This window comes from Phalangium opilio, unplaced genomic scaffold, assembly GCF_054372755.1.
Source record: "Phalangium opilio isolate 3A_F unplaced genomic scaffold, DU_Popi_V2 ptg000060l_1, whole genome shotgun sequence".
NCBI classification, from domain to species: Eukaryota; Metazoa; Arthropoda; class Arachnida; order Opiliones; family Phalangiidae; genus Phalangium; species Phalangium opilio.
In genome coordinates, this window is record NW_028324177.1 from 1,607,965 (window position 1) to 1,676,663 (window position 68,699).

At 37.9% G+C, this 68,699-nt stretch overlaps 2 protein-coding genes and 36 non-coding genes across 38 annotated transcripts in view; 34 read left to right on the forward strand and 4 right to left on the reverse strand.

Annotated features, from left to right (window-relative positions):
• Positions 1-19,434: 19,434 nt before the first annotated feature.
• Positions 19,435-19,507, forward strand: TRNAV-CAC (transfer RNA valine (anticodon CAC)). The gene has a single exon. It is a non-coding gene; the product is annotated as a tRNA-Val (tRNA).
• Positions 19,508-19,923: 416 nt separating this feature from the next.
• Positions 19,924-19,996, forward strand: TRNAV-CAC (transfer RNA valine (anticodon CAC)). The gene has a single exon. It is a non-coding gene; the product is annotated as a tRNA-Val (tRNA).
• A 416-nt stretch (positions 19,997-20,412) lies between these two features.
• On the forward strand, positions 20,413-20,485 carry TRNAV-AAC (transfer RNA valine (anticodon AAC)). Its single transcript has one exon. It is a non-coding gene; the product is annotated as a tRNA-Val (tRNA).
• Positions 20,486-20,569: 84 nt separating this feature from the next.
• On the forward strand, positions 20,570-20,642 carry TRNAV-AAC (transfer RNA valine (anticodon AAC)). The gene has a single exon. It is a non-coding gene; the product is annotated as a tRNA-Val (tRNA).
• A 241-nt stretch (positions 20,643-20,883) lies between these two features.
• TRNAV-CAC (transfer RNA valine (anticodon CAC)) lies at positions 20,884-20,956 on the forward strand. The gene has a single exon. It is a non-coding gene; the product is annotated as a tRNA-Val (tRNA).
• Positions 20,957-21,352: 396 nt separating this feature from the next.
• TRNAV-AAC (transfer RNA valine (anticodon AAC)) lies at positions 21,353-21,425 on the forward strand. Its single transcript has one exon. It is a non-coding gene; the product is annotated as a tRNA-Val (tRNA).
• An 870-nt stretch (positions 21,426-22,295) lies between these two features.
• Positions 22,296-22,368, forward strand: TRNAV-CAC (transfer RNA valine (anticodon CAC)). The gene has a single exon. It is a non-coding gene; the product is annotated as a tRNA-Val (tRNA).
• A 708-nt stretch (positions 22,369-23,076) lies between these two features.
• Positions 23,077-23,149, forward strand: TRNAV-CAC (transfer RNA valine (anticodon CAC)). Its single transcript has one exon. It is a non-coding gene; the product is annotated as a tRNA-Val (tRNA).
• Positions 23,150-23,544: 395 nt separating this feature from the next.
• On the forward strand, positions 23,545-23,617 carry TRNAV-AAC (transfer RNA valine (anticodon AAC)). The gene has a single exon. It is a non-coding gene; the product is annotated as a tRNA-Val (tRNA).
• A 240-nt stretch (positions 23,618-23,857) lies between these two features.
• On the forward strand, positions 23,858-23,930 carry TRNAV-CAC (transfer RNA valine (anticodon CAC)). Its single transcript has one exon. It is a non-coding gene; the product is annotated as a tRNA-Val (tRNA).
• Positions 23,931-24,170: 240 nt separating this feature from the next.
• Positions 24,171-24,243, forward strand: TRNAV-AAC (transfer RNA valine (anticodon AAC)). The gene has a single exon. It is a non-coding gene; the product is annotated as a tRNA-Val (tRNA).
• Positions 24,244-24,482: 239 nt separating this feature from the next.
• Positions 24,483-24,555, forward strand: TRNAV-CAC (transfer RNA valine (anticodon CAC)). Its single transcript has one exon. It is a non-coding gene; the product is annotated as a tRNA-Val (tRNA).
• A 240-nt stretch (positions 24,556-24,795) lies between these two features.
• Positions 24,796-24,868, forward strand: TRNAV-CAC (transfer RNA valine (anticodon CAC)). The gene has a single exon. It is a non-coding gene; the product is annotated as a tRNA-Val (tRNA).
• A 221-nt stretch (positions 24,869-25,089) lies between these two features.
• TRNAV-CAC (transfer RNA valine (anticodon CAC)) lies at positions 25,090-25,162 on the forward strand. Its single transcript has one exon. It is a non-coding gene; the product is annotated as a tRNA-Val (tRNA).
• A 552-nt stretch (positions 25,163-25,714) lies between these two features.
• On the forward strand, positions 25,715-25,787 carry TRNAV-CAC (transfer RNA valine (anticodon CAC)). Its single transcript has one exon. It is a non-coding gene; the product is annotated as a tRNA-Val (tRNA).
• Positions 25,788-25,871: 84 nt separating this feature from the next.
• TRNAV-CAC (transfer RNA valine (anticodon CAC)) lies at positions 25,872-25,944 on the forward strand. Its single transcript has one exon. It is a non-coding gene; the product is annotated as a tRNA-Val (tRNA).
• A 240-nt stretch (positions 25,945-26,184) lies between these two features.
• TRNAV-CAC (transfer RNA valine (anticodon CAC)) lies at positions 26,185-26,257 on the forward strand. Its single transcript has one exon. It is a non-coding gene; the product is annotated as a tRNA-Val (tRNA).
• A 221-nt stretch (positions 26,258-26,478) lies between these two features.
• Positions 26,479-26,551, forward strand: TRNAV-CAC (transfer RNA valine (anticodon CAC)). Its single transcript has one exon. It is a non-coding gene; the product is annotated as a tRNA-Val (tRNA).
• A 552-nt stretch (positions 26,552-27,103) lies between these two features.
• TRNAV-CAC (transfer RNA valine (anticodon CAC)) lies at positions 27,104-27,176 on the forward strand. The gene has a single exon. It is a non-coding gene; the product is annotated as a tRNA-Val (tRNA).
• An 84-nt stretch (positions 27,177-27,260) lies between these two features.
• Positions 27,261-27,333, forward strand: TRNAV-CAC (transfer RNA valine (anticodon CAC)). The gene has a single exon. It is a non-coding gene; the product is annotated as a tRNA-Val (tRNA).
• Positions 27,334-27,729: 396 nt separating this feature from the next.
• Positions 27,730-27,802, forward strand: TRNAV-CAC (transfer RNA valine (anticodon CAC)). Its single transcript has one exon. It is a non-coding gene; the product is annotated as a tRNA-Val (tRNA).
• Positions 27,803-27,886: 84 nt separating this feature from the next.
• On the forward strand, positions 27,887-27,959 carry TRNAV-CAC (transfer RNA valine (anticodon CAC)). Its single transcript has one exon. It is a non-coding gene; the product is annotated as a tRNA-Val (tRNA).
• An 84-nt stretch (positions 27,960-28,043) lies between these two features.
• Positions 28,044-28,116, forward strand: TRNAV-CAC (transfer RNA valine (anticodon CAC)). Its single transcript has one exon. It is a non-coding gene; the product is annotated as a tRNA-Val (tRNA).
• Positions 28,117-28,356: 240 nt separating this feature from the next.
• On the forward strand, positions 28,357-28,429 carry TRNAV-CAC (transfer RNA valine (anticodon CAC)). The gene has a single exon. It is a non-coding gene; the product is annotated as a tRNA-Val (tRNA).
• Positions 28,430-28,650: 221 nt separating this feature from the next.
• TRNAV-CAC (transfer RNA valine (anticodon CAC)) lies at positions 28,651-28,723 on the forward strand. The gene has a single exon. It is a non-coding gene; the product is annotated as a tRNA-Val (tRNA).
• A 240-nt stretch (positions 28,724-28,963) lies between these two features.
• On the forward strand, positions 28,964-29,036 carry TRNAV-CAC (transfer RNA valine (anticodon CAC)). Its single transcript has one exon. It is a non-coding gene; the product is annotated as a tRNA-Val (tRNA).
• An 84-nt stretch (positions 29,037-29,120) lies between these two features.
• TRNAV-CAC (transfer RNA valine (anticodon CAC)) lies at positions 29,121-29,193 on the forward strand. Its single transcript has one exon. It is a non-coding gene; the product is annotated as a tRNA-Val (tRNA).
• A 396-nt stretch (positions 29,194-29,589) lies between these two features.
• Positions 29,590-29,662, forward strand: TRNAV-CAC (transfer RNA valine (anticodon CAC)). Its single transcript has one exon. It is a non-coding gene; the product is annotated as a tRNA-Val (tRNA).
• An 84-nt stretch (positions 29,663-29,746) lies between these two features.
• TRNAV-CAC (transfer RNA valine (anticodon CAC)) lies at positions 29,747-29,819 on the forward strand. Its single transcript has one exon. It is a non-coding gene; the product is annotated as a tRNA-Val (tRNA).
• Positions 29,820-30,215: 396 nt separating this feature from the next.
• Positions 30,216-30,288, forward strand: TRNAV-CAC (transfer RNA valine (anticodon CAC)). The gene has a single exon. It is a non-coding gene; the product is annotated as a tRNA-Val (tRNA).
• Positions 30,289-30,372: 84 nt separating this feature from the next.
• TRNAV-CAC (transfer RNA valine (anticodon CAC)) lies at positions 30,373-30,445 on the forward strand. The gene has a single exon. It is a non-coding gene; the product is annotated as a tRNA-Val (tRNA).
• An 84-nt stretch (positions 30,446-30,529) lies between these two features.
• TRNAV-CAC (transfer RNA valine (anticodon CAC)) lies at positions 30,530-30,602 on the forward strand. Its single transcript has one exon. It is a non-coding gene; the product is annotated as a tRNA-Val (tRNA).
• An 84-nt stretch (positions 30,603-30,686) lies between these two features.
• TRNAV-CAC (transfer RNA valine (anticodon CAC)) lies at positions 30,687-30,759 on the forward strand. The gene has a single exon. It is a non-coding gene; the product is annotated as a tRNA-Val (tRNA).
• Positions 30,760-31,477: 718 nt separating this feature from the next.
• TRNAR-ACG (transfer RNA arginine (anticodon ACG)) lies at positions 31,478-31,550 on the reverse strand. Its single transcript has one exon. It is a non-coding gene; the product is annotated as a tRNA-Arg (tRNA).
• Positions 31,551-31,641: 91 nt separating this feature from the next.
• TRNAR-GCG (transfer RNA arginine (anticodon GCG)) lies at positions 31,642-31,714 on the reverse strand. The gene has a single exon. It is a non-coding gene; the product is annotated as a tRNA-Arg (tRNA).
• An 86-nt stretch (positions 31,715-31,800) lies between these two features.
• TRNAR-UCG (transfer RNA arginine (anticodon UCG)) lies at positions 31,801-31,877 on the reverse strand. The gene has a single exon. It is a non-coding gene; the product is annotated as a tRNA-Arg (tRNA).
• A 788-nt stretch (positions 31,878-32,665) lies between these two features.
• On the reverse strand, positions 32,666-33,529 carry LOC149666194 (uncharacterized). The gene is made up of 3 exons (XM_089841706.1): positions 33,344-33,529; positions 33,122-33,281; positions 32,666-33,051 (listed from the first exon to the last, which is right to left on the reverse strand). The coding sequence occupies exons 1-3, from the start codon at positions 33,500-33,502 to the stop codon at positions 32,957-32,959; spliced, it is 414 nt and encodes a 137-aa protein (XP_089697832.1). The 5' UTR covers positions 33,503-33,529; the 3' UTR covers positions 32,666-32,956.
• A 34,379-nt stretch (positions 33,530-67,908) lies between these two features.
• The window catches only part of LOC149666195 (uncharacterized), a 2,015-nt gene continuing 1,224 nt past the window's right edge, over positions 67,909-68,699 (forward strand). The window contains exon 1 of the mRNA XM_089841577.1: positions 67,909-68,699. This exon is cut by the window's right edge and continues 213 nt beyond it. Coding sequence (XP_089697703.1) covers positions 67,974-68,699 — 726 coding nt within the window. The 5' untranslated portion in view covers positions 67,909-67,973.

Below are 68,699 nucleotides of genomic sequence, written 5' to 3' on the forward strand. Positions count from 1 at the left end.
AAGTAGCACAGATGATACCGTTAAATGGCACATTTGCACAAACTTGGTCAAAATTGCACAGATATTATGATTTGTCATATTTGAACACTATCGGCCAATTGTGTACGTATCATAATGTCTGCCAAGTTTGCACGTTTCCGATCAAAGTAGCACAGATGATACCGTTAAATGCCACATTTGCACATACTTGTTCAAAATTGCACAGATATTATGATTGGTCATATTTGAACACTATCGGCCAATTGTGTACGTATCATAATGTCTGCCAAGTTTGCACGTTTCCGATCAAAGTAGCACAGATGATACCGTTAAATGCCACATTTGCACATACTTGGTCAAAATTGCACAGATATTATTATTGGTCATATTTGAACACTATCGGCCAATTGTGTACGTATCATAATGTCTGCCAAGTTTGCACGTTTCCGATCAAAGTAGCACAGATTATACCGTTGAATGCCACATTTGCACATACTTGTTCAAAATTGCACAGATATTATGATTGGTCATATTTGAACACTATCGGCTAATTGTGTACGTATCATAATGTCTGCCAAGTTTGCACGTTTCCGATCAAAGTAGCACAGATTTTACCGTTAAATGCCACATTTGCACATACTTGGTCAAAACGGCACAGTTTATACTACTTGCCATATTTACACACTCAAGGCCAATTCTGTTCTTATCACAAAACAAGCCAACCCTGCACTTTATATCCCAAAGTTGCTCTGATCACGAATCATATACCAATTTTGAACATATTTGGCATATTTGCACACTTAAGACCAAATCTTTAGGTTCGCAAAGTCTGCACGTTTTTGAACAAAGTGGCACAGCTAATGTAATTACATTCCGAATTTGGACACACCTGACCAATGAGGGACAGATTATACAACTCGCTAATTCCCCAGAAATTCAAATTCATAGATAAAATAAGGATTAATAGATATTTTTTAACGTGCTTGACGTAAAAACCCAACACCTAAATTTTGAAAGCTTAGTTAACTTCTAATTGTTTCTTGTTATGCAGGTTTAAAGCCATTTTACATTTAAAACGTTATTGCGTAACTTAAGATCAAAAGTTCAACCTAAGAGAATGAAACTATTGTTATATTTGTTTTTGAATTATGAGCAGATAGAGAGAAAACATATTCTCTTAGCGGCACTCGATCGCGAAACATGAACGTCAAACTTTCACGCCGAAAAGTATAAATTTCTGATTGATCCTGAGGTGTACTGGTGTAGCTATAATATATATTTCTATATTATGTAATTTTCCAAGGAATATTATAGAAACATCTTTGAAAATTGTAAGGCAATTTTGTCCTCGTTTCTTTGGCTCACTCGGAAGAGTCGGAACCATTTCCCTGATTGTTAATGGAAAACCATTTACAATCAGGAAAATTGGATTTGGATTAGAGTCTCAGAAAAAAAATGAAATACATTCGTTAAAAGCATTTAAATTTCATCTAAAGAGTTGATATATTTTTTTACTCTAACAACATGACAAAAACGTGAAAACAGCTTTGACCTCCACTCTTCAATAATTGATGCTAGGAGGATATAGGGGTGAAGGAGTCTTCGACTGCCCGTTTTCCCATTGAAACGCGCTTACAGATTATCGTCCGTTCTGGGAGATTCTTAGCCGCGCACCTTGTTCCGCGCTCATCGTCATCGGGCGTCGTTTGTTTTAATTTTTGTTAAAGGCGCTGCATTTTTTTTTTTTTTTTTTTTTTTTTTTTATTGGTTTCAATGTAAATTGGGTCCCAGAAGGGTCCGCGACAAGGATGCGATTAGTCAGGTTTCAGTATCTGACTAATCAGGGAAGGAAATGAGGTTTACTTGGGAGGTGACGGAAGGGGTGTGGGGGTCAAGTCACCTCCGGCGGACACGGGGCAGTCGGCACCTATAGGGGAGGATCGCCGACATGTGTCGTATTCCCTCAAACTTTGCCGCCCAGTAGCTTGGCTTACAGGAGTGCGCCACACTCCCGGCAGCGCTGCATTTTTTAGTGCTTTAACGGAACATTTATCATTATTTTATTTTTTATTAATACTAAATTATGGTTCTTAGATAAAACTGAAGTAAAGGTAACGGTTTTTTTTTACTCTTTGCCAACACCAAAAACTCTACTAGATAAGCGTTTAAGGTGGATTAAAGCCTGTGGGAGGGTCGAATTAACGCCCGATAAAATTAAAAAATATCTCTACATGTGCAGTGAACACGTAATATAGGCGGCGTTGCCTCAAAGGCCTAAGCTAGCATGAAAAACCCGCTATTTTTTGAATTGGATTTGCGTGGTCACGTGATGCGCGTAACCAATGTAACTGGGTGCGCCTGCACGAATCTCCCATCGGAGAGGCCGAAACCTGAGCTCTACGAACGGGCAGTCGAAGACTCCTTCACACCTATATCCTCCTAGCTTCAACATCCGACCTGATCTTATTGGGTATAACTTAGGAAAGGGCACAAGAGTGTGTATGTCGCGACCCTAACAGTTGTCAAACCCTATTTACCATCGAAATAGTCTATAAGGTGGTTGAGCAAATTCCAGGAAATTCGGGTGGGAGGTTAAATAAATAGTCAAACTATTTTAAAAATAACCTGGACCGAAGAAAACGGGTGTGACACGTGACCGCTTCTTTAGGCCCCCAACGGCAAGATAGCATCTCCCCGCGGGTCCTGCCCTGGCAGAGTCATAGTATGAATAAATTCTTTCGCGTTATACGAATGCCATTACAAAGAGAGTCCTCCAAAACGGAGCCTCCGGGATATCTAGGCCCATGCATGTCGATTTTTACGTGGGGAAATATCCAGTTTCATAGAAGAAATATTTTTACCCTTTGTGTGTACGAGGTGGCAGTGGTGGGAATTTGGCGATTTCTTCCCTATACCAACCTTCCCCTTCTTTGACGCAGAGCGCGATTCCGGCAAATCCCGTTTCACCTTCTCAGAAGCTTTTTGAAAAATTCTCTCCTCTCCCTTCCCCGTCCAAGAGTAGGGGTGTTGGAGAGAAGAAATTGGTGAGTAACTCAGAAAGGCTGAAGGTCTAGGGTTCGAAGTGGTATTCCTCCTTCTCAACTCTCGGTTTCCCCCTTAGAAGAAAATGTTTCCTTCTTTGTAAAAGAAGGCGCTTGCCTCGGAAGGAAAGTTTACCTTCTTTAGAAGGAAACCTAATATGGTTGGACGAAAGATTCCTAGAGAGGGGACAGCGCCTTCTTTTTCGAGAAGATCTCCTTTCGGAACCCAATCTTCCTTCTTTTGAAGGGAAGGCCAATGTTAAAGAAGGTAGAGGAAAGAAGAATATTTGCGAATTCACATTTTAGATATAAAAGATTTATTATCTCAGAAAATTAATTGAACTACAGTAAAAATTAAAAATATATAAATATATTACATTTATAAACAATATTTAATTACACATTTCACTTTAAAAAATTTGTTTCGTCGGCTGCACGATGGTGGCACTGGTAAGGCGACCATGAGATATAGGTTAGAGTCATTCAATCATAGAAATATTTAAGTGTAAATGCTCTTATAGAGCTGTGGTACTACGAAATGTCTCTTGACGTCACACCCTCATATCTCTTACCTCGGTTTGTAAAAAATAATATTTTCCCTCGGAAGGGGGATATCAATAAAGTAAGGGATAGAGGATTATGACCATGGATAAAGAACGCGCGTGAGGAAATTGTTTTCACTCTACAGAATTGGCAAATCCCTATCTCGGACGACAGCTTATTCTGAATATACTCTGTTACAACATCGATTGTCAGCACGTTCAAAGCCAGATCTTTATGTAACGTAGGTTTGTACGTGCTGTCAAGACACCAAAAATTCAGGATCTTCAGGATTTAAAATATCCGCGAGTTTTTTAGTTCGAGTGCACGGACCTCTATGCCTAATTTTCAAATACTTATGAAATTACTTACAGCCTATTACACGTATTTGAAACTAGAGGTCGGTGCACTTGAGCTAAAAAACGCGCGGGTATTTTAAATCCTGAAGTTTTTGATCTCTTGACAGCACGCACAAAGCTAAATTGCATAAAGAAATAGCTTTGCGCGTGCTGGCAACCGATGTTGTAACAGAGTATATTCAGAATAAGCTGTCGTCCGTAATAGGGAGTTGCCTATCCTGTAGAGTGAAAACAATTTCCTCACGCGCATTCTTTATCCATGGTTATGACGTTGTCATATATGGGAAAGAAACCACTCTATTGGATGTCGTCAGCTCAGGCCACAGCCGCCACACAATTTAGATTCTAGAATCTAGACTACCAATATTGACGTCAAGTCCCCGTAACTAAGCCAATCCCCTCTCGGTACCATTGATTCATTACTACCATAAGTTTATAAAAGCGCTTTCATAAGTATGACAATTCCTATCTTTAATTGATTTGCTTCTGCTTAAACTAAAATTACCTCAACTCGTAAGTCGTAACTGCCACCAAATAAAAATAAGGAACTCGGTACTTCTACTTTCTTATATACTTATTACTAGCCTTTATAACTACTACTAGTAATTCTATTAAAAAATTTCTTTCTTGTCATGTTTAATGTTTTCATAATAACAAAGGAGGTCGTAAAAAAATAGACACATCGTAAGCAATAAAAAAAATTTCAAAAATTAAAAATTATTATTTGTTCCATCTGTAGTATGGCGATATGTTTAACAAATTTCCCTACTCTGATATTTTCCTGATTTTCCACACTGCCGTTTATAGAGTAGTGTCAGTATGGAAACGTCATAGCTCAGTGTAATCCCCCTACTGGACGTGTACAGTATCCCCTCTTACAAGAGAGCGCCTAGTGGGAGAGATACACCGTCTACACCCCTTTTCTAACGGTACTGGTCTATTGCTTAACTGAGGCGTCCTGGAGAATGAGATTGTGTAAAGTCCTTACCTCTCCGAGTTTCACATTGACGCGTATTGATAATAATAGAGCCGTGGATTGTTGCAAAATTAATTAGCTAAAGGGTATGGATTACTTATTGTATTATCCAATGGAAAAACGTACAAAACGAAATCAAAATATTTTCAAACAACTGCAAAATTTTTATTTTCTGTTATATTCTCGGTATATCAGAATGTCTGCTACGTGTTTTATCGAAAGGCAGCTTCTTCTGGCGCGCCCTTCTCGTGACCTATCCTATAATCTAAGGCAATGTCAGCCTGTAGACATCTCGGTTGTAAAAGTTATTTTTCCAATCCTCTCATAGGGCTGCGTTCATTATATGGGAAGGTGGCTTCAAGGTCCAACCTATTAAACGGCGAGTATGGCTTTGGTTCTGTGTCAAACATTAGGGGGGATCCTGCGCAGCTTCGAGTAACACACTCTCTCTAATGAAAACATGTGCGTTTGTCTTTGTCACGCCCTTGAAGTTTGGAAAAAAATTTATCCGTACTGGTTGTGTATAAGAACCTTAAAATTTGAAATATTAGTATAAACATGACTTATATCCATGCCGTAAATTTATTTTATTAGTGTTAATTATGAACATGGAATTCTATTATTGACGTGTCTATAATCAAAGTGAATCAAATTGAATATTATTTTTAGCAAAATTTAATTCTTCAAAGTTGGAAAAGCAACAAATCAAAATTGTACCATAATAAGAACTGATCTCTGCCTTATGATGTTCGATATTCATAATAAACATGTTCATAGATAATGATACTTATACTCTCAAAAAGTATGTTTTTTTGGGTTGGATTGAGGAGAGAGGCCAATATATAATATGGGTCCTTCAACATTGATGAAAACTGTTTTTGGAGGTTTTCCAGTAATCCGATCGTTGAATTTTTTGTTTCCACAATGAAAACGTCTTGGAAAACGGTCAAAAGAACCCCTATAACGCTTGAGGAGAGTGGACAACTCGTCGGAAAGAAGTCTGTTGAGACCTTTAAAGGTCTCAGAATATCGAGGAATTTTTTCGCGTCCTCGACGTCTTCTTCCGTTGGTAACGGAATGTCTATTTTAGATCTTTAACATAATTCACATATAGGCCTAGGTTTAATATTTCATTAGGGCAGAAAGGTAGTAATTGAACTCAATAGAAAAAGCATAATTGTAATTACTACATACTAGTGACTTAATAAATTGAGAATGTTCAGTGATCACATCGATTCAATCAAATTCATATCTTCAAATACGTAAATTTTTCTTTGGTGGAATAACATCATCTACCGATAGTTTCTCGTATCTGATTTCATAATAGAGCTGTACTACCTTACCTATCAGAACTTCTTTCCCATTGAAAGAAGCCTTAAAACCTTCCGCGGGCTGTTTACATCACGGAAGAAGAAAAAAATCCCTTCCTGAGCAATGCCTATTCCCTCCCTCCCCCAAAACTACCCTTCTTTGCCTCAGTCCCTTCCCAAAAAAAGAAGGTAAACATCCTTCTCCAGCCAGTTGCCTTCTTTAATTCTGAAGAGATATTTCTTCCCAAAAAAGAAGGCTCACCTCTCTTCTCGATGAATTACCTTCCGAATCTTAGAAGGAGGGATCGCGAGAGCTAAAGCTCCATTCCAGGCATTTTTCGGTCTGGGGAAGGAAGGTAGGGTAGTAGGAAGGAATTTGTGCCTTCTTTTACCCAATCTTCTTTTCAAAGAAGGCGCCCTTCAGCTATTATAGTGTTGCCCTCTCTTCTACGGAAAAGAAGGGTTAGAAAGCGCGATAGCGCCCTTCCAAGGAAGATTCTTCTGAAAATTCCCACCACTGCGAGGTGGCGCTTTAATGGCCGTTGCGACCGGGGTCTTCCATAAATTATCGATGACATTTTAGGGGCCAATTATAAAACTTTTATGAAAGAGAAAGGTTTCACCTTTAAATTAACGTAATTTTTTAGGGGCTATTCACTTTTAATTGAATCTATTGGTTAGATTGTATGGACAAAAAAGTAATTATGAGATTTTAACATCGTTGTTTTTTTAGTAAAGCAAAACTTCTTGAAGTTGCTAAGTTTTCACATACCATTAGAGGACTTTTTACTCCTTCAAAACCTTTCATTTTTTTAACCTTAACATTTTTATCCTTTACTTCTTTGGAATGATTGTTTAACAAAGGTCTTCGGAAATTTTCAAAATCATTTTTTAACTATCCGCGACCTCGGCTTCACCGCTCTACGTCTATACCTTGCCCTAATATTGTAGCAGTCGACGGGGTCATGAGGCTGAACTTGTTTATTTTACGGTGCTGAAAGCGCCCCAAGCGGGAAAACACGGCGAACTAAATTAGTCAAAAAAATATTCTTGCTTCGCTACATGCATGGGCCTAGATATCCCGGAGGCTCCGTCCAAAACCATCAGCAGCACCATTTTCAATTTTTCTGCTGAAGAAACCACCAAGCACTCCTCAGGCTTTGGTCAACGTTTATTTCCATCACTGGTAAGTTTATTAGATATATTTTTAATTTTTAAGAAAAAGACCCGCATTATTATTTTATATATTTTTTATACTATGCCGCTCTCTTAGAATATTTCATTTTGTGCAGTCTTGTTATTTATTACTCCGATATGATAAAATGATTTGTCTTAGTTATTTTCTCATATCCCCCTCTTGACGTCGCATATCACCTAACAAATATTTTGTATTTCTAGGAAATTAAAATAAATGAAAAACCATAAAATTATATTTGGTGTGTAATTTATCAGGATAAAGAAGTAAGTTGATTTTAGTTTTATATTTTTTTAGCATTTAGAGAAAATAAAAACATGTTTACATGAGGAAGCATCGATAAAATCATTGAAATAGGGTGATCCAAGGGCAGGGCCATAATACTAGCCACATCGTTATCTACTTAATTAGAACATTTAAAAAGGAACAAATTAGAACATTTAAAACGGAACAATATGCGATTTGCACTTGTTATTTTACAATCAAGTGTAATGTTAAATTCATTTCTTATTATTTTCTCCATTTTTTGTATTTACTCGATGCGTTACCTTTAATGGTGCAAACATTATTACGCACACGGAACTCATAATTATCACACGTCCAGAAATATTTAGGTTTCAACATAGACTTGTACCTGCAATTACCCATATGAACTTTTAACATAGGCTTAGGTCCAGAAGGGTTCCGTACTTAACAGGCGTACAAAAAATTGAGTGAATAACCCCTTTAGCAGTGCTAACGGCACTAAGTTACCCAAAACCCCTAAGTAACCCTTCATCCCAATCCTTTTAAAATTGCCATTGAATAGTGAGTAGCCCTCGACGTGCTACCTTTAAAGTTACTAAGACGATTACCCGAATTTCTAAGTAACCCTTAATCCCAATCCCCTTTAAAATCGCCAATGATTTGTGAGTAGCTCCTCGACGTTCTACCTTTAGAGGTACTAAGACGATTACCCGAATCACTAACTAACACTTCATCCCAATCCCCTTTAAAATCGCCAATGATTTGTGAGTAGCTCCTCGACGTTCCACCTTTAAAGGTACTAAGCCGATTACACACACGCCCTAATAGAACAGAACGTCTTAGTGATCATACCTAGGAGGATATAGGTGTGAAGGAGTCTTCGACTGCCCGTTCGTAGAGCTCAGGTTTCGGCCTCTCCGATGGGAGATTCGTGCAGGCGCACCTAGTTACATTGGTTACGCGCATCACGTGACCACGCAAATCCAATTCAAAAAATAGCGGGTTTTTCATGCTAGCTTAGGCCTTTGAGGCAACGCCGCCTATATTACGTGTTCACTGCACATGTAGAGATATTTTTTAATTTTATCGGGCGTTAATTCGACCCTCCCACAGGCTTTAATCCACCTTAAACGCTTATCTAGTAGAGTTTTTGGTGTTGGCAAAGAGTAAAAAAAAACCGTTACCTTTACTTCAGTTTTATCTAAGAACCATAATTTAGTATTAATAAAAAATAAAATAATGATAAATGTTCCGTTAAAGCACTAAAAAATGCAGCGCCTTTAACAAAAATTAAAACAAACGACGCCCGATGACGATGAGCGCGGAACAAGGTGCGCGGCTATGAATCTCCCAGAACGGACGATAATCTGTAAGCGCGTTTCAATGGGAAAACGGGCAGTAGAAGACTCCTTCACCCCTATATCCTCCTAGGCGGAACAAGGTGCGCGGCTAAGAATCTCCCAGAACGGACGATAATCTGTAAGCGCGTTTCAATGGGAAAACGGGCAGTCGAAGACTCCTTCACCCCTATATCCTCCTACGACGAACGAATACATAAAACATCAAAATCTTTAGACCAAGTCAAACTACTAGCCAATCGTAGATGTACATCAAACGATGTGCCTAATAATAATAAGTTTTAGTATTATCGGATGCTTTCCATTATCTGCATTTGGTTTTGGTAGGTAAAGAGGGAACAATTTCAAACTTTTCGAAGCACTTAACTTTTAAAAAATTAAGTTAGGAAGCTATAATGGTTAGTAAATGGCAAATTGTATTAAAAATCAGGCTTATTTACTTCTACTTGTAAGGTGGTGGGCAATCATTTTTGGAAAATGCCTTATTCTTGTTCCATTTGTGGAGTTAAACGACCCATACCTCTTTCATGGATGAAACACATAAGAACTCTACATTCCCACGAGCCTAATCGAAAGTTTGGGTGTGCATTTCCCGACTGCAAAAAGTCGTTTTTGAGGTTCGAATCCCTTAGGACTCATGTTTATAGACATCATTTAAAGAAAGGTAGTGTTGTTCATGATGGAAATGAAATATTTCAAGAAAATGAATCGGAAGTTGTAGAACAAATAGACAATGCGAGTGAAGCTGACAAAACTTGTGAAAATACAAGTATCAGTGAACTTCAAAGAAACGCGGTGCTTTTTGTACTTGGAATTCGCGAGAAACATAATTTACCTATCAGTGTTGCAAACAGCATTGCAAACAGTTTCAAAGACATTCTTGAAAGTTGCATCGATACTTGCTATAGTCATTTTCCTCACAATCTATCAGACCTTGAGCGGATGGCGGAAGCTAGGTTTATGTCTCAATCAATTACTAACCACATAAATTCAGAGTACAATCTTCATAAATTCTGTAGAGACAACTTGCATCTAGTAGAGCCCATAGATTATATTCTTGGTGTCCAAAGAGTTAATGGCAAAATTAAGAAAAAAAAGTACAGTTACGTCCCTATTTTGAAAATTTTACAAAATATGTTGTCTCATGATGACATTTGGCTTGAAATAACGAAAACCAAAGAATGCAGCAAATACTTAAGAGATTATGATGATGGTTTAATATGTAAGAATCATCCAATTTTTAGTCAGGACAGCTTAGCATTACGTCTGCATTTATACGCAGATGAGGTTGAATTAATTAATCTTTTAGGGGCTAAGAGAGGTAAACATAAAGTTACATTAATATATTTCGTAGTAGGAAATATAAATCCAGCGTTTAGTAGTAAGTTAAGCAATATAAACTTGGCTCTTGTTGTAAGATATACAGATGTTAAGCGATAAGGTTATCAAAGAGTACTGAAACCTCTTCTGGATGACCTTGAGGTCCTTCAGACAAATGGAATCGTTGTACGTAATTGCGTTTACAAAGGGGCTTTAGCTACGATATCAGCTGATAATCTTTCAAGTCACGAGTTAGGTGGATTTCAGCGATCATTTTCTAGTGGTCGAATTTGTAGATTTTGCATGATTACAAAATCGCAAATATCTGAAACATTTGATGAGAATGAAATGCTAATTAGATATCCTGAGGTCCAAAAGTACCACTTAGAAGCTATTCTAGAGAACCCTGATAATCAGAAAATCTATGGGGTCAAAGGACCGTGTCCTTTTTCAGTTCTCCCTCATTTCGAGGTAACGGAGTCCCTTCCTGCGGATATAATGCACGATTTTTACGAAGGAGTTGTGCCATTAGTACTTAAACTTGTCATAAATCACATAATTAATGAAAATATGGAGACTCTGAAAAACATTAATTCTGCTATTGAAAACTTTCCTTACGGAGAACTTATGGTTAAGGATAAATGTGTTACTATCTCTCAAGATGTTCTTAGAAGTTCAAGACGTCTTGTTGGAACAGCTGCCCAAATGAAATGCCTACTATACTTCTTCCCCTTAATGTTTGGCTCCGTTATTCCTAATGAGGACGAACATTGGAAATTGCTCTTAACTCTGATTGAAATAAGTGAAATAATTACGTCCCCACTAATTGACCCTAAGTGGATGCCATATTTGTTTGAACGGATAAAAGACTTTCATTGTATTATGAAAGAAATACCTCATGGAATATTTACACCAAAAATGCATTTTATGACGCATTACGCAAGTTTAATTTTGAAATATGGCCCATTGATTAGATTATGGTGCATGCGCTTTGAAGGGAAACATCAATACTTCAAGAAAGTTGCTGGAAACACTTGCAACTTCCGAAATATTTGCGTAACACTTGCCAAAAGGCATCAATTACTCCAGTGTTACGAGAGAAGTGGAGACGCTGGATTAGAAAACGATGATTTTGTTAAACCACTTAGTCTTAAGTTCAGCAGTTTGCCTTTGATGCTTCGACAAGAACTAAGTTCATTTTTGAGCATAGATATACTAGAACCAAACGTCACTCAGATTGCTTCGGCTATTCGTGTAAAAAATGTCACGTACAAAACTAACTACATTCTTCCTGTTACTGTAAATGAAAATGATTTGCCCTTATTTATAAGAATTTACTACCTAATTGAAGTATTAGAAAAATGGCACGTTTGTGGCCGCATTGTCGGTTGCGCAAATTATTTAGAACATTATAACTGTTATGTTGCCCAGGAGTATAATGAATGGCTGATTATAGAGCCGGGTCAGGAAATCGATAGCTGCGCTTTGCAAATGTATCAGCATGGCTCCGAAAACGTAATAATATTTAGTCACAGAATATGTGATATTAAAGGGTAGTAAAGTAGAAGTACGACCTATTTTAAAGTACAAAACAGCCATATTTTATTACATTTTGGCGGTGATCTTTCTGTTGAGCGTATTTCTAAAGATTACGTAAAGTAATTGTACGGAAATAACGCGAGGGTCATATTTAGGCATTGTACAGTTTTAATAAATTCAGTTGTCTCTTGCCAAATTTTGTGTCTTTGTTAAGCATAAAATGGTTTGCTTAAAGTTCTTACAATTTGAGCAGAAAATATTGTCGGTAAGATGGATAAGGAACCATACACCTATCACGTTACTTGTGAAGAGAAAAAGAAGATTTTAAGGATTTCTGCTGATGCTGGGGAGGCAGAGTTTTTTGTCGAAATGGAAAAGAATTTCAATAAAAAAGTTAGATTGGTTCAAGTTTTTGCCAAGGACTGGAACGATTGGATCGATTGGGAGTTCAAAGAAGGTTTACCTGAGGACAAGTCAAAAATAAAAATAATTCCATTGAACGAGGCTTTGTCAAATGACGTAGAAATCGACATACGGTATAAGATAGCTACGCTGTTATAAATTGATTAATTAGTAATACCAAAACGCTAACAAACAAATACTTTTGAAATAAAGGGAAATCTCTATCCCGGCAACAGAACAACTAGAGACACCATCATGCAGTAAAACTCTCGCTACAAATAAAATACCTGACCCCTACGTTGTGCCGCGTCTTCCGCCTGATGTGGTGAAGTTAATCGATGATAGAGATCCAAGAATTTTTGGACAAACATATCGCCCCAAGTTATAAAAATACTATACGAAGACATTACCAAGTTTAATAAGTAGTGAGTATATAATTAAAGCCATTATATATTTATCATAAAAATCGTCCAGTAGAATTTTACGAGGTTTGAATTACTTCTTCGAAACCCCAGGTTCAGAGCCATAGAGGCAAGAAAGTGAAATTTAGTACTCATTCTAGGTAGCAAACAAACTTTGAAAATAGGGGAATTTTTATTTTCACTCGCTTTTGGCTCTAATTTTCGAAAATTGCCATTTTTAACCTCTGATAAAGGAAAATAGAAGTGGTTCAAGTTGGAAAATAGAAAATCTAATTAACATTTTAATCTAAAATTTTCCCCCAATTTTTGAATTGCTATATATTACCTTTAAAGTAATTTCAAAATAATATTTTAATTAAGTAGAAGCTACTTGCGAAGCGTGAAATGCCGTTGGGGTTTTTTGGACGCTCCTTTTTCACTTATAATAACAGTTTTATCAAAAACGGAATTCATACCAATAAATCACTCCCTCTTCTTCAAAGAGTGCTAAGCTTAACTTATAATAAATTAAGCTCACAAGGTAACAACTTGACTAATTTTTAATAGTTATGTATCGAAAGAGGAGCGGCAACGAGTAGCGCGCGCGCTCGTTCTCAAATACCCTTTTCTGAGGGATAAACTTGATAATCCATATGGAACTCAATATGTAAGTATGGCTGGAGTATTTGACCACATTTTTGTATTTTAGAAACGGTGATTCTCAAAGATTAGAGATAACGCATGTTTTGATAGATGTGTAGAAAAACGAATGCATTTATTGTAGGATACATGGGCTGAGGCCTTGCATACCAAGTTCCGCCATGAAAGACAAAACGGGACGATTTGCAGTGTGTAAGGGATATGAAAGCGATCCATAGCAGGAAAAGGAAACTTACTGAAGAAGAAAAAGACCCTGAGAACTCTGAAGCGAAAGATAAGAATGTAGAACCTTCCCTTAAAAGGTCAAAAAGGATTTGCCCTGGGGTGTGTAGTGATTTTACTGTGTTTGGGCAATTCATCTGAAAGTTTTGAAATTTTACTTGTCGCTTTATTAATATACAGCTAGTTGCTGGTATGGCAGAAGATAAAGGCACTATCGATGCTCATATGGAAGTAATGAATAAAAAACTAGACAAAGCCCATCCCAATGAAAGCATTGTAGAGGAAAAAATGCGAAGAACGGCGTCATATCGACAAAAGATGGCATTTGATCACCTTAGTGTGAAAGAAATTGTTTCAAAATTTCCAGTTTTGACAAAAACAAACCAGGTACCCGAAAAGATGGAAGACATGATTAGATTAATACTAGCAAAAGTACATTAAGGAAGTATCCAATGTTTGGTCCGGGCCTACGGTCTTGGCTTCTCTTATGTAAACAAGTCACGTAAAAAAATTTACATATTAGCTAGGTGTGGTTGTGGTTTGGAGGGTGTGTTAGCCGCTTATGTAGTTCGGAAATTATGTTTTCTAGCTCGCTAAGGTAATATTCGGGATGGCCCAACGGTTGAGGTACAGTAAGGTCCTGCTGCACTCATGTGATGCAATATATAGAAAAGAGAAACTCGAGATATTAAATACATCTTAGAAGGGGGAAAAAGCGATCCCCTACTCGATGAGTAAAAGCAAAATAACATTTTTTACTTATACGTGCTATTACAAATGTTTACTTCCTAGTTAAGGGACGTCTGATACTAGTATTTTAATTCTTAATCAAAAATTTCCCTAGTGACTTTTTTAGGCACATTGAACCAATTTAGTTTCATATTTTTCAGCTAATCAAAGAGTTCAGCATGTTGCAAAACATCCGACCATCGGCGGAAAAAGTTTTAGTTCACTACATAGAACCAGTTTCAAAGCGTATTTTAGAGCTAGGCAGAAGTAAAAAGAATGCTAAACTCATTCTTAAATTACTCAAGGAAAAGGGGGAAGTTTGCTCCGAAGAATCGTTGAATGGTAATTATTTATACCGAATTATATTTAGAAACTACAGCTTGCTTGTTTAATCAGTTGAGTTGAAATATAGGTTAGTTCTTCATTGATGGTCTGCTTTTCTTAAAAATAAAGTTGTTTGGGATTGAAATATAGTCAGCTTTGCATTCAAATAGTCTGTTAGGAGATCGAAAAGATCGTCTTAGCGTTCAAAGATGGTTTATTACGCGTTCAAAGATGGTTTATTACGCGTTCAAAGATGGTGTATTACGTGTTCAAAGATGGCCTATTTCGCGTTCAAAGAAGGCCTATTTCGCGTTCAAAGAAGGTCTATTTCGCGTTCAAAGAAGGTCTATTTCGCGTTCAAAGAAGGTCTATTTCGCGTTCAAAGAAGGTCTATTTCGAGTTCAAAGAAGGTCTATTTCGAGTTCAAAGAAGGTCTATTTCGAGTTCAAAGAAGGTCTATTTCGAGTTCAAAAAAGGTTTATTTCGAGTTCAAAGAAGGTCTATTTCGAGTTCAAAGAAGGTCTATTTCGAGTTCAAAGAAGGTCTATTTCGAGTTCAAAGAAGGTCTACTTCGAGTTCAAAGATGGTCTATTTCGCGTTCAAAGATGGTCGATTACGCGTTCAAAGATGGTCGATTACGCGTTCAAAGATGGTCGATTACGCGTTCAAAGGTGGTCGATTACGCGTTCAAAGATGGTCTATTACGCGTTCAAAGATGGTCGATTACGCGTTCAAAGATGGTCGATTACGCGTTCAAAGATGGTCTATTTCGAGTTCAAAGATGGTCTATTTCGAGTTCAAAGATGGTCGATTATGCGTTCAAAAATGCTCGATTACGCGTTCAAAGATGGTCGATTACGCGTTCAAAGATGGTCGATTACGCGTTCAAAGATGGTCGATTACGCGTTCAAAAATGCTCGATTACGCGTTCAAAGATGGTCTATTACGCGTTCAAAGATGGTCGATTACGCGTTCAAAAATGGTCGATTACGCGTTCAAAGATGGTCGATTACGCGTTCAAAGATGATCTATTTCGAGTTCAAAGATGGTCTATTACGCGTTCAAAGATGGTCTATTACACGTTCAAAGATGGTCTATTTCGAGTTCAAAGATGGTCTATTACGCGTTCAAAGATGGTCTATTACGCGTTCAAAGATGGTCGATTACGCGTTCAAAGATGGTCGATTACGCGTTCAAAGATGGTCGATTACGCGTTCAAAGATGGTCGATTACGCGTTCAAAGATGGTCGATTATGCGTTCAAAGATGGTCGATTATGCGTTGAAAGATGGTCTATAACGCGTTGAAAGATGGTCGATTACGCGTTCAAAGATGGTCTATTACGCGTTCAAAGATGGTCGATTACGCGTTCAAAGATGGTCGATTACGCGTTCAAAAATGCTCGATTACGCGTTCAAAGATGGTCTATTTCGAGTTCAAAGATGGTCTATTACGCGTTCAAAGATGGTCGATTACGCGTTCAAAGATGGTCGATTACGCGTTCAAAGATGGTCGATTACGCGTTCAAAGATGGTCGATTACGCGTTCAAAGATGGTCGATTACGCGTTCAAAGATGTTCGTATTTTCTTCCAAATTTGAACGATTAACTGTTCAGTGTTGGTTTGTTTTATTGCTCAGTTCTGGTCACATGGCTACCAACTTTGGACACGCGTAACTAATGCGCAAATTTGCACATACTAGAAATTGTGCAAACCTAGTCAAAAATCTGTACTGTATCAGTGTCATCACTTTGCACATCAATTTATGCAAGACTAAACATTATTTTCTAAGAGTGTAAACCAATGAAACTAACTACCCTTGAGTCTGTCGCCTTAGACCGCTCGGCCATCCTGACGTGGTTTTGTGTAATTTGGACGTTTTAAAATTACATCTCATCCAGTTATTTTCCTAAAAAATATCGTGGCAGAAGTGGGATTCGAACCCACGCCCTCATACGAGGACCAGAATACACAGATTCACATCGTGAACGAAGGAAGCTAAGCCCGTTCAGTCTGGCGCCTAAGACCGCTCGGCCATCCTGACGCGGTTTTGTGTAATTTGGACGTTTTAAAATTACTTCTCATCCAGTTATTTTCATAAAAATATCGTGTCAGAAGTGGGATTCGAACCCACGCCCTCATACGAGGACCAGAATACACAGATTCACATCGTGAACGAAAGGAAGCTAAGCCTCTTGAGGCTGGTGCCTTAGACCGCTCGGCCATCCTGACGTGGTTTTCTGTAATTTGGACGTTTTAAAATTACATCTCTTCCAGTTATTTTCATAAAAAAATATCGTGTTCGAAGTGATATTCGATCCCGCGCCCTCAAAGGAGGACTAGAATACACTGACTCACATCGTGAACGATGAAGCCAAGCCCTTTGAGTCTATCGCCTAAGACCGCTCGGCCATCCTGACGTGGTGTTATGCAATTTGGACGTTTTAAAATTACATCTCATCTAGTTATTTTCATAAAAAATATCGTGTCAGAAGTGGGATTCGAACCCACGCCCTTATACAAGGACCAGAATACACAGATTCACATCGTGAACGAAGGAAGCTAAGCCCCTTGAGTCTGGCGCCTTAGACCGGTCGGCCATCCTGACGTGGTTTAGTGTAATTTGGACGTTTTAAAATTACATCTCATCCATTTATTTTCATACAAAATATCGTGTCAGAAGTGGGATTCGAACCCACGCCCCCAAACGAGGACCAGAATACACAGATTCACATCGTGAACCAATGAAACTTAGAACCCTTGCGTCTCTCGCCTTAGACCGCTCGGCCATCCTGACGTGGTTTTATGTAATTTGGACGTTTAAAATTACATCTCCTCCAGTTGTTTTCATAAAACATCGTGTACGAAGTGATATTCTATCCCTCGCCCTCAAAGCAGAACTAGAATTATTACAAGTTGGGTAAACCAAAATATTACCTCTCTGTGTCGAGAACATTATATAAACTTTAGTATCCAATGAAAACGTCGACCTTTTTGCCCTCATCCTTTCCCGCGCTTTGCGCTTCCGCATTTCATCCTTACTTTCAAAATTATCTTCCTCCATTTTACATACAAAAATCAAATACTCAAAAAAGAAGCGGCAAAAACCTGCTGGCTCTTTACAACCACTTAATTTGACTTAATATCCAATTTCCAACAACAATAATATACCGGTAGTTTAATTGACAACCTACCAGCATCGAAATTCTCATTAAGAATGGCTCCCGCGGATAAAAAAGGGCAATTTTCAACTAGGTGGGCGTTATCTCATTAGATTTGAAAAATATCATTTGTGTTTTTTACCAATGCCTACCGTTTCAATTTTTTTAAAGCAATCTTAGCACCAAAAAATACTTTTTGATACAAAATAAATGTTTTATATTCTTATTAAGAATAAAACAAGAGGATAAAAAAGGTCTGTCCTCTCGTAATTTTTTAAGCTTTTATTATGATTACTCTATACAACAGTAACAAGGAGTATAAACCCATAAGTGGAAGCAGTATTCTCTTTCCGAAACAATCTCGCTTATGTTTATCCTCTCTAGACTTCGCTAAAAACGTATTACACCTACGTAAAATATTATTAGACAGGCAAGGATTCATACCATTAAAGAAGGAGCGCAATATTATTCATATTTTCATTTCATATACAGAGAAAAGAAACTATTATGTTTCTGAGAGGAGCTTCCCATTCTTGTTGTTGTTTTGAAAAATATATCGCAATGCACGGGCCTTGATAGATATAGGAGACAATGAATGAATTATATCACAATGCACGCGCCTTGATAGATATAGGAGGCAATGAATGAAATATATCACAATGCACGGGCCTTGATAGATATAGGAGGCAATGAAGGAAATATATCGCATGCACGGGCCTTGGTAGATATAGGAGGCGATGATAATCTCTCTCTTTGCACGAGAGGTTTATCTTTAATATTTAAATAAATATAATTATTTTTAGTTATTTTAATCTTCAATAATTAAAATTAAAAATAGTTAAATCGTTTAACATAAAGTTATACCTATTATCATCTCAAACTTTGCTAATATTGACGTTTAAAGTGAAGGGTACCCCTCTTGCCCGCTTTCTTCACATTTTGGGGTATATATACGATTCGTTTCCATTATAATAGTAAGGAAAAAGCGCAATTGCGAAAACCTTTGGTGGCGATCCCATCTTAGGGAGGCTAGACGTTTCTCGTAACCCTAGGTGATCGCCGCGTATATCCTAAAACCAAACGATGATAATGAAGTAGAAGCCAATGATACAGATTAGTGTCTATGTGGAATAGACGGAAGACCAATGTGGGATTGACAAAGAACAGAAGATGGTGGTGATTAGAAGCCAGTATGTACGGACTGGTGTCCAAGTGGAATGGACGAAGACCAGAAGATAGTAGTGATTAGAAGCCAGTAAGTACAGACTGATGTCCGTGAGGGATGGACAAAGATCATTTGATGGTGTTGTGAGAACTCAAGTAGAGGAGCCATTTCCGTTGGAAAAATCAGTGTGGTCATGTATATATGGTGTTGTGGTTATCACGTCCGCTTCACACGCGGAAGGTCGCAGGTTCGAGCCCTGGTAGACACATGTTTTGACCATAGTGATTGGGCATAAAAATAAGCTAGATCTCTTGAAAAACCCAGAATTACTACGTATCTACGTGTAGTTACGTATCGATGGTGTAGTGGTTATCACGTCCGCCTAACACGCGGAAGGTCCCAGGTTCGAGACCTGGTAGATACATGTTCTGACCATAGTGATTGGGCATAAAAATAAGCTAGATCTCTTGAAAAACTCAGAATTACTACGTATCTATGGTGTAGTTACGTATCAATGGTGTAGTGGTTATCACTTCCGCTTCACACGCGGAAGGTCCCAGGTTCGAGCCCTGGTAGATACAAGTTTTGACCATCGTGATTGGGCATAAAAATAAGCTAGATCTCTTGAAAAACCCAGAATTACTACGTATCTACGTGTAGTTACGTATCGATGGTGTAGTGGTTATAACTTCTCCCTAACACGCGGAAGGTCCCAGGTTCGAGACCTGGTAGATACATGTTTTGACCATAGTGATTGGGCATAAAAATAGGCTAGATCTCTTGAAAAACTCAGAATTACTACGTATCTATGGTGTAGTTACGTATCCATGGTGTAGTTACGTATCGATGGTGTAGTGGTTATCACTTCCGCCTAACACGCGGAAGGTCCCAGGTTCGCGACCTGGTAGATACATGTTTTGACCATAGTGATTGGGAATAAAAATAAGCTAGATCTCTTGAAAAACCCAGAATTACTACGTATCTACGGTGTAGTTACGTATCGATGGTGTAGTGGTTATCACTTCCGCTTCACACGCGGAAGGTCCCAGGTTCGAGCCCTGGTAGATACAAGTTTTGACCATCGTGATTGGGCATAAAAATAAGCTAGATCTCTAGAAAAACCCAGAATTACTACGTATCTACGTGTAGTTACGTATCGATGGTGTAGTGGTTATCACTTCTCCCTAACACGCGGAAGGTCCCAGGTTCGAGACCTAGTAGATACATGTTTTGACCATAGTGATTGGGCATAAAAATAAGGTAGATCTCTTGAAAAACTCAGAATTACTACGTATCTATGGTGTAGTTACGTATCCATGGTGTAGTTACGTATCTATGGTGTAGTGGTTATCACGTCCGCCTAACACGCGGAAGGTCCCAGGTTCGAGACGTGGTAGATACATGTTTTGACCATAGTGATTGGGCATAAAAATAAGCTAGATCTCATGAAAAACTCAGAATTACTACGTATCTATGGTGTAGTTACGTATCTATGGTGTAGTGGTTATCACGTCCGCCTAACACGCGGAAGGTCCCAGGTTCGAGACCTGGTAGATACATGTTTTGACCATAGTGATTGGGCATAAAAATAAAATAGATCTCTTGAAAAACTCAGAATTACTACGTATCTATGGTGTAGTTACGTATCTATGGTGTAGTGGTTATCACGTCCGCCTAACACGCGGAAGGTCCCAGGTTCGAGACCTGGTAGATACATGTTTTGACCATAGTGATTGGGCATAAAAATAAAATAGATCTCTTGAAAAACTCAGAATTACTACGTATCTATGGTGTAGTTACGTATCTATGGTGTAGTTGTTATCACGTCCGCCTAACACGCGGAAGGTCCCAGGTTCGAGACCTGGTAGATACATGTTTTGACCATAGTGATTGGGCATAAAAATAAGCTAGATCTCTTGAAAAACTCAGGATTACTACGTATCTATGGTGTAGTTACGTATCTATGGTGTAGTGGTTATCACGTCCGCTTCACACGCGGAAGGTCCCAGGTTCGAGCCCTGGTAGATGCAAGTTTTGACCATCGTGATTGGGCATAAAAATAAGCTAGATCTCTTGAAAAACCCAGAATTACTACGTATCTACGTGTAGTTACGTATCGATGGTGTAGTGGTTATCACTTCCGCCTAACACGCGGAAGGTCCCAGGTTCGAGACCTGGTAGATACATGTTTTGACCATAGTGATTGGGCATAAAAATAAGCTAGATCTCTTGAAAAACCCAGAATTACTACGTATCTACGTGTAGTTACGTATCGATGGTGTAGTGGCTATCACGTCCGCCTAACACGCGGAAGGTCCCAGGTTCGAGACCTGGTAGATACATGTTTTGACCATAGTAATTGGGCATAAAAATAAGCTAGATCTCTTGAAAAGCTCAGAATTACTACGTATCTGTGGTGTAGTTACGTATCGATGGTGTAGTGGTTATCACTTCCGCCTAACACGCGGAAGGTCCCAGGTTCGAGCCCTGGTAGATACAAGTTTTGACCATCGTGATTGGGAATAAAAATAAGCTAGATCTCTTGAAAAACCCAGAATTACTACGTATTCACGTGTAGTTACGTATCGATGGTGTAGTGGTTTGGTTATCACTTCCGCCTAACACGCGGAAGGTCCCAGGGTCGAGACCTGGTAGATACATGTTTTGACCATAGTGATTGGGCATAAAAATAAGCTAGATCTCTTGAAAAACTCAGAATTACTACGTATCTGTGGTGTAGTTACGTATCTATGGTGTAGTGGTTATCACGTCCGCCTAACACGCGGAAGGTCCCAGGTTCGAGACCTGGTAGATAATGTTTTGACCATGGTGATTGGGCATAAAAATAAGCTAGATCTCTTGAAAAACTCAGAATTACTACGTATCTATGGTGTAGTTACGTATCTATTGTGTAGTGGTTATCACGTCCGCCTAACACGCGGAAGGTCCCAGGTTCGAGCCCTGGTAGATAAAAGTTTTGACCATCGTGATTGGGCATAAAAATAAGCTAGATCTCTTGAAAAACCCAGAATTACTACGCATCTACGTGTAGTTACGTATCGATGGTGTAGTGGTTATCACTTCCGCCTAACACGCGGAAGGTCCCAGGTTCGAGCCCTGGGAGATACAAGTTTTGACCATCGTGATTGGGCATAAAAATAAGCTAGATCTCTTGAAAAACCCAGAATTACTACGTATCCACGTGTAGTTACGTATCGATGGTGTAGTGGTTATCACTTCCGCCTAACACGTGGAAGGTCCCAGGTTCGAGACCTGGTAGAGACATGTTTTGACCATAGTGATTGGGCATAAAAATAAGCTAGATCTCTTGAAAAACTCAGAATTACTACGTATCTATGGTGTAGTTACGTATCTATGGTGTAGTGGTTATCACGTCCGCTTCACACGCGGAAGGTCCCAGGTTCGAGCCCTGGTAGATACAAGTTTTGACCATCGTGATTGGGCATAAAAATAAGCTAGATCTCTTGAAAAACCCAGAACTACTACGTATCTACGTGTAGTTACGTATCGATGGTGTAGTGGTTATAACTTCCGCCTAACACGCGGAAGGTCCCAGGTTCGAGCCCTGGTAGATACAAGTTTTGACCATCGTGATTGGGCATAAAAATAAGCTAGATCTCTTGAAAAACCCAGAATTACTACGTATCCACGTGTAGTTACGTATCGATGGTGTAGTGGTTATCACTTCCGCCTAACACGCGGAAGGTCCCAGGTTCGAGACCTGGTAGATACATGTTTTGACCATAGTGATTGGGCATAAAAATAAGCTAGATCTCTTGAAAAACTCAGAATTACTACGTATCTGTGGTGTAGTTACGTATCTATGGTGTAGTGGTTATCACGTCCGCCTAACACGCGGAAGGTCCCAGGTTCGAGACCTGGTAGATAATGTTTTGACCATGGTGATTGGGCATAAAAATAAGCTAGATCTCTTGAAAAACTCAGAATTACTACGTATCTATGGTGTAGTTACGTATCTATTGTGTAGTGGTTATCACGTCCGCCTAACACGCGGAAGGTCCCAGGTTCGAGCCCTGGTAGATAAAAGTTTTGACCATCGTGATTGGGCATAAAAATAAGCTAGATCTCTTGAAAAACCCAGAATTACTACGCATCTACGTGTAGTTACGTATCGATGGTGTAGTGGTTATCACGTCCGCTTCACACGCGGAAGGTCCCAGGTTCGAGCCCTGGTAGATACAAGTTTTGACCATCGTGATTGGGCATAAAAATAAGCTAGATCTCTTGAAAAACCCAGAACTACTACGTATCTACGTGTAGTTACGTATCGATGGTGTAGTGGTTATAACTTCCGCCTAACACGCGGAAGGTCCCAGGTTCGCGACCTGGTAGATGCATGTTTTGACCATAGTGATTGGGCATAAAAATAAGCTAGATCTCTTGAAAAACCCAGAATTACTACGTATCTACGTGTAGTTACGTATCGATGGTGTAGTGGTTATCACGTCCGCCTAACACGCGGAAGGTCCCAGGTTCGAGCCCTGGTAGATAAAAGTTTTGACCATCGTGATTGGGCATAAAAATAAGCTAGATCTCTTGAAAAACCCAGAATTACTACGTATCTACGTGTAGTTACGTATCGATGGTGTAGTGGTTATCACTTCCGCCTAACACGCGGAAGGTCCCAGGTTCGAGCCCTGGTAGATACAAGTTTTGACCATCGTGATTGGGCATAAAAATAAGCTAGATCTCTTGAAAAACCCAGAATTACTACGTATCCACGTGTAGTTACGTATCGATGGTGTAGTGGTTATCACTTCCGCCTAACACGCGGAAGGTCCCAGGTTCGAGACCTGGTAGATACATGTTTTGACCATAGTGATTGGGCATAAAAATAAGCTAGATCTCTTGAAAAACTCAGAATTACTACGTATCTATGGTGTAGTTACGTATCTATGGTGTAGTGGTTATCACGTCCGCTTCACACGCGGAAGGTCCCAGGTTCGAGCCCTGGTAGATACAAGTTTTGACCATCGTGATTGGGCATAAAAATAAGCTAGATCTCTTGAAAAACCCAGAATTACTACGTATCCACGTGTAGTTACGTATCGATGGTGTAGTGGTTATCACTTCCGCCTAACACGCGGAAGGTCCCAGGTTCGAGACCTGGTAGATACATGTTTTGACCATAGTGAATGGGCATAAAAATAAGCTAGATCTCTTGAAAAACTCAGAATTACTACGTATCTACGGTGTAGTTGCGTATCGATGGTGTAGTGGTTATCACTTCCGCCTAACACGCGGAAGGTCCCAGGTTCGAGCCCTGGTAGATACAAGTTTTGACCATCGTGATTGGGCATAAAAATAAGCTAGATCTCTTGAAAAACCCAGAATTACTACGTATCTACGTGTAGTTACGTATCGATGGTGTAGTGGTTATCACTTCCGCCTAACACGCGGAAGGTCCCAGGTTCGAGACCTGGTAGATACATGTTTTGACCATAGTGATTGGGCATAAAAATAAGCTAGATCTCTTGAAAAACTCAGAATTACTACGTATCTACGTGTAGTTAGGTATCGATGGTGTAGTGGCTATCACGTCCGCTTCACACGCGGAAGGTCCCAGGTTCGAGCCCTGGTAGATACAAGTTTTGACCATCGTGATTGGGCATAAAAATAAGCTAGATCTCTTGAAAAACCCAGAATTACTACGTATCTACGGTGTAGTTACGTATCTATGGTGTAGTGGTTATCAGGTCCGCCTAACACGCGGAAGGTCCCAGGTTCGAGACCTGGTAGATAATGTTTTGACCATAGTGATTGGGCATAAAAATAAGCTAGATCTCTTGAAAAACTCAGAATTACTACGTATCTATGGTGTAGTTACGTATCTATGGTGTAGTGGTTATCACGTCCGCTTCACACGCGGAAGGTCCCAGGTTCGAGCCCTGGTAGATAGAAGTTTTGACCATCGTGATTGGGCATAAAAATAAGCTAGATCTCTTGAAAAACCCAGAATTACTACGTATCTACGTGTAGTTACGTATCGATGGTGTAGTGGTTATCACTTCCGCCTAACACGCGGAAGGTCCCAGGTTCGCGGCCTGGTAGATACATGTTTTGACCATAGTGATTGGGCATAAAAATAAGCTAGATCTCTTGAAAAACCCAGAATTACTACGTATCTATGGTGTAGTGGTTATCACGTCCGCTTCACACGCGGAAGGTCCCAGGTTCGAGCCCTGGTAGATACAAGTTTTGACCATCGTGATTGGGCATAAAAATAAGCTAGATCTCTTGAAAAACCCAGAATTACTACGTATCTACGGTGTAGTTACGTATCTATGGTGTAGTGGTTATCACATCCGCTTACACGCGGAAGGTCCCAGGTTCGAGCCCTGGTAGATACAAGTTTTGACCATCGTGATTGGGTATAAAAATAAGCTAGATCTCTTGAAAAACCCAGAATTACTACGTATCTACGTGAAGTTACGTATCGATGGTGTAGTGGTTATCACTTCCGCCTAACACGCCGAAGGTCCCAGGTTCGAGACCTGGTAGATACATATTTTGACCATAGTGATTGGGCATAAAAATAAGCTAGATCTCTTGAAAAACCCAGAATTACTACGTATCTACGTGTAGTTACGTATCGATGGTGTAGTGGCTATCACGTCCGCCTAACACGCGGAAGGTCCCAGGTTCGAGACCTGGTAGATACATGTTTTGACCATAGTGATTGGGCATAAAAATAAGCTAGATCTCTTGAAAAACTCAGAATTACTACGTATCTATGGTGAAGTTACGTATCTATGGTGTAGTGGTTATCACGTCCGCTTCACACGCGGAAGGTCCCAGGTTCGAGCCCTGGTAGATACAAGTTTTGACCATCGTGATTGGGCATAAAAATAAGCTAGATCTCTTGAAAAACCCAGAATTACTACGTATCTACGGTGTAGTTACGTATCTATGGTGTAGTGGTTATCACATCCGCTTCACACGCGGAAGGTCCCAGGTTCGAGCCCTGGTAGATACAAGTTTTGACCATCGTGATTGGGCATAAAAATAAGCTAGATCTCTTGAAAAACCCAGAATTACTACGTATCTACGGTGTAGTTACGTATCTATGGTGTAGTGGTTATCAGGTCCGCCTAACACGCGGAAGGTCCCAGGTTCGAGACCTGGTAGATAATGTTTTGACCATAGTGATTGGGCATAAAAATAAGCTAGATCTCTTGAAAAACTCAGAATTACTACGTATCTATGGTGTAGTTACGTATCTATGGTGTAGTGGTTATCACGTCCGCTTCACACGCGGAAGGTCCCAGGTTCGAGCCCTGGTAGATAGAAGTTTTGACCATCGTGATTGGGCATAAAAATAAGCTAGATCTCTTGAAAAACCCAGAATTACTACGTATCTACGTGTAGTTACGTATCGATGGTGTAGTGGTTATCACTTCCGCCTAACACGCGGAAGGTCCCAGGTTCGCGGCCTGGTAGATACATGTTTTGACCATAGTGATTGGGCATAAAAATAAGCTAGATCTCTTGAAAAACCCAGAATTACTACGTATCTATGGTGTAGTGGTTATCACGTCCGCTTCACACGCGGAAGGTCCCAGGTTCGAGCCCTGGTAGATACAAGTTTTGACCATCGTGATTGGGCATAAAAATAAGCTAGATCTCTTGAAAAACCCAGAATTACTACGTATCTACGGTGTAGTTACGTATCTATGGTGTAGTGGTTATCACATCCGCTTACACGCGGAAGGTCCCAGGTTCGAGCCCTGGTAGATACAAGTTTTGACCATCGTGATTGGGTATAAAAATAAGCTAGATCTCTTGAAAAACCCAGAATTACTACGTATCTACGTGAAGTTACGTATCGATGGTGTAGTGGTTATCACTTCCGCCTAACACGCCGAAGGTCCCAGGTTCGAGACCTGGTAGATACATATTTTGACCATAGTGATTGGGCATAAAAATAAGCTAGATCTCTTGAAAAACCCAGAATTACTACGTATCTACGTGTAGTTACGTATCGATGGTGTAGTGGCTATCACGTCCGCCTAACACGCGGAAGGTCCCAGGTTCGAGACCTGGTAGATACATGTTTTGACCATAGTGATTGGGCATAAAAATAAGCTAGATCTCTTGAAAAACTCAGAATTACTACGTATCTATGGTGAAGTTACGTATCTATGGTGTAGTGGTTATCACGTCCGCTTCACACGCGGAAGGTCCCAGGTTCGAGCCCTGGTAGATACAAGTTTTGACCATCGTGATTGGGCATAAAAATAAGCTAGATCTCTTGAAAAACCCAGAATTACTACGTATCTACGGTGTAGTTACGTATCTATGGTGTAGTGGTTATCACATCCGCTTCACACGCGGAAGGTCCCAGGTTCGAGCCCTGGTAGATACAAGTTTTGACCATCGTGATTGGGTATAAAAATAAGCTAGATCTCTTGAAAAACCCAGAATTACTACGTATCTACGTGAAGTTACGTATCGATGGTGTAGTGGTTATCACTTCCGCCTAACACGCCGAAGGTCCCAGGTTCGAGACCTGGTAGATACATATTTTGACCATAGTGATTGGGCATAAAAATAAGCTAGATCTCTTGAAAAACCCAGAATTACTACGTATCTACGTGTAGTTACGTATCGATGGTGTAGTGGCTATCACGTCCGCCTAACACGCGGAAGGTCCCAGGTTCGAGACCTGGTAGATACATGTTTTGACCATAGTGATTGGGCATAAAAATAAGCTAGATCTCTTGAAAAACTCAGAATTACTACGTATCTATGGTGAAGTTACGTATCTATGGTGTAGTGGTTATCACGTCCGCTTCACACGCGGAAGGTCCCAGGTTCGAGCCCTGGTAGATACAAGTTTTGACCATCGTGATTGGGCATAAAAATAAGCTAGATCTCTTGAAAAACCCAGAATTACTACGTATCTACGGTGTAGTTACGTATCTATGGTGTAGTGGTTATCACATCCGCTTCACACGCGGAAGGTCCCAGGTTCGAGCCCTGGTAGATACAAGTTTTGACCATCGTGATTGGGTATAAAAATAAGCTAGATCTCTTGAAAAACCCAGAATTACTACGTATCTATGGTGTAGTTACGTATCTATGGTGTAGTGGTTATCACGTCCGCTTCACACGCGGAAGGTCGCAGGTTCGAGCCCTGGTAGATACAAGTTTTGACCATCGTGATTGGGCATAAAAATAAGCTAGATCTCTTGAAAAACCCAGAATTACTACGTATCTACGGTGTAGTTACGTATCTATGGTGTAGTGGTTATCAGGTCCGCCTAACACGCGGAAGGTCCCAGGTTCGAGACCTGGTAGATAATGTTTTGACCATAGTGATTGGGCATAAAAATAAGCTAGATCTCTTGAAAAACTCAGAATTACTACGTATCTATGGTGTAGTTACGTATCTATGGTGTAGTGGTTATCACGTCCGCTTCACACGCGGAAGGTCCCAGGTTCGAGCCCTGGTAGATAGAAGTTTTGACCATCGTGATTGGGCATAAAAATAAGCTAGATCTCTTGAAAAACCCAGAATTACTACGTATCTACGTGTAGTTACGTATCGATGGTGTAGTGGTTATCACTTCCGCCTAACACGCGGAAGGTCCCAGGTTCGCGGCCTGGTAGATACATGTTTTGACCATAGTGATTGGGCATAAAAATAAGCTAGATCTCTTGAAAAACCCAGAATTACTACGTATCTATGGTGTAGTGGTTATCACGTCCGCTTCACACGCGGAAGGTCCCAGGTTCGAGCCCTGGTAGATACAAGTTTTGACCATCGTGATTGGGCATAAAAATAAGCTAGATCTCTTGAAAAACCCAGAATTACTACGTATCTACGGTGTAGTTACGTATCTATGGTGTAGTGGTTATCACATCCGCTTACACGCGGAAGGTCCCAGGTTCGAGCCCTGGTAGATACAAGTTTTGACCATCGTGATTGGGTATAAAAATAAGCTAGATCTCTTGAAAAACCCAGAATTACTACGTATCTATGGTGAAGTTGCGTATCTATGGTGTAGTGGTTATCACGTCCGCTTCACACGCGGAAGGTCCCAGGTTCGAGCCCTGGTAGATACAAGTTTTGACCATCGTGATTGGGCATAAAAATAAGCTAGATCTCTTGAAAAACCCAGAATTACTACGTATCTACGGTGTAGTTACGTATCTATGGTGTAGTGGTTATCACATCCGCTTCACACGCGGAAGGTCCCAGGTTCGAGCCCTGGCAGATACAAGTTTTGACCATCGTGATTGGGTATAAAAATAAGCTAGATCTCTTGAAAAACCCAGAATTACTACGTATCTACGTGAAGTTACGTATCGATGGTGTAGTGGTTATCACTTCCGCCTAACACGCCGAAGGTCCCAGGTTCGAGACCTGGTAGATACATATTTTGACCATAGTGATTGGGCATAAAAATAAGCTAGATCTCTTGAAAAACCCAGAATTACTACGTATCTATGTGTAGTTACGTATCGATGGTGTAGTGGCTATCACGTCCGCCTAACACGCGGAAGGTCCCAGGTTCGAGACCTGGTAGATACATGTTTTGACCATAGTGATTGGGCATAAAAATAAGCTAGATCTCTTGAAAAACTCAGAATTACTACGTATCTATGGTGAAGTTGCGTATCTATGGTGTAGTGGTTATCACGTCCGCTTCACACGCGGAAGGTCCCAGGTTCGAGCCCTGGTAGATACAAGTTTTGACCATCGTGATTGGGCATAAAAATAAGCTAGATCTCTTGAAAAACCCAGAATTACTACGTATCTACGGTGTAGTTACGTATCTATGGTGTAGTGGTTATCACATCCGCTTCACACGCGGAAGGTCCCAGGTTCGAGCCCTGGTAGATACAAGTTTTGACCATCGTGATTGGGTATAAAAATAAGCTAGATCTCTTGAAAAACCCAGAATTACTACGTATCTACGTGAAGTTACGTATCGATGGTGTAGTGGTTATCACTTCCGCCTAACACGCCGAAGGTCCCAGGTTCGAGACCTGGTAGATACATATTTTGACCATAGTGATTGGGCATAAAAATAAGCTAGATCTCTTGAAAAACCCAGAATTACTACGTATCTACGTGTAGTTACGTATCGATGGTGTAGTGGCTATCACGTCCGCCTAACACGCGGAAGGTCCCAGGTTCGAGACCTGGTAGATACATGTTTTGACCATAGTGATTGGGCATAAAAATAAGCTAGATCTCTTGAAAAACTCAGAATTACTACGTATCTATGGTGAAGTTACGTATCTATGGTGTAGTGGTTATCACGTCCGCTTCACACGCGGAAGGTCCCAGGTTCGAGCCCTGGTAGATACAAGTTTTGACCATCGTGATTGGGCATAAAAATAAGCTAGATCTCTTGAAAAACCCAGAATTACTACGTATCTACGGTGTAGTTACGTATCTATGGTGTAGTGGTTATCACATCCGCTTCACACGCGGAAGGTCCCAGGTTCGAGCCCTGGTAGATACAAGTTTTGACCATCGTGATTGGGTATAAAAATAAGCTAGATCTCTTGAAAAACCCAGAATTACTACGTATCTATGGTGTAGTTACGTATCTATGGTGTAGTGGTTATCACGTCCGCTTCACACGCGGAAGGTCGCAGGTTCGAGCCCTGGTAGATACAAGTTTTGACCATCGTGATTGGGCATAAAAATAAGCTAGATCTCTTGAAAAACCCAGAATTACTACGTATCTACAGTGTAGTTACGTATCTATGGTGTAGTGGTTATCACGTCCGCTTCACACGCGGAAGGTCCCAGGTTCGAGCCCTGGTAGATACAAGTTTTGACCATCGTGATTGGGCATAAAAATAAGCTAGATCTCTTGAAAAACCCAGAATTACTACGTATCTACGTGTAGTTACGTATCGATGGTGTAGTGGTTATCACTTCCGCCTAACACGCGGAAGGTCCCAGGTTCGAGACCTGGTAGATACATGTTTTGACCATAATGAATGGGCATAAAAATAAGCTAGATCTCTTGAAAAACTCAGAATTACTACGTATCTATGGTGTAGTTACGTATCTATGGTGTAGTGGTTATCACGTCCGCCTAACACGCGGAAGGTCCCAGGTTCGAGACCTGGTAGATAATGTTTTGACCATGGTGATTGGGCATAAAAATAAGCTAGATCTCTTGAAAAACTCAGAATTACTACGTATCTATGGTGTAGTTACGTATCTATGGTGTAGTGGTTATCACGTCCGCCTAACACGAGGAAGGTCCGAAGTTCGAGACCTGGAAGATGCTCTCTAATATAAAAAACTTTTCCAAACATTGTATTTATGCATTTTTAATGACGCATAAAAGATCTTTTACTAAAACAAACACCGAGCTTGGCAGGACTCGAACCTGGAATCTTCTGCTTCGAAGGCAGATGCTCGCGTTATCCATTGCGCCACAAGCCCGTTAGCTGTTTATCTAGATGCTATTGAAGTATTGCAATATTATAAATTTCCCTTCCGTTATACTCTAATTCCAATCTTTAAATGTTAATACCGAGCTCGCCAGGACTCGAACCTGGAATTTTCTGCTCCGTAGGCAGACGCGTTATCCATTGCGCCACAAGCCCGTTAGCTTTTTATCTAGATGCTATTGAAGCATTGCAATATTATAAATTTCCCTTCCGTTATACTCTAATTCCAATCTTTAAATGTTAATACCGAGCTCGCCAGGACTCGAACCTGGAATCTTCTGCTCCGCAGGCAGACGCGTAATCCATTACGCTACAAGCCCTTGCTTTCTACCATAAAAAACTTTTCCAAACATTGTATTTATGCATTTTTTATGACGCATAAAAGACCTTTCACTAAAATAAACACCGAGCTTGCCAGGACTCGAACCTGGAATCTTCTGCTTCGAAGGCAGATGCTCGCGTTATCCATTGCGCCACAAGCCCGTTAGCTGTTTATCTAGATGCTATTGAAGCATTGCAATATTATAAATTTCCCTTCCGTTATACTCTAATTATCATCTTTAAATGTTAATACCGAGCTCGCCAGGACTCGAACCTGGAATCTTCTGCTCCGTTGCAGACGCGTAATCCATTGCGCGACAAGCCCGTTAGAGGTCGATCAAAATGCTATTGAGGCATTGCAATATTATAAATTTCTCCTACGTTGTACTCTAATAATCATCTTTATGTGTTTAATCCGAGATTGCCAAGAGTCGAACCTGCCCCAGTAGCAAATTACAGTCGGGCCGACTGTAAATATTTTTGGTCGGGCCTACTGAAAAACGAAAGAGTCGGGCCGACGGTTACCATGTCCAAGCCACATGCCAGTTTTTTCTCTATATAAAATTCTGGTCAAATTACTGCTTGCCGACTGAAAATTATCTACTTAAAATCTCGTCGGCATCTGGTCGTTTTGAAGTTTTAGAACCACTTTCCGGCCTTATTTCGACCACAAATTTTAATGGTGATTTATCGGCCTTTCCATGGCATGTGCCGCCCTAAGTCGACCATTTCAAGGCTAGTGGTTTAACTACATATTTCGTAGTATATTGTCTTGTCTCCCGACCGGGTTTTCTCTGGCATTTTTATTACTAACTTTACAGTCGGTAAATAGCCTAAATTTATCGACACCGACCTTTTTTTTATTGGTAAATTTATCACATTGTTTGCAGTCGGTAAATGATCCTTTTTTACTAAAAGCGACCCAGCAATTACTGCTCTTAACTTGCGGAAATACATGATGGAAAGTCAATAGGAATATTTATCTGCCTAATGTTCCCCTCGAATACATAGAAACTGTTTTAATTTAAGTGTTTTCATTAACCATCATTAAGATGTATAAAGCTTGTGCTTTACTTCAAGCTCAATACATGCAGAAATGAAACTGTACCATCAATCAACACTACCCCATTAGTTATTGTAAATAAAAAGTAGGCAAATTTGAAAGATTTGATAATTTTTATTTTCAAAACAATGAGTAAATTATCTTCTTATTGCTTATTTTCTCGAAGTTTTCGTCCGCCTTATTGGTCAGCTTTGTGCTTAACAAATGCCTTCATTATTTTTTCTATTTCAAAGTCAGTTGCTTGAGAATGCTTCGCTTGTCTCCTTACGGCGCCTTTCAGGAAGGAAATATATTATTAATAATATTGTTTTACATTAGTGATAGAAATAATCATTAAACTTACTTTTAATAGCATTGGTCAATGTCAGTTCTCTGAAAGCTTCTTTCCCATTTGCTCCAATCCAATTAAAATTATCAATAAGAGGTTTCGGTATAACCTCGTACAATATCCTTCGAGTGGTATTTTTAACATTATTTCCACCCCATGATGATAATTTTCTTATCTGTCAAGGAAATTATTTGTGTTATATGTTTTAATATTATTATCTATAATAGAGGAGATTACAATTTTGTCACTAAATTCCCTATCAATCATTCGCTCCTCCAAATCTCTAAGTTGCGCGAGGGTTTTCAGTGGAAACTGAATATCACAAAGTTCAACATCTCTCATATTTTCCTCCTTTTCAAGCAGAACGGAAGAAATATGTCGCACAACAGCTGACATATGAGCAACTTGCTGTTTGAGGTCACTCAAAATCTAAAGAACTTCTTTCTGGAACCCTATTTTAGTCCGAAAATTAAGTTTTGGTTTCTTCTGTCCAAACCCCATTTACTCCCTAATTTATAGAAAAATTAGTCTGTTTATGCTTACTTTCTTCAGGTATCAGTTTACTCTGATTTGAAGGTGATTTATTTTGATTCTTATAATTGGATGGTTTTTCTTTCATAAGACTTCTACTCGAACCGCTATCACGAGGCCAAGATTTATTCACCCAAACTCTATTACCTTCATCCTCTTCACTATCACTGCTTAGACTAGAAACTTCTCTCCTACGTGCGATACTTCTACCTTTGAGGATAACAGAATTAGAGAATATTAACATTCCACGAGGGTTGCATTTCCAGCCTTAAATTTATAGAAATGTTTTTCCGACCTCCATTTACTGAACGTTACTTACTAATTTTGCGTTGCTTTGAACTACTTGAATCAGATTCAGTTTCACTTTCACTGATTTTTGGGCTACCTGTAGGTGTCTTTTCAGTTTCTTGCTGATCCTTTTTTCTTGAGGTTATTTTCTCAGTTTTTGAGGTAGTCCCGCCACGCTTTGGTATTCCATTATAGTCTTTGTTTGTTCTGGACTCGCAGAGACTACTATATTCATGTCGTTTTCTTTTATGATTTGTAACAATTGACTTCCGTGATGGGGAAGCAGACTGCACTCCATGTTTAGCGATTTTTATTGAGGTAGGTTTGCCTGGAAAATTATGGAAATGCAACAAAAAAAAATAAATTTTGATGCTCTTCCAAGGTTTTTTTTAAGGGTGTTAACAAACCTCACTCGCCCGAAAAATATTAAATTTTAATTTGTCAAAGCCCCGGGGTAAAGTATATTCAAAAACGTTTTACAAGCTCACCATTTTTACCATTTGATAGAACCTCAGTGTTAGTATCATGTGCACCGTTGTCAACCCCATAAACATTTTCTCCGGTAGATGGATCACCTAGCGCTCTGTCATCCAATGAATTCGATCCTTCAATTAAAGGAGATCTCTCAAAGATATCATTTTCAGCTGAAATAATTGTTAAAAATTAATATATTTTATTCAAATGCCTTTTAAAAACACCTTATTCTATTACCGTTCGTTCTCGAAATTTCTTCAACGTGATCATTATGTTGTGACTCAATTAGCTTTGCATTTTCACCTTCAGCTTCAACGGAATTATCATCTAAAAACGTGTTCATAATTAGATTTGAAATTATATTACTCTACTATATACACATTTTAAGAGCAAACCATTAAGTACAAGAACAGGAAAGAGAGGTGCAGCTGGTGGTTCATACTGAGGTTTATTTTTTCCTATTTTATTTGTTTTCAAAGGTTTTTCTTTAGTTATGGTTTCATATTCGTCATGTGGATACTCGATAACTGCTTTTTTGGCTCTACGTTTTTTATTAGCTTCTTCATTATCCGTGCTTCTATAAACTTCAGAATCATCACTCGATCTTTTAGCTTTATCTTGCGCTTTTTCATAATCATCTGAAGTTTAAAAACAAAAACCAAAAATTACATCCTCCATAGCATAATATAAAATCCAACTACTAACTTGTTGACAGAAGTAGTTCACAGTCATATTGTGGCCAAGTATTATCAGCTGATAATGAATTTTTCATAGCTTTGGAAAAGAAAGACGGTCCTCCCTTGCTAGGCATAAAGCATTTTTTTCCATTTTCTCGCAACCAGATGGAAAGAACAACTTTTATTGTATTATCATCAATGAAAAACACAACAGCATATTTCTGCGAGTCAGGAATAAAGCACAATTATTAGGTTTAGTTACGGCGAGGTATTATGTCATTCTTCACAAAATCTAGCCGAAAACAATTTTTACCTAAAATTTAATGTAACATCGGAATGACAGCCATTTCACCTTTATATGGAAGTGCAACACACTTTTGGCTAATAAATGATAACGGGAAAACGCTAACATTTGTAACTAGTTCAGAAGCTCTCACTATTCCAAGCTGCGTTGATTTAAGGGGATAGTCAAACAAATCCCTAAAGGATTTATATGCACGGCCAAAAAATAAAACTTCATCGTTCTCATCTTTAAAAATATTTATGATCCTAACGTAATCTCCATTTTTTAGAAAGAAACAAGAATCACTAGGAGAGATCGAAATTACAAATCTATCTGTTTTTATTTTTTTGAATGATTTGCCATTTTTGGGTAGATTTCTGCAGTTACTTGAACTGTAGTCGAAGTCGTGCGGGCTAATAAACTGTATTTCAGTTTTTCTTAAAAGCGAAGTTAAGTCAAAATTATCTTTCTCGCTCAATCTTTTGCAAATCTGTTGCAGGGGTTTATTAGGAGTCCTCAATTCTCTTTTGATAAAATGAAGTTCGTTTTCAAATGAAAGTGCACTAAACCCGTCAAGAGCTCCGTATTTTAAAACGTCTAAATATAAGTGCAATAAGCTATGGACATTCCTAACTACGAATTTCTCTCCATATAGTTTGGGTAATTCTTCCACAATCATCTTGATAAGTTGAGAAGCATAAGTACAATGTGTTTTGCAGAATTTTCGACTCGATAAAATGTAAATGGCGCAATGAAACAGTCTAAAATGCTTAAGAACATTCACTCCAAGAACCGCAATCAACACAACTGGGCTGGTATAAAGTAAAAACTGTCTTAATTCAGTTCCTTTCCATTTGTCAATGTGTTTAAGAGCTCTGGGCTTACGCGCAAATTCACTCGGGATATGAAAAATGGCACTTTTTAGCTTTTCTGATATTGTAGATATGTTTTTTTGACCCAAACGGATACACAAAGGCCCTTGTCTTATCCAAAAATAGGCTAGCCTACGCATAACTCCTAAACACACAAGATGTAAATAATCATAGGGGAACTGGCTAACCATTCCAATATTTAGTTCCACCAAAGGACTGTGTTCTCCAACTGAGTGATGATCATCATCCAACTTGTCAACAAAAGACTTGTCAGTACGCATTTCAGAATCACTTCCTATAAACACCATGCGATTTTCCCTATGCTCTCCTTCAATAACGCATTTGTCACACGAACTATACCCTGTGTGTCCTTTGGTGCACTTAATGAATGAATTTGCAGGAGTGTCTAGAATAAAGGGACCTTTCAAATTAACTGTGTATACTTTTCCACCAAGAGGAAAGCCGTTCATTTCTAAATTTTTAAGCTCTTTTATAAAGTCCCCAAGGTAATCTTTCAAAGGACACGGTTTTGTTTGCCCGCAAAATAAGGCTACCATAAATGGCTTCCCTACAAGCCCGTCAGCGAAATTAAAAACGGAAACCAAAATTGGCCAAAAGTCTCTATTCCCACTTTTTGATATAGGAACTCCATCAATATTCACTGCTAAAGATATATCTGGTTCATAAGGATAATTGCTCATGAGAAATTTTGCAAGGCCATTTCTTATACCGAAATATACATATTCTCCTGATCCTAAAATTTTTATTTTTGACACCGAACTTTTAGTCTTTAAAATTGTTCGACTGTCCTTGGGTACTTCAAAACCATTTCTACGTAACAAAGCCATTAAATCATTCAGGGCAACATGGGTAATACGATTTTTTAAAGCCCAAATAGCCAAATCCGTTTGAAAATTTCCCGACTGCCTACTACCATCGTGTATTTCGCCAGTTTCTGAATCTGTATCATTGCTTTCAAAATTAACTTCATCTAATTCAGATTCTATCCCTTCATAATAATTATTATCGAGTTCTAATTCTTCTGATATTTCTGTGTCACTATACACTATCTCATAATCTCTATCAACAGTATAATTAGCCTCATCAATTTCAATGTTTCTATCATTCTCAGCCTCTTTTGACAAGCCAGAATTGCAGTTTTCATTATAAAGCAGTTGCTCATACAGTTGTTTGTTTACTCTATTTCGTTGCCTTGAAGATACGGCCTTTGGAATTGAATACATGTTCAGTCCTGTTTTGATAATGATAAGCATCAGAATTTTTACAACATTGCCGAACGTTCGCATCGTGCACGAAATGTTCTACCAACTACATAATTAAACCCCACTCTAGCTAAGAAATTTACCAAGAGAGGATGAAATAGCTTGTACTCTTCAAAAAAAAAAAGGAATACTAGTAATAGTGGCAGGGAGCGGTGCTACGATCGAATTACCAAGACAATATAGCTCGTTTGCTTAAAATAACACTAAAATAGGAAAATGCCTTAACACTATTTTCTCGGAAGGAAGGAAAGACTTTCATATCGCTTATCTCCGCGGAGGGGGGGGGTTGTGACGTCATTAACGACATTCGAAAAAAATGGAAATCCAAGAGATTCACCAGTTCTTTACAGACCCTTTAAACCAAACCAGAGCAGAGCCTACCCTAAACTTAACGTAAACCAAACTCTCACTAAACCCTTACACTAATCTTAGCTTACCTAACTCTAACCAAATCATAACATAAAATGGATCTGGTAATTGTCCCCTATATGCTAAATTAGATAAAATATAACTCATTATAGAGCTAGGCTCAGTGAATCTTTTGTAACAATTCTAGCATACACGCCCAGGCTTAAACTTTCAAACATAACTACCAATATCGGCCATTTTATTTGTTTACATTATTTGCACTCTACTTCAGAGAGAGTAACTTGGGGCATGGGTTGGGAATAACAGAAATGTTTGACCAGTCCTGAAAAAAGGGTCTGAGATGCAAACTCCTTAACCTCACTCCTCCTTCTCAATCGTAGGAAGTTAAGCTTATCTCGGGATTCGTAGAGTGGAGTAACGGGAAGAAATTGATCTGTCGTCTGCTACAAAGGCCAAATATGTGTACTGTAGCAGACGACAGGCGAATTTCTTCCCCTTTCTTCCTCCCTAGATAAGCCGTACTTCTGGCGATAGGGAATAAGGTGGATTGGTCAGACTTAAAAACCGGATGTTGCCCTTCTCGTTTAACGTCAGATCATTGATAAAGAATGCGCTTGATTAATTTTTTTTCACACTACGGGATAGGCAACTCAATATCTCGAACGATAGCTTATTCTGTATACCTATACTCTGTTACAGAATCGGTTGTCAGCACACGCAAAGCTAGGTCTCTCTCTAACCAACCTTTGTGCGTGCTGACAAGAGACGAAAAATTTCAGGATTTAAAATATCCGCGAGTTTTTTAGCTCGAGTGTACGGACCTCTAGGCTTTAGTTTCAAATACGTGCTAAATTGCCTACAGCCTACTACACGTATTTCAATTTAAATCCAAAAATTCGCGGATATTTTTAATCCTGAAAATTCTAAATTTTTTCGTCTCTTGTCAGCACGCGCAAAGCTAGGTTACATAGAGACCTAGCTTTGCGCGTGCTGACAACCGATGTTGTAACAGAGTATATACAGAATAAGCTATCGCCCGAGATAGGGAGTTGCCTATCCTGTAGAGTGAAAACAAATTTCCTCACGCGCATTCTTTATCCAAGGTATATCATAGATATAGGATACGAATGGCGAAGTTTTGTTTTCAAAGTTAGAGGATATGCAACTCCCTATCTCCGACGGCGGTTCATTCGATATATACTCTGTTCCAGCTTCGGTTATCAGGAATGGAAACACTAGGTCTCTATGTTGGAGCGACTTAGCGTTAAAATGGACGCGCTGACAAGAGACTTAGATAAAATTGATTTTCGGTATTGAATTTTAAATGCCGAAAAATCAGCATTTTGTTCGTGAGCTTTCAGCACGCACAAAGTTAAGCGTTAGATTACCGCTAAGACGCTCCATCATAGAGACCTAGCTTTGAGCGTGCTGACAACCGATGTTGTAACAGACTATATATAGAATAACCTGCCGTAGGAGATAAGGAGTTTCTTATCCTCTAAGCGTGAGAACCAATATCCTCAAGCGTATCCTTTATCCATGGTTTACGAAGGGACTGTAAAGAGGTCGGTGGACCATTGAATTTTTTTTTTAAAACTCACCCGACCCATCCTCCCCTCTCTTGTGATTGGTTGAGTGCCGCTTTGCTTCGGCGTTTCCCCAGTTCTGACCCGCGAGAGTCCGAGACCCCCGCTGCGTTTGCTAGAAGGAAAGACTTTCGTTTTGCTCACACCCGGGGATTGTGACGTCAATAACGACGTTTTCAAAAAAAAAATCCAACGGTCCGCCGATTTTTTTAGAGACCCTTTAATGGCTGGCATAAACTTTATTAACAAGGAAATTTCGAATTTTATGTAAATCTTCCCAACATACGCCCACGCCATATAATCCTTAAAACTATGTTTTAACTCACAGCCTTGGATTTGAGAAAAATATCTTAAAATAATCTTTTTTAAATTGCGAATTACTTATTAATTTACGTTATTTTTATATAGAAGAAAAATTGCGAACGTTCTTAATTAATTGAAATAAATACAAAATAGGTTTATTAGAAAACTAAACTTACCTTAATTGAAGGTGAATTCATTTTGGTAGTTTTGCCCAGGTCCTTTTTCTTTGTGGTAGTTCAGGTAGAAAATGGCGATAAAGTAACTCAAAGCGCGAACCGAACGTCCCTAACACCGATGGCGACCGAAGAAGAAATAAAAAAAACAGTCCTCGTGGGTCCTCACAGACCACGCGATAAAGGGGCGTTCCGGCCCCCAGGTGGGTAAATGGAGCATACAGAGGCCCCGTTTTTTACTAAATAAATTCCTTAAATATTATTTAAAAAATGCACAGGGCATAAACTTTTAATAGCTGTGTTTTTTTTCATATTTTTTTAAAACAAAGAAATATTTTACACATTTTTAAAGTGGATGGAACATAGAGTATTAACATTCCTCGCTGTGGATAATTAATACAATTGAAGTGGGTTGCTTTGTTACATGAAAAAAATATGCCCTAAAATTAAAATTTAAATAATTTGAGCATATGAGTAATACGTCTTTTAACATTTCACCTGTAAGAAAGTGAGTGTTTTTGTATAAAACGCAGGAATTAACCAAATATATAATTCTGATTAGTCCATTCTCCTTCATGAACATATATATATATCTTTTTAAAAACGCTTCACTTCAATCATGGACTAATTATTACTACCACGCTGCTTAGTCCATGGCCTGCAGTCGGCAAAGGAGCTTTTTCTGTCACTCACCCGACGCCGACTGCAGGACTATTTGGCCGACTATTACCCGACTCTTAAGGTAGACGTCATAGTCGGTACCGAGGGTCGTTCTGACCAACAGCCGACCTCGACTGCATACCGACTAGTCTGACTAGGATCCGACCATAAAATGGACACCCAATGCTACTGGGGTGGTGTCCATGTGGGATGGACAAAAGACCAGATGATGGTGGTTTTTAGATGCCAGTAAGTACAGACTGGTGTCCATGTGGGATGGACAAAAGACCAGATGATGGTGGTGTTTAGAAGCCAGTAAGTACAGACTGGTGTCCATGTGGAATGGATAAAAGACCGGATGATAGGGGTGTTAGACAGACAATGGAGTCATAGGCATTGTAAGTTGAATACAATTTTCCAAATTTCCGGTCCAGAATTTGGGAAATCTTTGCTCCGATTTGAAAACTGCGAACGCGGTCCCCTGGAGTGCAAGTCAATAACAACAGACAGACACGTCGAAATTAGAACCTCTCCGTGACATACGTTACTCGGAGAGGTAAGAACAACTGGCGTAGAATATTAACCACCATCACTGTTTTATGGCTAATCCGTGTATCCCGGGAATAAGGGCCTACCGGCCCTCTAGAATAAGAAAAAAATTTAATAATTTACAAAAACATTGCAGTAGATTTTTGAACTTAATTGACTGAAAAATATAGCACCGTCAGCGGAGAAGATTATTGAGCATCATTTTCAACCAATTAGTTCAAAAATACTAAGTATGATAAATTCTACAAACGGACCAAAACGAAGAGAAAGAAACTGAAAGATTTTTTACAAATATTGCAGAAAAATGGGAAGTTTTAACAGATAAAAAAGTTAATGGTAAAACCAGAATTAAATGAACCGAAGTTATCAAGCACCAATTGCTCTTTCATTAAGGGCGAATGCCCATTGCCCATTCCTCACCCCCCTTAATTTTCCATTGAGTGTGTGACGTTTCTGAATTTCGCGGTTTTATAAGAGCGCCCTCAGACGGTATAAATCAAAAATAATTTTGTGAGTGAAAATGGCCGCCTCCATTAGTTAGGTTTGTTCCACAGTCCTAAAAAATTGGGCTACTTAATTTTTTAAACTAAAAACGCGATTACGCTGTGTAATTTTTATTTGGGTAGTAAAGTTACCACTAAAGATAAAGCGACGACATGTAATATCAAAAAAATTGTTGATAAAAAGAAAGCATCTGGAAAATATTCTGTTAAGCCATTGAAGAAACATTGTTTATTAACCCAATGCCATTTCGAACCTATTGCTGTTTCTAAGCATAAGAAAAATATTAGTAAGGTAATTAAACCGGATTTAAAGTATGCCAGTACCCAGATGGAAACCTTTTTAAACTGAGGTATTTGATAGTATCATCAGAACGCTGGAAAAAGAATTTGACGAACTACTTTACGAGGTAAGCGTTCATTTAATAATTCCAGGAATACGATATTGAACCGCAAGAAAGTCGTTAATTAAACTTTGCATTGTAGATTAAAGAAGAATATTCTGGATCCTCTTTGTTGTCTATATCAAGAAAAGGTGTTCTGGGGACTTTAAATCAAGATCATGGGTTTTGTGAACAGCCGATTAATTTGGTTGTGCGAGTGAATGGCAATTGCAGCTTGGTTGTTTTAGTCAAGAACCCAAAAACCTTTACTATTCTAAACCTTGATGGTCTGATAGACAGCGAAATTTTAATGGCTAAGCTAAATATTATCTCAGATCGCGCAGGTCATGTATTTTGCCCTGGGGTGAATCCCGACAAGCTTAATAATGCCAGTCTGACTTTACCGAAAGGTCTGATACACATAAAATATCCTTTTGAACGCTTTCAGTCAGACAAATGTGATTGGCCAACTTTACGTGTCAAGGGAAGATGGACCTTAATGGCCAAGACACCCAAGGCTTAGTTTGATTTTACGAACGTAGATGGCGCAGAAATTCAGTACCGATTTTGAAATGCATAGTAGGATATCAATTGATTTTAGAGGTTTTACTCCTAATTTTACTACCAATAACGGTTCCATAATTTCTAGTCACCAGTTGAAAACTGTCAATGGAACCCCTCAATTTCAAAGAAAGTTAATTGGGCAGGGAATTCAGAGAAAGGTTTTACAATAGGATAAGGAGTCCAATAGATAAAAATCTATGAACTCATCCTGAGGCTGTAATCAAATACTAGAAAAATCTTTTCTCGTCATACTCTGGGGAAACGTTGCTTCAACTATAAGACTATAAGTTTATAAGATATGTTAAAGAAGTATGACATTACAGATACTTTGTAATGCTAGAGCCTTACTTAGAGCTAGTTCAACATCGACAAGCGAGAATAACTACCGCGGTTTTGCAGTCCATCTTCCTATTTAGTCTGTACTAAGCTTGCAAATCTATGACGTTTCACCAACCATTACTTCATGGCAAGCTCTCGGTAACCAGTGACAAACTTATGGAACATATCTTATGAACTTATGATACTTCCAGTGGTATTATCGAGAAGACTAAATACACAAGGGGGGGCGTTGAAGACACGTTTTGCCTTACTCTGTGATTACAATCACCGTTTTCCTGTCGCCATAGCTTTTCAGTTTAGTATTAGAGACCTGCCACAAAGCGTCTATAAAGAGGGGTCTTATTCAGGAGAAGGGGGAGGTGTGCTTGTTGTTCTAGGGGGTAGCGGTCATTTAGTACCTTTTTTTTGAACGGGGAGAGGGGCACATTAACTTTACCTAACTCCTAAACTCCCCTTTATCGAGGGTGGACCTACCCCTTTCTTTCACTTTCTGCGGGAACGTAGCTACACTACCTGGGTCCGGGATCATTATTTCTAGTTGTCGACCTCAATATCGGACGCGAAATTTCAATTGCTTGAATTTGTTTTCTTTCTTAAAAATGGGACGTAGTTCTAAACCACATCCTACTAAAGTGCAAGCGCTCACGTCAAACAAGGGTTCGAGCCCTGTGACCAATAACTCAGCTGATATGGAAATAGTGAAATTACGACAATGTAGAAGGGCCCGTCAAACGATAGCTCAGAATAACCGGGAATAAGAGATAAAAATTGCCAACTTTTTATCCTGATTTAAAAAAAGCCCTTTTAAGGGCTACCCACTTTTTGAAAAAAGGTTCATCTAAAAATGTATTGAAAAAGACCAATGAAAAACACGCTTTATGTCAGGCATATCACACCATAAGGAAGTGTAGGCGAAATAAAAACTAAATACACAACGATAGGCATACGATTTCCAGAATTTGACTATTTGAAACGATACAAAATAAGTCCGTTTTTTTCAATTAGGAAAATTTTGTGGTGAGTATATTTCCGAAATCCGAAGTGAGATTTTAGTTTAGTTGTGTGCAAGTTGCAACTACACTTGTCAATATAGACAAACTAAGGCGGGCGGATACACAATTTTAAACATCATAGGAAATAATGTAGTTTGGACAAGTGCGCTTGAACCATACTATAATGCGTTCCTTATCTCAAGGGGTTATCTGTGGCTACAGGAGTAAAAGAGTTCTCAGACTTTCTGTGGCTACTCTAGTGACCACCTTTGTTGTTTCATTTCTTTCCTCCTTATCTATCCTGTCATCGCTGCTTGCCCATAAGTAATTCTATGACACACGTTTACACCGCATTTTATGCACTCTCATCGATAGTAGTTTTTTTTGGGTAATAGTTCCTACTGCAATTGAAATCTTAGGAATCCCGACTTAACTGACATCTATTGGTTTAGGCAACTTTAGCGGACCGAAGCGGTTTTAATTGAATAACTAATGTAGATTTCAAATTATATCATCCAAAATATATCCAAGGATATAGGCCTATCGTTGCTTTATAAAACGCAAAAAAGCCTTCCTGTCTAACTATTTTTTGAATGAGTTACACGGGAAAATATTTTGATTAATGTTTTAATTAATTTTAAAATATTTTAAGTATTTACGGCTTTAAAAACTATTTTAAAGAAAGGTATGAACTACTAGGAAAAAAAATAAATTTTGGAATTAAATTGAAAAGTTTGTTCCCTGGACAGGAAATAGAAAGCTTTTAGTTTGATATAATGGCTTAAACAATTATTTTAGTTTATTAATTGGATTTTACACTAATCCATTTAAAAATTATTTTACGTTCTTAGGTATCGTGAGTATATTTCTATATAAAAATAAAATTCAGTGTAACTTCATTTTAATAAGAGCTACATAGGAAAAACATTAAGAAACTGGTGCTTTGCTAATTAATCAATATTTAATTAACTAATTAGTCAAAAATATGGTTGTCATATTAGAGTAGTAAAAACATGCCCAAACTTAGGAAAAAAAATCAGTTAGACTGCAATATTCTAAATCTGTAAGCACTGGACTGGATTTTAGAAGCTAAATTTTTGGTATACTTTGCCCTTAACATTTTGAAATGAAACCTTTAAGTTGGAAACAAGTAGAGGATGTCTACAAAAGGGACGAAGAGCGAGATAAGAATGAACAGCTCAGATCAGAACGTTTCTTATTGAAAAGCTATATCGCGAGGGACTCCTGGACGAGACTAAATGTTGCACCTTCAAAAGTGCTTCAACAAGAGGACGTCATAGTGAGCTGTATGGAATGGATTTGCTCATAGTAAAAATGGCTCGGAATGGGAACTCAGAAGCGCATTAGAAACTTATAAATAGCTTAGAGCTTGCAACAAAATATTCTAAAATGGTTTTCTTGGAGCACCGCGAATTACTATCATTACATCAAAGGGTCTTCTTGCGATAGAAGAAGGCTTTTCGTATTTTCAAGAATGGCTGAAAGAAGTGCTGGAAAAAATCCCGATGTGAGCATTAACAGCCCCCGCCAAGGGATATTTTTATCATGGCAAACCTGGGATTTAAAAGGCTTAGCTGAAGATTTCTTCTCTCTTTATCCAGGATACTTTTATTGGAAGCGCTATAAAAAAATTGTTCTCGCAGATTAAATACGCAGCATCTAGTAAACTAACGGGAACTAATTTCAACACTGCATTAAAAGCTTTGAAGACAAGAATAAATGTTGAAGGAAATCACCAAGGCAATAACTATTACGGAGATCAACTACTTGCAATTCGTGAATCAGACCTTGAACTGATAAAAATGGGCCCTTTTCATTTTTACCCTTTTAAAACAAAACCCAGAAATAAAACTTGGCTAATTTTTCTATTCATAAACAAAATCACAATCACGTTTCTTTATTTTATTGCTACGAGGGACGGATCTCTCCTTTTCATCACAGCTGTTGACGCTAGGAAATGTTTTTTCTCTTTAATCTATCACAGTTCTGTCTTTTTTAAGAATCATCGCAGTTGGAATAATGGTTGTGGTTGCTTTTGGTTAAATGTGGTTAGGAACAATTATTTTACATTCTTTCACTTTAATTGGTTTTTGGTTGCTTTTGAAAACTTTCTTGACTAGTGGTTTGACTAGCAATTGCTAGTGACTGAGATGACTGACTGACTAAAGTCTTGTGTGACCCACTTGCTGAACTGGCCCTTTTAAAGTTAAATTTTGATTCTTTGGCATTCTTCTTGCTTGAACTTGCTTTTGGTGAATTAGAGCTGACTGAATTAGGAACAGTCTTTCTGCCCCTTCTCGCTTTAATTGGTATGTGGGAGGACTCTTTCATATTTTCGGCCTTAATGTTTTGACAAGTAACCTCTTTACTTGCGCTGATCTTTGATTTTTATCTGACTTTGGCACTTTTTTTTTCCTTAAACCCGTATAGCTGATCTTGGGGTGTTTCACCACCTATACCTATTTTAAGCCTGCTTGAAATGAACTCTTGGATTCTGGCATGTATCATTTTCCTACACCACTCTTTGTAAAAATTGTTGACCTCCTTTTCTTCCCAATTTAAGCCTTCTGGTAAAGCAGCATTAAATATAGCCTTTTGTTCTTTACTCTCAACAAAAGTGAAAGATTCTGCCGCCAGGGTTGGCAAAAATCCGGATAATTTGAATAAAATCCAGACCAGTGGTTTTTATTGGATTAAACCGGATTATATTGGATTTATCCGGATTTTTTAAAAACGAGTCATTTTAGGTTTTTTTGAAGGCAAAGTACTTCTGTTTAGCTCTTATTTGAGCTCTGGGGCACTCCCCGACCCCTAGTCCCGCTTCCAATACAAAATCGTCTTCTAGTTTAACTGCTAAAATGTTTTCATGAAATCTATTTCTTTCCTGAGTGCACGAGCCTAACACTAGCGCGGCTCCAGTGGATCCCTTACAAGGGGACTTTCCTTCTAAACTCCGGGTTTGGCTTGGCAAAGGCTAGTGGGCGGGATTTATACATGCACGTATAAATCTCCCCCACAAATGCCTCTAGCTTTCCCAAGTCAAAACTGGAGTTCGTAAGGAAAGTCAACTTGTAGGGAATCCACTGGAACCACGCAGCCGACGCTATGCTTTAAGTTCGTGTAAGCTGTAGCTGGATAGTAACTGCTAACATAACTATTAGTTTTATCATTTATAATAAGTAATCTTTAGTTATCGCTTCATATATTTTTGCCTTGTTTCTGGTTGTATTTTAATTATTTTTAGGGCACAAAATTGATTTTTCCCCATTCATAATTAAGCCGGATATTTTAGGTGGATTAATCCGGATTAAACCAGGTGGTTTAAACCGGACTGGATAGGTAGTTGCCAACCCTGTCTGCCGCGCATTTCTTAATCATTTCTGATCCATGATTCATCAACGCTGCTTTATTTTGATTAAGGGTAAGAATCCAAGAAAATTGCTTTGAGATAAATCATTTTCCCATTATCTCTTATCTGTAAATCCTTTTTCTACAGAGTTCATTTTAATAAGCAGTGCAACCTTATGAAGCTTATGATCTGCTATCCGTTTCTTCATGGCAAATTCTACATTAATGCTAGATTTTGATATTCTTGATAGAATCTCCCCTAAACATCCACCCCCAAGCTTATATAAAGCCGAGTCCGTTTCATCTTTGAAGTTAAGTATGGTGTAGTTTACCTCCTCGGTACTATATTTATATTTTCTTCTTTCTATAGCTTTTCTAAATACTGTGTTAAAATTTTACAAAACGTCAGAGTTGAGGAGGTTATCACATTAAAAAGCATAGCTATATCGTGGCTGCAGTCATTTTCAATGAGATTAGATCTGAGATTTTTAGCCTCTGTAAAATATCTTACAGTTAATTCTGCCATCGACCGATTAGTTCTAATTTTAGCTTTGTTTTGAGGAGGCTTTAGTATGGACTAACTAGGCCTATCCTCATCAGAATTAGATAAATTAGCTTCAGAATCTTCTTCCACAGAATGAATATTTGGAGAATTTCAAATTCATTGTTGTTTGTAAACCAACATTGTGGCCAACTTTAGCGTAGAAATTATATTGAGTAGTTTGTTTTTCGGCTTCTACTGTTTTCTTTCGAGGCTTTTCAATAAAAACAATAACAAAGTCTTGGAAACAATATAATAATTCAACTTAAAGAAACTGGAGGATTCCACAAAGATTTAACCGAAAAAGCGCTAAAGAAAAACAACCATTAAGCTTAGTTGAGCAGCCTCTTTTTCAATAGTATTACCTAATATCCCTACGTGACATTAACGATGAGCTAATCTATCTCTGATTCAATTGTTAGTTGAAAATGAGGCTCACCAAACACCTCTTTGTGTCCCGGTTTTGCTTCTAATTTTACACTAATACCGTTGCAAAAGGCATTAAAGGGTTAATTTTCCTCACTTTCTGGATATCTATGCGCCTTTGGTGTAATGTACGCGCAAAGGCAGCGCACCCTATTCCATGGATGTTGCAATCGTTATGGGGACTGTTGAATGTGGCCGCCTTGATAGTTCAAAGGTCGTGGCACTAGGACAGTTTTGGAGTTCAGTATAAGCTAGGGTTCTAAAGCTGCATTTTCATGGTGGCGTGTAGCGGAAAAAAATCAGCTTTAGCGTAAACGTAACCTAAAAATCCGTTAACGCTAACATCTACGCTTATTTCATGAACTATTTTAAACATCGAGCGTAGCGTATTTTTACGAAGATTTAGCGGATATTGAGAATACGCTCGTATCAGATCGAGATAGATATTTTCTCTTGAGTTAACTTTATCAGCTTGACGTCACAGCCCCGTGATCTTCCTGCAACCAATCAGCAGTTGGGGTTGGAAAGAGATCGAAAAAAAGAGCTCAGCAGCCTGTCACCGTGGTACGGATTTTTTTTTCGGGATCGACGGTTTTTTTAGGAAAATAAAATTTAGAACTAGAAAAGTGTCAAAAGTTTATTGTATACTTATATTATGGCTGGTAAAGCCTTGAAGGATGCGAGACTTGAAAAACGAAAATTAATAGCTGAATAGAAAGAGAAACATATCGAAGCGGTTCGCCAAAACGAATGTATTTGGAACCGAGGCCTTGATGCAAACAAGGAAAAGAATAAAGTTGACGAAGCGTGGAATGAGGTGGCCTTAATTTGTCAATTAAAAACTAAGAACAAAATTAAATATCACCTAAAATTGATAGCAAAATATGTAAAACAAGTTTATATTTACATGACTCAACGTAATTACTTTGCATTAAAATGCGAGGAGTCCCGACTCCCGAAGTGCCGAAAAACTCATAGTTCTAAGCCTCGGCTTTCGAATGTAAGCATAAAACTTCTCAGCAATGCATGTGATGTTGCTGGTTTAAATAACATACGTATTTGAATTATTTTGATATAACATCTGGTTGGCTTTTGAAGTTATGAATACAAGGTACATAAATATCTTTGAAATATTACAGAGGAAGAATGCAAGCGATTGTGGAAAACTTTAGTCGACAATTTCAGGAATATTTTTCATAGTGTCACCATTACAAAAAGTGGAGATGGTTATGATGAAGAAAAGGCGTTTTCTTCTGTGAAATGGAGCTTTTTTCAGCAAATGTTGTTTATTCGTGATGTCATAGCAAGAAGGGAGTATGTTTATGCCACATGACTAGAGTTGGAAAAATCCTGGGATATGTTTAAACCCAAAACATCTTCAAATTACTCAAGTTCATTTAATGAGGAAAGGTTTGATACCGTTGACGCTACGAATGAAGATGCTTGCGTAACATTTAATCTGAACTATATTTCAAAACCAAAGCATGCCAGCAGGAATTTATAAAGTGCTTCTTGAAATCTTCAACCTGTCATTTACTCCATACATATATCTATTTGAAGAGACCTAGAAATGACCACATTAAAGATTCCAAGAAGAAGTTTATTCATTCGTGGTTCCAGCTATAGAAATGTTGTTAACGCAATTTTAACATCACAGGACTCATTTATTGCTCCCGATGGTGCAGAATTTGAAATTTTTGACCATGAATCGGAGAATATGAACAGAACTATAAATGGAGAAGTCAAGGACAATACGTCGAAAGCTGGACAGTCTTCGGACAAATCTGATAGGTTAAAATATGCATAAGTTTGAAGGCGTCTTAAGCAAGGCTGAACTTGTTTGTTGTCATTCAAAGTTCTGCTTCAACGAGGGTAACGTCGGATGAGAGCGAAACTACCTTGAGGAGCAGAATGAAACATTTTGAAGGGAAAATTGATTCAAGAAAGAGAAAAAGACAAGATGGAAGGGAGTCTGATGACATAAATGCCCCCATCTTGAAAGCATTGAACGGATTAAATAAGTATATATATATATAAATTAATATCTTACTTGATTAATAGTTTTTAAGAATTAAATTTAAAGCGCTTTCAAATAACCAAAATTCTTGTTTTTACTAGTGATATAGCAATGTTAAATAAAGAGACGCCTGCTGATCATTGCAGTATATTTGGGGAATATGTTGTCAGCCTGTTACGGCAAGTGCCAAATCATTCAAAGCCAGAAATTGAATGTAAAATAATTCAAACTTTAACTAATTGTATTCAAGATAATACATAATGTAATTTGTGTATCATTAAAAGTTGCATTCACATTTTTTTGGTAATTCTACTTTCACATATTTTATAAATACAATAAATAAATAAATACAATAAATAATAATACTAATAATAATATAATTATTTGAATTTGGAATATCAAGTCGGAATGAAAAATTTTAACTACGAATTGCTACTGTTCAGGGTCACGCTTTCTACAGCATTTAGTTAATTTTTCTGATCTTGGATTAATCACTCCTGGTAATTCCCAGTGCCATTCAATTTCACCGTCTTCACTACAAAAGTATTTGGCAAACGTATCTCTGTTATCGTTTGCTTCTTTGCAGAAATTACACGCTGATGTTGGTGCCATATCAGATAATCCATTCGCTGGGTTTTTTTTCAAGCATCTCTTTCCATCCTTTTTCGGCGAACCCTTTTAAACAATAGGTTTTATCGTCAGGAGTTTTGGCTTCCTCCGTAATTAGGAAAATATGACGCACAGTTGTAGCCTTCACTACAAAATCAACATTTGTAGGCTTCATTGCGATGTGTCTAGTGTATACTCTCCACTTTGCTGCGAGTATACCGAAAGCACTTTCTACACATCGTCTGGCTCTACTGAGTCTGTAGTTGAACAGTCTCTTTTCACTGTTTAAATCCTTAAACGGGTATGGCCTCATAAAGTTCGGCATAAGCTGAAAAGCTTCATCACCGAGGAGTACGTGTCTCACTTTTATATCCGTTTCTGGAAGAGTGCTTTAAGGCGGAAAGTTAATATTTTGGGATGTTAAAGCTTGGCCAAAGTCCGAAGACTTAAAAAACACCTCCGTCTGAGCTTGATCCATATCCGCCAACGTCAACGGTTAAAAATTTATATCGTGCATCAGCAACTGCCATTAGATTAATTGAACTAAACCCTTTGTAATTGTGATATTTCGAACCCGAACTGGCTGGTTTGATAATGTTTACATGCTTGCCGTCAACTGAGCCACAACACATAGGGAAATTTTCATCTGTTGTAGTACAGTTTAGCGGCAGACTTCCACATTTGCTCTGATGGCTTGGGCATTTAGATCGGTTGGAGAACTTCACAAATGGCTCGGCAAGTTTTGTTAATTATGTTGCAAGTGGTTGTTAAGCCAATTCGAAAGGCGTACGACATGCTTAGTATCTGATCACCTGTAGCCAGAAAACGAAGAGCAAGGGCTAATCGTTCTTCCGAGTTTATTAAGTCGCTTCTCCCAAAACACTGTGGCTAAAGTTTGTGTCTCACTAATGAGAGGAGAAAGTCTAATTTCTGAGGTAACATTCTAGTATAGTTTCTAAAATATGCGTGGTCATGTTGTCTCATAGCTTTCAACTGAAAACGACAAATATTGATTGAAATCATTGGTTTATTTGCTCATACTCAAATTTACCAGTGTAAGATGTCCTTCTCTATTTCTTTTCCTCCAAATAGGATGAACCCACCATCTTTTCTTGCGGTATTTTTTTTGGTAGGCACCCGATTCAGTACTAGTAAAGCAATCAATAATAATTTCTTGCGCAAAAGAGCGTTTAAAAGATTCTTCCGATTTCTTTGCTTTTGAACCGCCATTTTTAAAAACCTTCAATAATGAACTTTCAACAATAAGCTAGCGCTGGTGTACTCCTCGCGCCAGCTCTCTCAAAAGCATGAAAATAACCACGCGCTCAAAGTTCCTCAGACTTTAGCGGAAACGCAAATTACGCGCGTATTCCGAGCTCCAGCGCAAAACCGGTTTTCGCTCACGCCCACGCTAACAACTCGGTACACGCTACCATGAAAATGCAGCTTCAGTGGATGAATACACTGCCAGGGCCCCTAGAGATCCTATTGCTCTTATAAAATCCTATATTTTTGAAAATGGCCTATTTTATGCTCTTACTTCACAAATCGTCCTAAAAGTCCTATATCTTTGTAATTTCGAAGTCGTCCTAAAAGTCCTATATCTTTGTGATTTCGAAGTATTTATTTATAATACTAGCTGTAGGACGTTTAATCAGGGAGACTAAATTTGAACAGATAATAATATCGCGAAGATCGCTTCGCTCGCTTAGGAATTTTTATCCTCAATTTTAACATAATTGCTACGATTTGTTTTGTTTTTATATGAAAATATAACAATTACTTTGCATTCTGAGCTGCGCTCCAATATAACTCAATATAATTTCGCCTTAGACCTTTCATATAAATATCGAAGCTGACAAATTGAGCTCAATTATACGACTAACCTTTAAAATATTTTTATTTATTAAAAGGAATTATGAAAATCCGTTATCTCTGAAAAACATCTCTTTTTACCATACCCTTTTAAATAGCATTCTTTGCTTACTTTATATGTTTTTTGCTTACAAATTAGCCCCATTTTCTAGTAAATCTAAAAGTGTGTCTTCATGTGCCCTATTTTTTATTAAATCAATATGCGAAGTTAAAAGCAAGATAGAAGCTAAATTTTTACCCCCTTTTTTCCCTTTTCGTTCCGTCAAAGAAGCTTATTCTCCTCGAGTTTGAAACCCGCAATTGTTCATTATCGTAAAAAGTATCCACGTTCAAGGCTCGGAAGACAAGTAAACTATAAGAGGTATATTTGATCTTTAAATTTTAGGTTTGTTGTTTTAAAGATATTGTCAATTAATCAAGGCTAAAGGGATTATTTTTAGTTAAATTGAAAATAAATTTAGATCAATGGGGTTTTTTAAGGCAAAAAGGAAAAAATATCCGTTCTACACATTAAACCTTGCCAGTATCGAATTGATCCCATAAGCCTTGTATTAAAACGATGATATTTTTCTAATTATTATGTTTCTTGCTTACAAAAAATTACAAAAACGAAATGCCATCTCTTTGTATCGTTACAAAAAGGCAATAAAAACCAAACAAAAAAGCAATATATTTGTCATTTCAAGACAACATCACAAAAAGTGAAGTGTAAAGATGAGCGTACGTTTTTGATTTTACATTTTTTTAGTCGCAGTTGTTTTGTTGAGGAAATATTCTATGCCTAATTTCCTGTTTCCAAACATGCCTATCATTACCAGGGACTTGACTAAATACATTTGACTCAACATCAGTGTTTTCATAATATTCAGAACCCCAGCGTTACATGGAAACAGAAAAGCGATGCTACATTTTTTCAACTTGTTCCGTTTTTAAGTTCTTTCAACTTGTCTAGAATTTTACGATCTGATTTTGTACCTCTTGGTATGAGAACTGAAGCCGCGTTAATATCTCCTATTACTAGTCCAGCTCCAATATACCTAGATCTCATAGCTAAGCATTCGAAGGCTTAAAAAGAGATGGCATTACCTACGGCACCACCGAATGCTATTTGATAAGACACTTCTGAAAATATGCGGCAATATTGGTAGTTGCGACCAAGAGTGCAAGAAACTTTGTGTTAAATTATTTGTATGCTTTAGCAAGCACTTGACACTAGCATTCTGAGGTACTCCAGTTAACCCGAAAGAAATATTCCATTACTTATTCCACACTATTTTCATTTTCATACTTGACTATCTCATCCTCTTTTAATACATTTATTGTACATTCTCTATATCGTTTAAGTAGAAAAGGGAAGTCAAATATATACTATTCACCTCCAAAGATATTTTAAGTAAAACAATAGCCAAGATATGGTGGATTTCTTTTCAATTCCATATTTTGTTCATGTGTGTTCCAACAACACCTAGTGTGAAGGCAAAAACCAAACGGAAGATTTTATGGGTAATTTTTTAAGATCCGTATTGCTGCAAACACAAACTTTATTTCAAATCTGGGTTTTTCCAAAGAGGAACTAATTATTTATTAAATTACGATTTTGTTTGATAAAACTCTACAAGCAAAGGTTTTGAGAAATGTTTATTATCTAAGTTGTAAGCTCCCTCCCTACTTGATTTTCAGTTAGGGCAGAATGCGTTCAATCACAATGGTGGTAAGTTCAAAAATGTGAAATGTTAAGAATTTTTTCTCCTTAAGTCCCCTAGGTTTGATAAACTCTGTAAAATAAGTTTCCAAATGATAAGAGGCGAATTACAACAGTTATGGCTGATTACCATAATAATCTTACGAACAAGCTCTTTCCATAAAACAGATTTCAAATTGCAATTTCTTCAAACAAATTGAAAGGAAGAAGTTACATCTAGCATGACTCACATACCACTCCTAACAACTAACGTTGTTTCATTATTAAAAAACATTTATTTGGCTAAATTCTAGGTAACTTTCCTTGTTTCACTGCCTTCTAGAGCAGTTGGTATCTTTATTTGGAAATAAATGAAGACTTCCATCAACATTTCTCTTCGACTAACAAATTATTAAGAAAGCTGCACTTGCGTTCCGAGAGCACAATAAGGCTTGTCAGAGAAATACGCAATTCTCTTGGACCTTAAATTGAATTTAATCAACTAAAGTTAACTTTCATTAGAATTACGACCTAATTTCAACCCTTAAAAAAACACCCGCCTAGTGGTCTTCGAAGAAATGACTCGAATGAATGTTGCTGTGAAAAATAGCGGAAAATATGTCTTGTTCTTGTATTTATAAACAATTCAGTAGCAAAAAGCATCGATCCAATGTTTCTAGGAAACACACCAACATCAATTTTTACATCGTGAATTCATGGGTAAACTTACATAGAATGATAATTAAATCAAGTGCCTTTTTATTAGATATATATCATTGACCGTTTTCTCACTTTCTCTTCTATAAAATGTTAGATGTTTTAAATTCTAAAAACCCAATGACCAAAGGTTTAAAAGCACCGATTCGTCTTTCAAACCTAGGAAAAAAAAAGATCTCATTAAAACAAATAAAAAAACCAGTATTTAATTTAACGGATTTAGAAGGAAACTTGATATTTCATAATGTTAGGAAAACGGCCATGTTGGGCTTTGGTGTGACTATTCAAAGCCTATTGTCAATCGTGGAAAAATATGTAGTACCCTGTGATGCTTCACTGAAGTATAAAGTTATTTTTACTATATTTAAGCTTTTGTAACCACGTTTTGTAAATTATGTTATATTTATTTAAGGCACCTCTTAACTCACAAATTTTCTCAGGACCACCTAGAACTATATTTTAACACCATCCCTCAGAGGGGTGGCTGGAATAATAATCCCACATCTAGGCAATTCACTGCGGCCTAAAAAATACTTTGGTCACAAAAATTTAAACATCCAAAAGCGTAAATGTTATCGGTTTGGACAATACTCACGTCCCATATCTTTGTGAGTTTTTGGTCCCAAAAACTGACAATTAAACTAAGCATTATTCTCAAGAAGAAGGTATTGATAATTTCGTTATGTTTCTCTCCGATGAAACATCAACATGCCCCTTTTTTCGAGTGAATATTGTAAATTATATAAGTGGCTTTTTCCGCAGAAAATTAAAATGGGAATTGAAACATAACACGTGCTTATACGCTTTGGACGAGAAAAATTCTCCAACTGAAACCACAACTTTGCCAAAGTAGACCAACACAAGCTTCTAATTCTCATAAAGGACAACGGTGGCCTTTTCTATTCATCCCCTTGTGTGGAGAATATTTGCAGTCTAACAGCAAAAGCCATATGGTTTTTAGGGCCTGGCCAAAAAAACTGATAAAAACATAAACTTAAAAATCTAATGCCTTGTAAAGGGACAATTAGTTTCAGAAAACATTTTTCCAACTTTAGCAGAACACATGTTTGATGATGAACTTGACTTGCAACATCACGTCAATGTTTTAATCAAAAAATTGTTAAAATTTACACAAACTTTCGACTTAGGAAAATCAGCAATTATTTAAATAATCAGCTCAAAAAGGAAGCTATCAGGAAAAAATTGACAAGACTTATACTTTTCTAAGGACAATAATAACCCTCGCAGATATAATTACCAATTCATGTTTTATATTATATTTAGGGCCTATATGGCCTTTGTCCATGCTTTATACCCTACCAAAAGTTTTTATTCATAATTTGTTTAAACCTCAAATCGTAGCTAGGCATAATATCTTTGAAAAAAAAATATGTTATATTGATTTGCGAAGTTACGACTCTTAATTTAATTTCTTCTCAAAATAAATCGTTTCTTTTCTTTGCCGAAAAGAAAGAGCTTCGTATTTTTAGTTTACCTTCGCCGCCTGTAGGGGGGCACCAGTCTTTCACCCCATCACACATGCAAAGAGGCGAATGCCTTAAACCGTCACAAAGACTGACTCAACTGTTACTCTTGTATGTCTATGGACGTAGATGTAAAAACGTACCCACCAACATTTCATACGAAGAAACCTTACCTATATTCGGATTCACTCCTCAAAATATGTTGGAAACTATTCCAAGCAAATGCAAAAACTTAAGCTATGTCTGCACTATTGCAAAACATTCGCTGATCTCGCTATGCACGCTATGCTCGCCGAGAAAATGGCCTGTACATACTCAGAAAAGTTCGCGCCTAGCGAAGACAGCGAGAGAGACAAAAATGTTCATCGAGATGAACTTTTTACGTCGATCTCGCCGACGTAGGCGACGCACGACCAATCAGCGTCCATCTCTTGGTCACGTGGGATAAGTTCTGTCAAAAATCGGAGAAGAAAAATGGCGGACATTTGCAGTAAATTGAAGCTCACGCTAATAATTTAATTATATCACTTCTTTCAGGCGCGTAGGAACGTTTCGAATTTAGGGGGGTACAGTCTAAACATGGATTTAGGCGCCCCCTCCCCAAAGACAAGTAAAATGTTGAAAAATACATTGAACAAGGTTGAAACATTGTACTTTAATCATTGGCTCATTGCATATACCAAAAACCGGTGTCCCATAGGTGTTGGTTGTGGACAATTTTCAGCATATGAAATTTTAATCAATCTTATCAATCCTCTCTGAATATGTTTAGATAATTGCTAAGTGATTTAGTTTTTTTCAAGCCATTGTTGCCCGTAAGTCGGGGCACCAACCCTTTTAGAGAGTTTTTAATATGAAAAATATTATTCCCATTGTAAAATTATAGGATTTTATAGGACCAGGAGTTCATAATAATCCCCCTGATAGGACTCATAAATGATAAGACCTGTAGTGTGGATAATTCTATTTTAGTGTGAATGTAAGATTCCTGAAAGTGCGTTACATCGCACCTTGATGTAATTAAATACTGAAGGGCTCACGCAGAAGGCGAAAAGGCTAATAATTAAAAATCCATAAGCGAAAAAAGACTCCAAAGTGACTGAAAGTTACCAAATTAAGCTACTTAAAAGGGTCAGGTAGGAAGAGAGGTTTTTCAGTGAAAACCGATTTTAATAACTTAAGATATTTAAATGTCTGTGAACTTAATCTCTGAGCTTTGACATTTCAGATGAAAAATCTAAGGCGAAATTAAATTGAAGTGCAGCTCAGCAATCAAAGTAATTGCTATCATTTCCAATAAAATCTCCAAAACTTCTTTAAATTTAATTTTGCAAAAATCTCTTGAGCGAGCGAAGCGAGCTCCGCGATTTTTTATCTGACAAATGAGATGTCGCTAATACTGCGTTTCAAATGTCATACAGCTGGGATTATAAATAATTCTCTAAAATCCCAAAAGTATAGGAAGATTAGTGAAATTATAGGATAAAATGGGATACTTTCTAAGATATTCTCACTTCAGTATCATTTTGGCGCCCTTTGAATATAAATTTGACGCCCTTTCTGACCTATTTAAGCGCCCTAGTAGAATTTTAGGGGTGTACAATGTACCCTTGTACCCCCCCGTTCCTACGCCACTGACTCCTGTTAATTCGAAAACAAAACAAAAACTCCCATCGCTGAAATAATACCAGAAACTTGCAACGCTATTTGTAAAGTGTTGTTGCCATTGTACATGCGTCCTTTAACAAAAGACAATGTTATTTCAATTGCGGGTGATTTTTATCGACTCTGGAAATTCCCTAATTGCGTTGGAGGCATTGACGGCTAACATGTAAATATAGTGGCGCCAGCAAACAGTGGATTCAAATATTTTGATTAGAAAGGCCACTACAGTATAGTTACTGATGGCAGCTTTTGATGCCAACCTTGTATTCACCTTTGTTGATATTGGTAACTTCGGAAGAATTAGTGATGAAGGGATTTTTGGTGCATCATATCTTGGTATTGCAATTGAAAATCAGCAATTTTTCCCGGAACCACGAGTTGTTCATAAGAGCCATGTACAATTTCCGTTTGTTTTTGTCGGTGATGAGGCATTTCAGCTGAAGGGAAACCTCATGAGACCATATTCAGTTAAAAACCTACCAGTAAACAAATGCTTAATGACGGGCATTCAAGAGCGAATCCAGGTTCTGCGGAGCACTGTCCCTCTCAGCCCGAAAATGCTGAACCGGTCATAAAAGCAGGGTTGGCAAGTTTTAAACAAATTGTTTTAAACTTTGGTTTAAAACTTGTTTTAAACAGCCATGAAAAAAAACTTTAATTTGTTTAAAACGTTTTAAACAAAAAGTTTAAAACATGTTTTTTTATGGAGAAAAATTTCGAATATTTTTAACTCTTTTTTATTTGAAAATGAGCGAAAAGATTAAATAATAGAAATAGTAAGCTCCAGTCAAAACCTTCCAATTATTCGACTGTTTCAAATGTGTGTTTAATTGTTTGGAGACCCTACCAGTTGTTTTATCCATTACCAATCTGTATTGAAGACTGATATTCAAAAATATGATTAAGGATAACTTATTTTGTCATCTACTTAAAGCAAAGCAATAACATTTTTCCTACGTGGTTTCTCTACACTGTTGGTACATTTTACTGTTCTAAAAAGATTACGCGTAATCTATAAAGCCAGGTCTTTGACAGTGCTAAAATTAATACGCCTAATCTGAAAACAGAAAACATGAGCGCCTACAAATAAGTAAGGGGTGGTGAAGTTTCAAATGTATGATGAGTTCTGACCAAGAAACTCGGAAGTACGGAAGCGGATATGACTGAATAGTGGCCACAAAAGAAATCAGGCATTTAGACATTAGGGGTTAAATGTACAAATTTACGCATCACACTCATTTTGTATCCGCTATTAAAAAAATTATATTTTCCTTTTGAAAAGATCGTTTGCTCTTTTTTAAACAGTCAGTAGAATCTTTCAAATATTCAATATTGTACCCTCAACACGTAAATAATTAATTTCATGATAAAATGTTTTCCGAAAATCTATCTTTAAATCGTGTTATAAACAATAAAAACACAAATTTTTTTAACAAAGTTTTTGCCAACCCTGACAAGGACCCTTTCTTACACCTTCAAATTCTAAATTTTAGGAGCTCTCGATTTTCCTGTTTGACTTTGCAGTACATGTTCGTTGTACGTTGGTCTAGGGGTATGATACTCGCGCTGGTTGCGAGTGGTACCAGTTTAAATCCCGGAAGGTCGCGTCTTAGAGCTTCATATTATTAATTTAGGAGTATTTTTATTTTCGTGTTTTACTTCTCTATACGTTTCGTGGTTCGTTGGTCTAGGTGTATAATACTTGCTTTGGGTTCAAGAGGTCCCTGGTTCTATTTCCACACGGACAATTTCTTACACCTTGAAATTCTAAATTTATTCAATATTGAACGCTCAAAATAATTAATATCATAAAATAATTTCGGAAAATCTAATTTGTTCTTGAAAATGGGTAAGTTTGTAGTTTTTTCAATCAATTTGGAGGGAATAAATCGACTAACTGTTAAATCAGTTGATTGAATTAAATATTGATTAAGGATTAAATTAATATAAATAAAGAAAAATTGCAATATCGGGACTTCAGTCAATTGATAAACGTCACTCTTATCGTTTGTTTTTTCGGTCTTGGTCCAAACCAAGACCCTTTTTAATCAAGTAGGTTGTGAAAATAAGCGCCTTGCGCTAGCGGGGGTAGTGGCTTAAATGGAGAACCGCGAGATAGACTATTAGATCTGGAAGAGTGATTTAAACATGTTTAAAACTAGTTTTTTTGTGTTATTTTACTGTTTTTTTCTACTTGTTTAAAAAACAGTTTAAAACAAAAAATCGTGTTTTAAACAATAAAAAACACAACTTTTGTTTTTTTTAAAAAAAACTTAATTTTTGCCAACCCTGCATAAAAGCCAGTGTGACGCTCCACTATTTCCTGATGATAAAGGATGATAACTTGGGCGAAAGAGCATTTTGTCCAAAGGATTTTGGGGATTATGTCAATGCAGAAGGCAAGGTGCTTGAAGGGCGTTGGCGTCATGAGCCTGGAAATGTTTTACCTACAATTAACCATCAAGGATCAAGCACCTACAAAAGAAATGCGTCTGCAATCAGGGATGACTTGGAGTTTTTCATGGGTGAAGGGCAGTCTGAATGGCAAAAGAGATATAACCCATAAAGGAATTGACCGCAATCATCAGTAGACGTTTCAATAGTTTTTGTTTACTTTTTTTAAATCATCTAAAAAGGTTATTAAACTTATTCTGGCACTCCTTTTTTCCTTGGAGACAAAGTTTTAAAATCTTGTAATAAACTCAATAAAAATAATTCTTCCGAGTCTCGATTCTTTTTGTTTGAAAGGCAACATTACGTTTGTCCAATAATTTCATTATTATGTTTCATCATTTCAAGAAGCATCGCTTCGGTAGTATCTTACCTGCCTCGTTTTTAAGCTTTTTGCGCATAGCAAAAGCTTTATACGGAGACCCCTGGAAGCAGGCTGGCTGGCAAGCAGGCAGGCTGGCTGGCAAGCAGGGAGGCAGGCAGGCAGGCTGGCTGTTTCGCGTTCGCGTACATTTTCGTAAATTTAAATTACGCGGCAGAGCTCTCCGGAATTTTATTCCCCACCGCACTAGCGACATCTACACTAAATTCGATCATATTATCGACGAGAAAATGCGGTCTTTCGGAGGTAGCGGGACTCGAACTGACGACGCCGGTGTGGGATGTGGATACTCAACGTCTGCGCCACTACGATTGTTGTTTAGCTATCGATATTTTTCCTATACTTTTCCACGCCTTTGCTTATTGGTAGCGGGAATGGAACTGACGTTGCCGGTGTGAATATCCCTTATTTCGGGTTTTGTTAAAGACAATATCACACTGCAAAAAGCGTTAATATGCCTTGGGGCATATCTTGTTAATTTTTGCGCGTCTGTCATAGAAGGCGCTCAAAATTGATAGATTTATACGGGATCTTTCGTGTTTAGTGTTTACGCGTGCGACGGTGCGAGACAGGCAAGGGGGCTCGCTTCGGGATTTTATCTCTCTCTGCCACAGCTCGCTTGTGCGACGTTCCACTACACCTCCGCAACTCTGCTTGGTGAACGTTGGCATAGGAATCAGAGCGTGCGCTTTAAAATTTTGTAACTTTAATCTTAATTATTCTTTAAACTGCGGTAAATTAAAGAATTGAAATTTGGGTTTGTTTAATTACTATTTATTGATGTTACTTGAGGAAAATATAAATTTTTTGAACCTAACCTAACCCATATAAACCAAACCTAACCTAACCCAAATAAACCAAACTTAACCTAACCCAAATAAACCAAACCTAATCTCACCCAAGTAAACCAAACCCAGCCGAACCAAACCCAACCCAACCTAACCAAACCAAACCAAGCCCAACCGAACCTTGTTTGGAGGTAAGAAGATTATTTATATAATGAGTATTAAAAGCCCGCCTTTTGCCGCGAACATTTTATAAGCAATAATAGAAATATTTTGGAAAAGGTGGCAGCTAATTAATAGTACAATATTTTGGAAAAGGTGGCAGCTAATTAATAGGACAATATTTTGGAAAAGGTGGCAGCTAATTAATAGAACAATTTTTTGGAAATTGTGGCAACGAATTATTGAGACCATTGTCTTGGAAAAGGTGGCAACTAATTAGGTAACTAAATAATCACGAGACCAAACCGTCCCGAGACCAAATAGTACCGAGACCGTAAAATCAAGAGACCAAATAGTACCGAGACCGTAAAATCAAGAGACCAAATAGTACCGAGACCGTAAAATCAAGAGACCAAATAGTACCGAGACCGTAAAATCAAGAGACCAAATAGTACCCAGACCGTAAAATCAAGAGACCAAATAGTACCGAGACCAAAAAATCACGATGTCAGATGGTCCCAAAACGAAATCGATGAGACCAATAAGTCCCGTGACCAAATCAGCGATACCATATATTCCTGTTCCGTGCCGATCTTGTTTAGGCAATTTCAATAACCTCCAATCTAGAAACGATATTGAACCCTTATCTTGCAAATGTGTAAGTTTAGGGGTAGAAGGGTGCCTAAGCTGATAATGTAAAGTAGTTCAAAGTCTCAAGATATTATTCCTTTAATTAAAATTAATTTGAAATTAATTTTAAATTTAAGTGATTACTCACAAATTTCACAATTCGTCTTAAAAATATTCCAAGATCGGAAACGCCCCTAGTTTGGCTATAATGTTCTTCTAAGTCAGACGGGGCGATATTTTTATTGTACCTTCATAAAATTGCTGTTCTAACATCAGTGTGCTAAATCGAATTTATGTTGAGCTTAGTGTTTCACATAGTATTTGCAATTTAGATTATTGCTGGATTTCTAGTTGACTCCTGGGATGTTAAAATCGCCGAGAATGACTACATTACTAACATAATCGCGAAGTTCAGTATTGAGATGGTTGGTTAGATTTTTGTAATCAAGGACGGTTAAGCTCGGAGGGAGATAAATACCAAGTAGTATTTTCCTGTTCCGCGTGAAGAATAATTCAATCCATGTAGCCTCAAAATTCTCTTCATATTCTGGTCTACGGATGCTTTTAATACAAGTTTTCGCAACTAATAATGTACCACCGCCCATAATTGTCAGGAAGGTAGTCGTTTTAGAAGTGCTCGTGGGATAACCACGTTTCTGTTAGGCAGATTATGGGAAAGTCTAAAATTACTAAATTCAGAAGAAATTCATCTGCTTTTGTACGTAAGCCTCTAGTATTTTGATAGAATATTGGAAATCTGATGTGGCTAGTCATGAATAGTTGTCACAGTGTTGTTGGAATCTTCAGGGATATATTTCAGGGAGTCATATAACCGACCTCTAAATTCGCTCACCAAACAATCTGCTGGGAAGTTACTTGGGTCTTTAAGTGTTTCGAACTCGTCTTCCTCTGAGGAAACGTGAAAAGTCGCGTAATTATTTTTTGTATTCATGCAGGTACAGATATTAGTTTTGAGGTTGGTGTCCGAATCTATGTATCGTTTCAATGGGTCGTTGGTAATATTGGTTGGTAGCCATGATATAAACATGGCTTTCCTTCATTTAGGTCTTTCAATCGCCTTTATCTTATCGCATTTTTTTGCTTCCGGTTAAATATTTTCTATAATTTTTTTAATCTGACTTGGGTTTTTTCAGTGGAGGGAAGATTAGCTACTGTGTCCTTCTTGAAGTTTTGTGCTGGAAGAAAGCCGCGCGAGGCGCCTTCCATTAATTTGTTCGCAAAGGAGGGACCCATATATATAATGGGAAGATTGCACTCCTAGTCTGTTCAGTTTTACTTGTTTTATGTACTTTAAGCTACCTGATCTCCGCGTGCAGATTTGCTATTTCTGATTTCATTGCTTCGAATGACACGGTCAAGGTAACTACAGTTTCTAAGAGCTTATCTACAATTGAGTTTTTCTCACGAGTAAGACTCTCCAATTTAAAAATTGATTTAAAATTTCTAGATGTTCATCCGCGTTGATTTGTTTATGCCTATTATTATAATCTTGACCTCTACCTTTCAACTCCTCTTCGTCTGAGTCAGCAATGGACTCGTCGTCAATGGTACGTACTAGCGAATTTTCGTTTTTACCTTTTCTGCAGGAATTGCATTTGAATTTGCTGGTAATGCCGTCACATAGGAGGTCGAGGTCGTCCGGATTTGGAGTAACACATGTTGTGTAAAGAAGATTTTGCCCATTTTACACAGTATTGAATCACTTTTGTTGGGGATAGCTTTTACACAAATTCCACACTGATCTTTCGAATTTAGAGTTTTTTTAGGCTTTGAATGTCTACTCGGCGGAATTTTATCGGGATAACTTCCGCACGTGGTTAGTAAAAAAAGGCTTATCGCGGAAACAATTGTGACACGACTATGTAAAAAAGACTTCTTTATATCTCACGGAGCGAATAAAAATTGCGACCTTCCTAGTCAAAATCTAAATAATAATCAGACTTATTATGTACATGAACTGTTACAAAAATATATTGAAAGATTTTTACAAAATAAGAAAACCCAAGGTTTTCTAAACTCAGTAATGAGTAATGGAAGAAACCACACAGTACAAAATAATGGTCATAGATTAAACCTTTGAGAGGTTTGGCAATTTTGTCAGAAAATCAGTACCCAAGTGGTTTGTTTGGAACCAATAAAGGGTTTTCTTCCTATCCAAGTAACACTAGTGTTCAAACCATTTTAAATCTCTAATTGTTATTAATTTCCACCGTTTTTAAACCCTTACAGGGGGCAAATTCTACCATTAAGTGTCGTTTCAACAACCTTTTCAAATACTGTACTAGCACTAGTAATATTGGCTTGTATATTTCTTTTCCATTAGTGGCTAACTCCCCAACCTTTCTCGAACCACGTACGGCGTTATTTTAAACCATTTTTTGATTTTAGAACATCCTTGTTTAAATCCAAAATGGTGGTATATTCTACCATTAAGTGTTGTTTCAATAACCTTTTTGAAACCCAACCCAATACACTGTTGTAAAGACGGGTCTTACTTAAAAACTTTTCGAGGCACTTAAAAATTTCCCCTTTTGAAAACCCCGCTAAACCTTTCGAGTCCTTATTCAAACCCTGCGAAATTTTATTCAAACCCCCGCTAAACCCCACGAGTTCTTATTGAAACCCCACGAGATTTTACTCAAACCCTCGCGAATTCTTATTCAAACCCCCGCGAGTTCTTTTTCAAACCCCCGCGAGTTCTTATTCAAACCCCCGCGAGTTCTTATTCAAACCCCCGCGAGTTCTTATTCAAACCCCCGCGAGTTCTAATTCTAACCCCCGCGAGTTCTTATTCTAACCCCCGCGGGCTGTTATTCTAACCCCCGCGAGTTCTTATTCGGACCTCGCGGGCTCTTATTCGGATATTGAAATATTAAAAAGTAAAACGTTCGTTAGTCACACCTATCTTCCTTTTACCAGCTTCTTGATTTTCTATCTTGTAACTTTAAGGTCTTTACGAATAATTATATTCTACTCTATTGAATCAGGGGGGTTTTATACAAAATTTCTTACGTAGCTATTGCGAAATATCTATTGTCCTTGACTATTCCATTGTTCGACTGTAAGCGCATTTTATGTCAAAGTTCTGAAACCAGAGATTAAGGAAGTCCAGCATTCCCAAAATCAATAAAATAAATAATACAATAAGTAGTTTTTGGGGATTAATCTCCAAGATCTGACGTATTATCGACATCCTTAGTGTACTTGACTCCATAACAACTTACGAGTAAATAAGTTATACAGTAGTAAACTTGACCTATTTATCTATTAATACACTGTAAAAAAAGGGTTCTTCGAGGGTTTTCAATAGAACTCTTACGTTCTTGTTGGAACGCTAAAGGTTCCCAGAGGTGGATGAAGGTTCACAGTAGAACAGGAAGGTTCTTAGCAGATCGTATCTAATTAAAAGGGTTCTTATAATAACGTGTGGGGTTTTAATTGATCCTTGAAGGTTCTTGAAAGAACATTCGGGTTCTTGAAAGATCCTTGAAGGTTCTTGAAAGAACATTCGGGTTCTTGATAGATCCTTGAAGGTTCTTGAAAGAACATTCGGGTTCTTGAAAGATCCTTGAAGGTTCTTGAAAGAACATTCGGGTTCTTGAAAGATCCTTGAAGGTTCGTGAAAGAACATTCAAGTTCTCGATAGATCCTTGAGGGTTCGTGAAAGAACATTTCGGTTCTCGATAGATACTTGAGGGTTCATGAAAAAAATACGGGTTCTTGAAAGATACTTGAGGGTTCGTGAAAGAACACTGTTAGAAAAAAAAATTGTTTCGTGGGTGTTTGGAAATACCTTGAGGTGTTTATATACTCTTTTTAGAGTGTTTTGTAACTGAGATGGTGTTTTCTCCGTAAAAAGGTGCTAGTTGACTCTATTTAGGTATTTTTTAAAGGAAATGGCGATTCACTGGTACGTAGAAACACCTTTAGGTTTTTACCTCTCCGACTGACGATGAGGTCACGGAGAGGTTTTACACTGGATGTGTCTGTGTGTGTGTCTGTCACCGCGTTCGCAGTTGGCAAATCGGAGCACACGTGTTCGCAATTTCCGGACCGCGTTCGCGGTACACAAAAATTCGGAAAATTTTACTTCATTGCTCTATCCATCTTATTTGACGCCAATCATTAACTAGCCGTTACACCTTCATCTGCTGTCTAACCGCCAATTAATGGCTTGTAACAACAACACCATGCACTAGTCTTTCGTGTACACCACATACACATCAATCTGTTCTTAATGGCTTCTAACACCGCCATCTACTGGTCTTTCGTCTATACCACATAGACACCAATCTGTAACATTGGCTTCTACTCCATCATCGTCGTTAGTCTTAAGATGTACGCGGCGAGCGGCTAGTATTACGAGAAACGTCTGGGCTCCCAATGGCAGGGCTTCCACCAAGGGTTCACGCAATTGCGCATTTTCTTATCCCGTTATGTGAATCAATCGCCTTATATACTCTAAATTTTCAAAAGTTCTGATATAGGTGTTCCCTAGAAGTATAACGTTAAAGATAGCTATGTTTAAAATTATTTTAGCAATTAAGTTTCTGAAACCAACTTAACTATAATTAACGTAAAATACTGACGATTAAAATAATTAATATCAGTTATATTTATTTAATTATTTAAGATAAACTTCTTTCTATGTAATGACACAAGTGAGAGTTTATATAGAACGAGTAATGAAGATTGCATCTGAATCGAAACACTACTCGCATATCAAAGTTAATATAAAGCGAGTAGGATGAAAAGATCACTTACTAAACAATATTATTTTCTTTTTGCAGAATATTAAATGGGAATATTTTAAATATTTTTCGGCATTACGATTCTTTTAGTAGTTGTGTAGCTATAAAGCTCTGTTTCATCTTAATATTCCAAGAACATCTTTTGATATTAATATTTCAAATTTGGTGTTTATTTTTTAATTCAGCTTTACTACATTTATATATAGTGTAAACGTAACTTTTATCTTTATACTATAATATCAGGGGTGGATTAGGGGAAGTTACGAACGAGATAAAATTTGTGGATGGGCAAGTGAAATATAAACGAGTTGGGGGATTCTCTTCTCGTAAAAATAATATCCCCCCCTCAATCGGAGTGAGGTTTCGCGAGGATCACTGGGTAACGATGCCGCCACCAAACGAACGGAGAAGCGGCGTCTGCTATAGCGTATGTTAAGGAAGTCTTGGCGTTGGCCTCGGCCTACCGCGCTTGAAAATGGAAGAACTTTCGGGAGACGCGGAACTAAATATAAAAAACAAATTGTTACACTATTTAAAAGAAGATGTTAATTATTTTATTAAATGTTCCGAATCTCGTACAACGTTATTCAACCTCCTATTAAGTCGGGAAGATGTGTGCAATTATTTGGAAAGACTTTTTGTTATGTTTAAAAAGCTGAAGTTTGAATGTAAGCCTGTTGAGCCAAATGTTAAAAAGCGTCTTGTGATTAAAAACATTAAAGAAATACAAAAAGAACATGATGTGGAAGAGCAAGTTGAAGAGGAACTTGGTAGAGAACATAAAGAAGTTAAAGAAAAAGGGACAGTACGAACGAACAAGTGCATGGCAACGTTAACTGTTAAGTTTTTTGAAGAAGCTAAAACGCTTAAATCAGCACTAATGCAAGAATTGAGTCAAATTAATATGATGGACATATTTCCTATATTGACATTAATCACATCAAAAGCATTCACTTTTTTTAAAGTAATTGAAAAACACCCGGGACGGTTCAGTGAAAACTTAATGGAAGGAACATCACACTCGATAACACCTTACTATGAAATTGATGAGCCTCAATATATGTTGAATTGGGGGAATGAACCAAATATCGGCCTATATTTGTTGGGTGGTGGTACAATGGGGGAAATTTATGGTAGAACTCTGAGAAAGGGAAAGAAAAAATGGAAAAGATCTGCAAATATCAGTTCTAAACAAAAAATA

Bases quoted from the DNA above. Each gene is read 5' to 3' on its own strand.
- LOC149666194 (XM_089841706.1), bottom strand. From the start codon at position 33,502: ATGTCAGCTGTTGTGCGACATATTTCTTCCGTTCTGCTTGAAAAGGAG. The intron at 33,282-33,343 runs GTAATCTCCTCT...TTTCCTTGACAG, and splicing joins GGGAATTTAGTGACAAAATT to ATAAGAAAATTATCATCATG. The intron at 33,052-33,121 runs GTAAGTTTAATG...CCTTCCTGAAAG, and splicing joins ATTGACCAATGCTATTAAAA to GCGCCGTAAGGAGACAAGCG.